Source organism: Colius striatus, chromosome 2, assembly GCF_028858725.1.
Source record: "Colius striatus isolate bColStr4 chromosome 2, bColStr4.1.hap1, whole genome shotgun sequence".
In the NCBI taxonomy this organism is placed as follows: domain Eukaryota; kingdom Metazoa; phylum Chordata; class Aves; order Coliiformes; family Coliidae; genus Colius; species Colius striatus.
In genome coordinates this window covers 22,626,131-22,690,641 of record NC_084760.1, presented here as the reverse complement: position 1 = coordinate 22,690,641, position 64,511 = coordinate 22,626,131, and the positions used below count along the sequence as shown (strand labels likewise).

Genomic DNA, 64,511 nt, shown 5'->3' with positions numbered 1-64,511 from the left:
GTCTCTTCTGAATACAGCATTTTCTCCTGTTGTCTTCACTGCTTCATGCAGTTTGTACAACTTTGTCTAACTTTTAAGTACCTAATCTTCATAGTAAAACCTTCCACCTGAGGTCTTTTTCACAAATTCATACTTGGCAGGTCTCATAAGCAAATGGCTGGATGAAGCTGGTATTTTGAGATGCAACGCCAAAACAGTGTGAACACACAAACTCTCTGTTCTGATCGTGCTACAAGCATTAAGTTTTGAGGGTTCTTGTGGCTCTGCCACTAAGGGCAACATTCTCACAAGATAGAGTGAAGGCAGGTTTTTTTGCCCTAACTCTTGTTTCTAATGCAGTTTTATGCATTTTACATTAACAGCAGTTACTTTTCTGCATTTCCTCTTCCTCTTCTGACACCTCCCTGTAGTGTACAGCGCTGTAGGCAAATGGTTAAATAGGACCAAAGACCTGCACCAACTCACCAAACTTGCAGCACATTTTAAGAGCCAGGTTTACCCCAAATAGTGCCCCACAAAAGCAAAATATTTTGGGTTTTGCCAAATAGGTAAAATAGTAATTTTTCTGCTGTTGTTGTTAATATGTTTTTGTTTCACCGTGCTGCTTGTCATCTCTGAGAGAAAATTTTATTGAAGTCCACCTTTGTCAATGCAGCTGATCTTAGTTACTTGGGATATGTGCATTTTTATTTGGTGTCATTAACTGGCTGATAAAGTTTTAATGGCCCTGAGCTGAGAAAATAAGAAGCCCCAGGGATCTTGCCACTGCCTATTAGCTGGTTTGCCCCTATGGCACTGCTAGACAACTGTCACTGACAGCTGCTAGGGCTTCTAATAGGAGACACGTGGACAATTAAAAGGTGTTTCTAATGAGCAAGTAGTAAAGGAGCAGGTAGTTTTAAAATGAGCATGAAGAAAGCGGCCACTTAACACAGAGGCACAGGTACTAAGCTAATCCAAGTGGGTAGTGCCCATGTGTGCTCTTCAGTCTGTCTCCCCTTTGTTACCACCTGCACTAGAAGTGGCAATCAGGAGCATCTCATTTACAAACCTGTACTCAAACTATACTTCTCTCTCTGGGCCAAACCCAGTCCCTGGTAAGGCACGACCCACCCTAGCCCGTATAGGGCTTTTGCTGATGGTTGAGGTGTGCAAGGGAGAAAGCAGGATGTAAGGATGACCCTGGTAGACCTCAGTTCCACTGGCTCTGCTGTGACCCCTGAGAGCCCAGGGAGCCCAATCACTGCTCTCTCTTTCTCTGCCTGCTTTTCCATATTCCCCTCATGATTTGGGCACATCTGCAGTTAAGAGTAGAAGCTCTTCAAGGGGGAAAGTGTATTGTCACTTCATCTAGCAAGCAGCTTCTGCTGCTATAGAGTGGTTTTATAAGAGCTAATGGTAATCAAGGTAGGATGAATAAAGTATAAACAGCATTATTTTGCATTAGTAATTGGATGCCTGCTCCTTGACTGTTCCTGTTATGGAACAGTTCTTTTTTGTCGACTTACTGTACAGATTACATCATCTAATTCTTCAAAACAACATTCATTCTTCTGAAATGACATCATAAACTCATCAATATCCTTTGCAGCGCAGCGTGTCACCAATTTTTTGCCTTATCTCAAAACTAGTGGGACTGGGATTCGGACCTTTCACGTTACTCAGTATAATGTAGCTGGCAGGAGTACAACACTGAATTTCCATTAAGAGTATTAGATGTTCTGGTTTCTAGGAGAAGTTAAGGGCGGCATTTATGATCCCTCTTCATATGCCATGCTCCCTTTCCCTTTCTCTATAATCACAGCCAGTGTAAACTGTTTGAGGTAATCTTGTTGGTGAGAGAAAACATTGTCTCGCTGCTGGAAGCAAACAGTAAATTATGTTGTCTTGATGCAGAGGAAGAGATGAGGGAAAGTGCTTTTGTAAATGCTCTGATTTATTTGAAAATATGTGTTGGAATTTTTCAAGTATTAAATCCATTCAACTTGCCTTGTTGCTGAACTTCGTGGCACCAACTCATACCTGATACCTGATACTCATACCTGATAATCAGGAGAGTTATTCACTCATTACTGAAGTCATGGCTTTGAGGAGTTGGTTTCCCTACAGAGAGCTCTGTACAACTCCTGCTACAACTCCTTTCCTCTTTCAGCCTTAAGTGTTCACAGAAGATCATTTCTGTGTCTTAAGTAAACCTTTATATCTGGGCATTTGTCCTGAGTGAAAACTATTGCATAAGATTTTAACAGTCTATTTCATTGCTATTCTATTTTATTGCACTGTGCAGACCAGCCTGAAGCCTCCCTCCTGGCTGCTGCAGGATACACAACACTGCTTGTGACATTTCCGGTGCTGCTGCTGACCTCAGGAGAACTGTGAAGAGATGCTGGGGAGGTTCCCCAGATGTGAGGTACCAACAGCACCTTGCCAGCTATTGGAAATAATCTCTGGTGAGAGATGTAGCCATCAATGCAGGTCAGTGTTTGTGCCAGGAATATTTTACCATAAGCTTGCTTCACATTAGATGAAAAGTGGCTTTTATTTTCCTAGGGATGCATATTTTTTTTCTGGATATAGATAGACATTGAGATAAGTAACAGTGGGTATTTCTCTCTTTTCCCTTGCTCTGTGCTTGTTTTGACCACTTGTACTGTAACCTTCTCAGGGCAGGGACTCTTTCCTACTATGTGCATGCGGAGTGAACCCCAAACATTTAGGAGATAACAGAAGGGTATAGAAATGTTGCAGCTCACTGGAGTGATTTTGATAATGTCCCAAGGTAAGGCTCTAAGGGAAGACTGAGTAAAGTCCTGATAGCTCTCCAGAGAGGCATCACAAGCTTATCATGAGGTTGTAAGAAAGCAAAGGTCTTAAAGGTGATCAAATCCTTTCTCTCACTCTTAGGCACAGTGAGATTTTCCTGAGCATATCCAAAGATACTAAGCTATTCCTGCTGTGTGAGGTTAGCAGCCAAAATTAACATCCCTAGCCTCGTAGATCTGCATGTCCCAAGAGCAGAGGTTGAGACTGCAACTGCCAACCGAGGCCTCAGTGAAAGTCCACAGGACGTGGTGGTGGGGTTCTGGGAAAGAAGAGTTCTTGCTTCAAGTGGAGGCTGCTGTCTCTGGGGGCAGGGGCATGGTGCTGCTCTTCAAAGAAACAAGCCTGATGTACACTTTTGAAAGTGCATTACACTAGGAACAAACCCTGGACAATTAGCCTCATTAATTTGTTCTTGAATCCATTGTCTCCCTCAGAAGTCTTTTAACCCAAGAAACACCAATAATAACAACAATTAAAAAATAACAAGTGACTTCATGAAAGCAGTATTTTAATATGCTTGGGTTTGCTCCCAAAAGCTTGGGGTTTTTTCATGCTGCTGAGGTGACATTTTTCCAAAGACTTTTATGTACAAATGCATTTGAGTTTACCATTCTGTATTTTAGTTTTACAGTTCTTCATTAAGCCTTACACTTATTTTGATGACACCTAACATTTCTCCTGTGCCTCTGTCATAGACTTTGGTCTATACTCTTAATTCTAACTTCCTGCTTGCATAGTTTTTTTGCATTTATAGCATTCCCAAGTTGCTAAAGGCTGTTCATTTGACTGCTGCAGTCTTTGTTTCCAGTCCTTTGACATAAATTTTCACTTTAGTACTCGAACAGTCTCACCAACAATTACTAGGGTTTATTATTTATTAGTTTATTTAAAAGGCTGTAGGAAGATGGCATGATTGCACTATTACCAGAAAAAAATGTAGTAGCGTCTCACATCAGTATCCATCCTACTTAGCTGCAATGTGCTGATGATGTGTTTTGGTTTTTGATGACTGTTTCCCTGAGAAGAAGGCTAGCATATCTATACCTGTCAGTAGCTACTTTCTGAAAGTATTGGAATTATGAGACCTGGCCCTTGGTTTTTTGTCTATACTTATTTCTCTTGCCTAACTCTACTTCAAGTGAGGCAAGTTCCTCTTTTGAGTCCCGTTACAGTTTTGTCTCTTGCATTTAAGGTTAATCTTTTCAGTGATCTCTGTGATAGAATATTCTGTTTCTGAACTTGATCCCATTTTCTGGTTAGGCCATCTCAATGTCTAATAGCTGTATCATTATTAACTGAGAACTTTAAATACCAAGATTTTATCTGGTAAAATCTAGAGAATTCTGTATTCCTGTAGTTGTCTCTTTCCCATTTAAAAATAAGAGATTTAGCATGGTTGGGCTGTTTTTATTTTATTGTTGGAGCAATTTTATGCACTGAATTTTTCTAAAACTGAAAGCAGTAGCAACATATATCCAACCTCAGATTTTTCTTGTGTTTTCAAATAGAAAACAGAAGTGGGATTTTTGTGCTCTGAAAAATTTACTGAAGAACCCCGAATATACCAAAAGTGGCAACTTATTTGAATTTTGCAATAGTGCAAGGCAAATAGCTACATTTGGTGGCATTATCTCCTTCAGTGTGACAAAAGTGGAGACACACTGGAGTTTCTTTCTCATTTCAGGTTGTCTACTAAAATAAGAAGGGTATTAAGTATGTTAAGGTCTCCTTCACTTCAGCTGGGTGATCCCAGACTTTTTGAACCTTCAGCTCCTGTCAGCCTTGTAAACTGCCTGTCTTAAGCCCTGCTTGACATCACATATTTCATTAAAACACAGTAAGGACCAAAAACTTCTGAGCAGTCGCTGTGGCTTGTTCACTGCTGCCTCCAGCCTTCATGTGGGAACGGCTGCTATGGGATGTCCTCAGAACCTTTCATCTCTGGGATGGCTTCTCTGTGTCAGGACAAAACAGCTGGAACTCAGAAATGCCAAGTTACTGCTGTTTAATGAGTTACCACATCCCTTCAGCCACAGATGTAAGTTGTTTGTGCTCTTACTTCCTGTTGGAAACGAGAAATGAAGTACAGCAGCCTGAATCTTTGCCGATGGAAGCCAGCACACTTTTAGCTAGCACTCCTGCACAGGGGTTGTTCAGCTACAGGGACCACTTAGTGATCTGAGCCCTTACTATATTTTAACAAGAGTTAAATTAGTTTGGTGTATGCTGGGGACACTTATCATTCGTAACAGCTCTCCTTGGCATGGAATGCTCTTCTAAGCATATATATGAGAGTGCTTCTGTTCTCCTAATTATAGTATCGCTACCAATGTGCTATAATTAGACAAGTTAAAAATTGTCAGAGCTTCTACTTATTGCTGAAATGTGCCAAATGCTGGATGCAGTCGTCACTGAGAAAAATCTGCTTTGAAGCTTTAGCTCCAGCATAGGTGGTATCCTCACGCTCTCCTCAGCTTTCACTTCCACACAGCTTTTTGTGTGGACTAACATGCCTGGATGGTCTTTGTAAAGAACTCTTCTTGTCTTTTTATTATACACCAGGAGAAGCATTGGAGACTTGATGGAGTGTATTTTTAAAAATACTTTCGACACCTGCCAGCCTTAAGTGTCAAGGGTTTGTTATTTTATTACAGCAGTTTCTCACTAAATATATTTATTTTCTGTGTTGGATGCTGCATAGAGCATCCTCTGAAACTCGGGAAGAATAATCAGCTTACTCCTTTATTCTGTGCAAGGCATCTGTGTTCCTTGTCCCTTGCAGATAGTGGGTGCAAACTTTGCACATCATGGACAAGAGGTTCTAGCTTTGAATTGCTGTCAAACCCAACAACCTGTCAGCTTCTATGTATCTTGGTTTCTTCAACCTACTTTTACAAGGAAAAAAAAAGCATCACTGAAGCCTATTTGCTGTAACCGCTCCTCCTCGTATCATTTTGACAAGGTAGTCGCCTTGTTACATCCCTTGTATGGATCATTGATCATGTCGCTTTTTATACCCGTCGCGTTTTTGCTCCAATCCTGCAGTAAGAGGGCTGACAGCAGAGGAAAGGCAGCTCAGAGCTGAGACTTCTGGCCCTGTTCTCACGAGCATAGTAGCAGGGGATTCATCATCAGAGGCTCTCATCAGAAATCCCCATTCCTCACATAGTTTCTTATTTGTCTCCTAGTTCTTGGCAGGCTTTCTGCTTCCACCCACAGGGTAAAGGCTTGTCTAATAATGGCAACAGCATGAAGCCCATTAAGGTCAGAATTGCAGACTAACTGAGCCTGACTTTCCCTTTTGATAGTGGAGAGTTCTCTTCTTTAAAGGAAAGGGGGTTTCAGTTAATGATAGCGGTCTGGTTCCTGACATTGAAGCGGCAATATGTAGTGGCCTCGCGAGTGCCTGAAGGCTGAGGTGGGCTGACATGGTGCATCTCTTCTTTAGCCATGTTTGCATGGTGCCTGCTGCTGTGAGGTCCTGCCCCATCAGCAAAGAGCTCCTATAGGCTGTGACCCAGGGGGAGGATTATTAACTGCTCCTCCTGCCCTCAACAGATAGCTTTGTCACGCTTGGATCTTGCACTTATTTTCAAGATATGGTGCTCGCCTTTCCCTCACCGCTTTTCTCCACCAGATCGACTCAAAAGCAACAGTCATCTGATTTCAGCCATCTGAATATCACTCTGAGAAGGAGGCTCAGCGTTCCCAGTGCCTGGGCTTTAAAGGATGTCTGACCCCAGGGGTGGCAGACTGGGCCACACAGGCGCTGAAAAGCTTTGAACTCTGCTCTGTGTATGTTAGCACCACAGAGTAGTTCCTGTGTTCAATACATACATTAATCAGTGTTTTGTACTGCACTACTATACTCTATGATATATAGTGTATATTTTGTCGTGAATCAGCAGGGAAGCTTATGCTCCCCAAATGACTTATGTGCATAACATTAGCTTTGTAAAATATGCATCTCTAGTTTATGATCACAGCACAGCATTCTGCACCTAACTGCACTCAGAACTGTGCCAGCAACCTGACCAGGTAGAGCACAGTAAAGATGTTCATCTGTTGTCTAGATCCTATTTTAGCCCAACATGGAATATAAAAAATGAAGAACCAGCAAAATTAACTGTAAAGAGGATAATGACCTTGAGCTACCTTCAATCTACCTACTTCTTCCCAGCAAGTGGACATGCCCAGCATTGTGATGGTGAGTATGTAGAGATTGTTAATGGATCCAGCTGTGTGTTACGACTGTGGTATTATGCTTGTGTTGTGATTTCAAGATATTGCTCTATTAGTCTGCTAAATGAAAGTCCTGTGTAATGTCAAACGTCTTCAAATAAGTAATTAAATTATTAAAACATTATATCCTACTCATACAAGATATCAGAAAGATACCTGTTGAGAGAGTATTATTCTCTGGCAGACTGCATGAGCCTTGGAGAGGGTGCAAGGGAGAAGATGGGAATGAGAGCTGAGTGCAGGGGAAAGACAGGACCACTCCTTCCTGCTTGAGTGAGCACTTGCTCTGGGTTAAGAGACCACGGAACTATGGTGTCACTGCTGACACAGGTATGGGTACTATGTGGTCATTGCAATTTGCTCCTGCTGATGGTCTCCTTTTCTAGGAGGTTCCTAGGATTAGACCTTTCATTTCCACCTCTCATTTCAAGCAGACTTGAAAACACTGACTTATTTTTCTGCTGTAATTGTGTGCAATCTCTCAAAATGATACACTTGATACATTTTCCGATTTTATTCTTTTGTATTTTTTTTCCCCTGCATTAGCTCCATTTGCAAGGAGGAAAAAAACCCATGCTGTCAGATCTTGTACAACTAGAACTGAAAGAAAGAAGCTCTACCACAGCATGTATTGACTAGACTTATCTCAGTTCGATTGTTTTTTCTATTTGTGAAACCTTAGAGCAAACTAGTGCCATGACTGGCTCCTGCAAATTGCAGCATGTCCACAGGTGGTTGGAGTGATGACTCCACTTCTCAAGGTCTCAGGAATATCCCTAAGGCTTGTTAGGATGCACTGTGTATGAGCTCCAAAAGTTACACATCTATGAAAACCATCACTGACGTGGAAGCTGTCCACTCCTATGTACCTTGAGAAATTCACATCACAGTTGCCAAAACACCACAGATCCATCTCTATGGATAGTATGATACATAGGAAACATTTCAGTCAAAAGAGTGAAAGTTTTTTTAAATCTCTTTAGAAACCTTTGTTTATAAGACAAAGGAAACTTAGAAGGAAAGTTTACGTGGTCAAGGTTTGCCGAGTTTCTTTGTGAAAAAAACACAAACAGGGCCAAGAAGGAAAGACCTGGTTTACATTTTCACAGAACCAGGGCCCAGCTGCTTCTTAAACTTAAATTGCCATTGATTTTAACAACAGAAGGAACAAGCCTTGCATTGATTTAGAAAGCAACTACAAATTGGATTTCATGTGGCAAACTGTTCTTGGATCATATCTAATTATATCACTTTGGGTAAAAGCTATTTAAAAACCTATATTTATCATGTTCCCCTTTTCAATGCCATTTATCTGTACAACATCTCCTGTGAAGGGGAAAACCCAAATTCTGTACTCAGTTTTATCTTCTGAACAGCACTTCTGCATTCTGTAAAAACCATAAGTGGGGGGATGAAATGCAAGATATCAGAAATGCTGGCTCGAGAGCAGGGCCATCCTACAAGGGCCTTGTAGATCGGTGCTCACCAGCCGAATGGTGACGCAGGGTGCGGCTGCCATGGCCATGTCTGGGCCTCAGGTGCAGGCGTTCAGCCCAGCCTTTGCTGGGAAACTCCTGTTTTGTTTTGTTTTCCATGGCCTTAGTCAGCCCTGCCTCTTGGCCTCTTGCCTCAGGATGTGCTGTTGCAGGCCACTCCCTGAGGTACTTCAAGGCATGGTTTTTGTCATCGAGGCGTGAGAGGTTTTGGTTAAGGCAAGCTGGGCTTGCCTTGGTTCAAGCTCCTTGCTTTTCTGGGAGCCCCTGGGGAGGCTGCAGCAGATCTGTAGGGACTAATCATTTATGTCAGGCCCTCTTTACATTGCTTTAGCCTTAGCTGAGGAGCAAATGTGCTCTGCCTTGCCTCAGGGCAAGTTGTACCAGGCTACATCAGGCATCCCTCTGGCGTGCATGGTGGAGGTGGGAAGGCAGCACAAGGTTCCCAGAGTGAACAAACAGGAGGACTGAAGTCCTGAATGTGGTTTTGCAAAGGGTAATAAGGACTGGAAAAGAGATATGTTATGAGGCTTCTGCTGTGAACCATGGACCTTAAGGAAGGAAACCAGTTGGTGGTATTCAGAGCTCCCCACCTGTGCTGAGCACATTATTTGTACAGTCGTTATCTTTAGCAGAAGCTTTGGTTGGTTAGACAGCTACAAATCTTGTATTGTGTTTAAATGGTCCAGATTTTTATTAAATGTAATAATTCTAATTGTAGCAACCAGTGTCAAGCATGGCTGTTATGATGCCACACCTGGCGCAACATCACAGCCTTGCTCTTACCTGTTGGGAAAGGTAGTGGGCTGGGGCTGAATGGACATGAACTAAACAGAATTTTGTGACCAAAATTGCCTCCATCCTTTGTAGTATGTAATCTGATAGTCTCAGCTTTTTGCAGGGCAGTTTTGTGTCAGTACCATGAATCTCTGCTCAGGATTTCCTACCCCTACCAACTGTGTCACTGACTAACGTCTCTTCAAAGTTGTCAGTCTGTACTCTTCAAACCATGGCTGTTGGGTGCAATCTTACAAGCCTAGCACAGGGATGTTTGGACTTCATTTGGTGGAGGAACACAGAAGTCTCTTTCTTAACACTAAATTTGTGTGGTCATGTTGTCATATTAAATTAAGAACAGCCTGATCCCTGTGGTCAGGACCAAAGTTCTTCCATGAGGCCAGGATTCATCTTTCAGATAAATGCAAATCATAGAAGCATTCACCCATTGCATACACATTATTTTTTCAATGCCATTACCAGCATTGCTGGGCTCTCTCTGCAGGTACTTTCAGAACATCCTCTTTTCTACCAAAAATATTAACTTCCTTCCTGTGCCTCCCTCCTTTTTACATTGTATAGTATCACTAAAATCACAGACACTTACGGTGTTGACTGTTTGTTTTAGTCATCTGAGAAAAAGAATAAAAAAATAAGCTCAGAAAGTAAAGCTGAAATCTGGTGGAAATGATGCAGAATCCTGGGAAGAAAATAAAGGGAAGTTATCTAAGGACAAAGCTGAGGAGCAGAAAGAAATCAGATAAGGTTTGGAGAGATAGTAACAAGGAAATGCTGCCTGGAAAAGAGTATGACATTTTGAACAGGCTAACTAAACTGTAAAACTGTAAAGAATACAGCCATTCATATCAAATCTATTTTCACATTCTCTTTTTGAAATACCAGTGGTAAAACCCAGAGCCATAAATATCTTATTTTAAAACAGCAGTAGAAGCTGTAAACTTAGCATTCTTGGAAACATTTACTAGCACCAGCAGTCCAGCAGCTGAAGGCAAATAATGTCTCTAGCTTCACCAAGCACCCTTATCCTCCTCCTCCCAAAGAAAGGCAAAACACCCAAAGGAAAAGATGCTTAGGATTGTCAACATTTCTGCTCAGCTCTGCCGCTGGTCATGATGCAAAGGGTGAATGGTGGGAGAGCTGCAGAGCATGGTGGGAAGTGCAGTACCCTGCACTCGGAGCCCAGCAGCAGCTCGTCAAACAGCCCTCATCATTAGTGATCCACGGTGACTTTTTTGTAAGGTGCTAATCAGTACTGGGCCTGACTGTTTGCCAGCCCATGTGATTGCATACTGCCTACTGAAGTCATCTTCAACAGTTTTAACCGAATTAGTATCTTTCTGCATGTCCTAGATACAAAAAGTTCCAGGGAGACTTGCTGATGCTACGTTGTGACTGCAGCTCCCAAATGACTTGACGTAGGTGGTGCTCTCCTCCCTCTGCCTCTGTCATTTTGTTGTTCCAAAAGTGGGGTCATTTACCTGGTGTGGTAACGCACATGGAGCAGAGGTATTTGCTTGCATATTTGCACAGCTATAGGTGCTAGGTGGTAATCCAGAAAGCCAACACACCCCAACAGTACTTCTCATGCTGTATTTATATACAAAACATTAGCATATCCTATATTCTAATCCATATGTGTTGTTATTCCATTTGGTGATTGGATAGCAGTCGTTTGCCCAGCATGGGAATGAGCATGTATGCTGAGTTCACTTCCTTCCAGAGTAGGTGGGCTGTAAGTCAGTGGTTGCAATGAGCCCATGCTACCTTTCCTCTTCCCTCAGTTACCGAAGATTTTTGCTAACTTTGTGCCAATTCAGCCACCATCCAGCCTCTGGGCCTTCTGAGGCAGGGGATTCCCTCTTTATCACTCCCTAGCCCCTCTTGAAAGCTACAGAGTAGTAAGGTTCACACAAGAAAGCTGTTGATTCAGGGTCATCTCAACCTAAACAGTGTTGCTATAGCCTCGGCATTAACCCCTTCTTCTCACTGCCAGAGCCTGTTTCTCAAGTTACTTGTCTCCTTGTCCTTGCTTAAAGGAAAATTGCATTTGATGAAATACATCAGTTTATTTCATGTCTTAGAGCAAGGAAGTTAATAATTTTGCAATGATTTCAGGCCACACATTGGGAAATTGTTCCCAAAGTCCAAATTATGGCCCCAGCTTTATTAGGGACTGCATGCTTCCAGTCAGAAGAGATTCCTGCATAAAAATGCCACCTAGTATTTAAGGAAGCATATGTGCAGGCAATCAGACATAAGTGCCTTGACAACTTCCCAGGTGACATCACCTAACTGGTTTTTGTTGGCTCACAGGATGATCGTGTAAAACATGTTAGCTGCAGGGATTTAAACAACAAGCCTTCTCTCACAACTGCCACAGGCTGAGAGGACAAGGCAGGAGTGGCTGATGCTGCAAGCAAGGCAGGTGGCTGCCCATGGGAGCAAGCCAGGCTGCCCACCTCGGTGGCACTTGCTCCCAAAATCCTGGCACCTTCCCCTGGTCCCACTTCACTCTTCCACCTCCTCCCAGGTCCATAGGCAGAGTGGCTACACACTAGAATTTTGGTTATGCCTCTGAGAAACATGGCTGGTTACAGCCCTCCTATTGACAAACAGTAACTCTTTAACCATAATAATATACCCTCAGCTTACCACTGCAAGGAAACAGATCAAATTGTTCTCCTAGCTCTGTTTGGGCAGTTGCATGACTTCCAGGAGCTTAAGTGAGGGAAGGATCAGGCCCCTAATCTCTCAGGAGAGTCACAGTTGCTGCTCAGAACTCCTCCTCCCAAATCTGCTTCTCAGGCAGTTTTCCTGTTGCAAATTGCCCTGAAAGTACATGAAAAAAAAAGAAATCTGTTGAGGTAATCTTGGCTGAATGTTTCATTGTTCCTTTGTTTCTAAACACATGGAAGCTGATTTACTTCTGCTGCTATCCAGTTAGAGAGGAACAGCTGCTTTAAAAAAAAAAAACAAACCCACACCTCTGAAAACACACGGGAAAACAATTGGGGGTTGAACATCAATGGCTGTAAGCCCAAAAAGAAACAGGTCTGACCATGAAGAAAAATCAGATTTATTCTTGTTATCTATAAAGCAAACTGTATGTTTTTAAACCCATAAGAACAAATACCCTTTGTTTGCAATGCAAGTTTGAAAACAGTGGCATCTGTAGAAGGGACCAAGAGTTTTAATGCTTTGCTGGGGGAAAAGGGTATCAACATTTCCTGTCTTTGTCAGTGAACTGCTCCCTAGCCTTGGCTTGCAGCCAGGCCTTCCTTACTGCACAGACAGGGTGCACTTACACTTCTCCCAAAAGCCCTGTTTCCCTCTTTCTCCTCCCTCTGTGGTCACTGAATAAGCTTGTTAGATAAACACAAGGTATTAACAACACTGAAATATTCTTAAGCTGATCTTGTGATTTTTTTTGAACAAGGATATGCTAGTGCAATATTTCTTGCCAGGCAGCAACTTCTGAGGCTTAAGGTATGATTGTAGCTACAGATGTATTTTTGTGGTCCGTGAAGGGCTTTACTTAAAGTACCAGAACGAACTCGAATGTTCACACACTCCTTTGCTTGACTCCTTCCAGGATCCACAAGAAATCTAGTTGGCAGCAAGAGGTGATTTTGGTTTTGCTATGAAAGCTGAATGAATGAATCATTTTCATCTTAAAATCTTAAATTATTTGCTAATATTAACTACCAAAAGATGAAAATAATTTAGAAGTAACCACTTAAAGTACCTTGCAACTTTTGAGTCCTTTGGCTGCTTTTGAGTCCTCTGGCTCCAGGAAAGCACTTTAAAATGTGAATACCTTGTCAGAAAGATGTATGTAAGTACATGTGTCAGTAGTGTCATGACCACTGTCTTCCATTGCAGTAGCTTGATATTCCATGCCATTCTCTTACATCTCCTGCAAAAGGAACAATTAAGGGCAAGGTCTAAATGCAGCAAAGTCACCTACTGGATTTTGTAAGGGATGAAGCTTTAATCAAAATGAAGCTTTTTGTGACTTTTGTGTTACTTTCCCTGTTCTGTAAAATGCACAATTCACATGTGGCATTCAAAAGGAGAAAGAGTTTTCTTTCTCTACCCATTTGATGCCATTATCTGCTGGAGTGGAAGGGACTGGGCAGCAGGCAAACATGCTGTACTCCTGGTCTGCCTTCCTCTTAGAAAAATGTTAAACAAATTTTTTCCCAAAATATATTCAGTGTATTTGCAAAGGACTTTAAGGATATTGCCTTTATATGTTTAAACAAACCCTGGGTGCAGGTGTAGCTTATATAATATTACCAGTGAGTGGTTAAGCAGATAAGAACAACAAAAGATAATCTGTTTACCCATTCCAATTGTAAAAACGCTCCCACTGGATGACTTTCTGCTGCCACTTATTGTCAGTGTAATGCTGAGGTAATCTCAGTGCTGTAACTCCACATCATTGGCAACACAGGTGAGAAAGACAAAATTTGTTTGCCTACCTCATTTTGATATAAAATGCTTTGGACATCTGTTGCCATCAGGTAATGGTTTGCATGGCTCTCCATGGTCTTTACAGGTGACACATCTCTCCTTTGGGGTGCCATCTTCTCTAGACAAATGCCATATGACTGGTAGAAGTTGAGGAGTAAACTGTGAAGTCAGTAGCATTGGAAACGCACCTTGTGCTGAAAAATCCATGTGAAGAACAAAGGGACATGCATTTGTGCTCAGAAGATCAGTAGCATTTCTCCAAGTACTGCAAATCACCTAGTAAAAGGACACCAAGCTGGAAGCTGAAAGCAGGTATCAATAGGAGGGAGGATATGAGGGCATTGCTCATCGCAAAGTGATTAGATATAAGGAGATATATGTGCTTTGTTCTGAATCAGCTAAAACCAAACTGTTGACATGACTCTGTTATCTGACACAGGTAAAGGCCCCACAAAACACTTATGGATACAATCAGGTTTGTTGGTGCAAATTTGAGGAAGTACGAGAACTCCTATAAAAACTTGTTGGTTCTCTGTCCTTTCTCCTCCCCTCTGTGCTCCTCCTTCTCTATTCCACCTTCCCACCACTCTTTCCATCTCAGGCCTTCAGAGGAAGGAAGATCTGGTTTTCTGCTGCAGCTGCAGCCTTAACTCTGGCTGCAGGTTGGTACCAGAGGTAAAAGATGTGAACTGCTTGTGGCCTTGGAGCTTTCCAAAGGTGCTGGGTTTCAGTATGGATCCTGAGTACACCCAGAAACAGAGGAGCAAGGATACAGGGAGGAGGGACACTCGTGATATCTGCCTTCTGAACAGGCAGATACACATCCTGTTCAAACTTCTCAATCCAATGTTTAGGCTGCAGCAAAACTTTTGCTTGGAGAAGATCACCTACTGCTTTGTCTTAAAACTTTTTAGTCTCAGATATTTAGAACAGACCTATGATGCTCTGTAGTTCTGCCTACCTAATCTCAAAAAGCATCATCACCCTCTGCATCAACCAAGAGACATAATTTTTCTGCTTTTTTTCTCTCTCTGTTCATCTGTGCCTCTGCCACAACTCAGTCACTGACCACTGGACTAAGTTGGAAACCTGTATGAAGCTGAATGATCACTCATTTTGTAGTAGTGGGCATACTGATTCGGGTTATGTTGCTGTGGGTATCTTGTACAGATCATTGGATCAGAAAGAAGTAGTAGATAAGGTCTTCAGATAACTGAGAGATGCCTCACACGGACAAAGTGGTTTGGAGTAGTCAGTGTGGATTTATAAAGGGGAAATTATGCTTAACCAACCTCATAGCCTTCTATGATGAAATGAGTGGCTTTGTGGGTGAGTCACTGCTTTTTATTGTGACATTAACTAGCCTTTCAGCACTGTCTCTTGTAACATCCTCATAGACAAGCAGAGAAATATGGACTTAATAAGTGGACGATGAGGTGGGCTGAAAACTGGATGAATTTCCAGACTCAAAAGAGTTGTGATCAGTGGCACAGTGTCCATCCACTAGAGGTGTGCCTAGAACTTGATACCGAGGCAAACATGACTTAACAACTTGGATGATGGCACAGAGTGCTCCCTCAGCAAGTTTGTCAATGATACAAAACTGGGACGAGTTTTTTCCCCACCTCCCTGCACCAGGAGGGGCTAATGCACCAGGTGATTGTACTGCCATTCAGAGGGACGTGGACAAGCTGCAGAAACGGGAAGAGAGGAGTCTCAGGAAGATTGGTAAAGAAAATACAAAGTCCTGCACCTGGGGTGGAATAAACCCATGTTCCAGTATAGACTAGGGGCAACCTGCTGGAAAGCAGCTTTGCAAAAATGGGCCCTGGATGTCTTGATGGGTTAGTTGACCATGAGCCAGCAATGCTCACTCAGGGCAAAGAAGGATGATGGTATTCTGCTCTGTGTTAGGCAAAGCATTGCCAGCAGATTGAGGGAAGCAACCCTTCCCTTCTGTTCAGCACTGATGAGGCCACATCTGGAGTGCTGTGTCCAGCTCTTGGCTCCTCTGTACCAGAAAGATATGAACTTACTGGAGGGAGTCCCAAGAAGTGTCTGAGATGATTAAGGGATATGAGGAAATGTCATATGAGGAGACATGGAGGGAGCTGGGGCTGTTCAGACTGGAGAAGAGAAAGCTCAGGGGGAATCTTTCCAGTGGTTATGAATACTTCAGTGGAGGGTATGAAAAAGGCAGAGCCTTCTCTCAGTGGTGCCCACTGACAGGACAAGAGGCAATGGGCACAAACTGAAACACAAGAAATTCCATCTGAAATAAGAAAATGCTTTTTTACTGTGAGGGTGGCCAAACACTGGCATGGGTTGTCTGGAGAGATTGTGGAGTCTTCATCTCTGGCGACGTTAAGAAACTGTTGGGACATGGTCCTGGGTGGTCTCTTCTAGCTGACCCTGCCTTGAGGAGGTGGATTGAATGATGTAATCTCCAGAGGTCCCTTCCAGCTTCAACTGTTACATGCTTCTGTTCTGTAATTTCTAAATTGCTATGCATTTGAGCTGCCCTTTCTTTTATCGGGAAAGCAAATCTGTTCCTGCTCACACTACAGGGAACAGGCAGAGATATTAGACCCTCTCCATGCATGAGAACATCTGTTTGCTATTTCAGACACAAAGTCTGGATGTAGCTTTTCAGATGTTTTACAGAAAGTTGGACTTGAAGACTGTCTGTGAAAGGAACATTTGTTATATGAGACTCAAATGCTGATTGATTTTCACAAGGTTGAATCACAAATTTCTGAGGCTTTGCCATTGCCTGGAGCTGCAGCACTTGACCAGCCTCCTCATCTGTGAAAATCTTCTTGGGTCCTGTATAGTATGTGTTGTGCCATCAAGTACTGCTGGACGTAACCACAAAGGCATAACATTCCTCTAGTTCTATGGAGAGTTCTATGGTGGCAAAACCAAGAAAAGATTTGGGTACATGAAATTAGATATCATTATCACTAATTTATAGACACAGCCTGTTCTTGCCAGTGGAAGTTGGTGGGTGGTATGTATGCTATATATGTACCAGTAAATGAAGCAGCTCCAGGGGACTGCCTCAGCTTGAGGGCAGCACAGTTCCTGCCTGCAGAGCTGAGCCATCTGCCCTCTAAACAGTGTGGCTGCGTCCTGCCTGCCCACAAAACTCTTGGGCCAGACCTGCAGAGCGCAGGTCAGCTCAGGCTAGGAGCATGCAGGGAAGATACTAACCACATGCTTTCTGTGCATATATGGCCAGCCAGGACTGTTTGCTTTCCTTGGACTGTATGTAAGCCTAAAACTCTTTTTCCACCTCTTAGGTAGGGTTAGGTATCTCCATGGTTCCACGCAACCAGTACCTCCATCAAAGGGGCCAGTTAATGTTAACAGGTTGTTAGTGCAGTGTTGCCCAAGATGTGGATTGTACCTGTTAACCAGGGTATAAGATGGGAACAGGTAATGACAAAGAGCAACTAGAAGTAGATTAATGTGTTACTTGAGTAGTTAGGGAGAAGTGTTTGAATGGCTGAGGGAGGATGGAAACCCCAGTTTTTCTCAGGAAGAAGGAATTGCTAAGATTTGTGGAAAGAGCTGCCAGTTGCATGGTCAAAACCGGTTCCACAATAGCCAAAACAAGAAGAGCTCCTGCCAGCCTTGCTGCATGCCAAAGCTAACAAGGTAAGAATATGAATGCATTCTTTGGCAATGATTTGAGGATGTCTAAGTTTGAAAGAGTGACTCAAAATTAGAGGAGTTTTTCTGTTGGTTTTTTTTTAATGTTTCCCTTCAAAGATAAAATATTGCAAACAAAAAGGCCTTCCATCCCAAATTATATGCCAGCCTTGTCTCTCTGGGATTATCAGGCTTCACAGACACTGCCAGCCTCCCCCTGCTATCTAATCTTCTCTGGATTTCTCCTCTTGATTCCTCTCCTGACAGTCTCCTCCTTTTTATCAGGTTGCATTTGGTGGGTTCTCCACATCTTGTCACCTTTCCTACATGGACTGCGGGTCTCAATTTCTGATGTCTGTTCTCCTGTCTTTTGGTAAAAGCAGATTTTCATTTGCCTGTCTCCTTGCAGACAATTTACAGCTCACTCATTATGCCAGACCTGCCTTCATCTGCCCGTGCTGAAATTTCAGCTTGTTTCTTTGAGATTAGCTGTCAGATATTATGAGCTTGGCCAAATAAGAGCTCTTCAGCATCTCCCTCTTTTCCTTCTTTCTTTTTTGGTTTATTTTTTTTGTTGTTAACAAAAACAGCACACAGCTTTGGCACCCAGTCCCCACATCCAAGCTGCCAAAGCCATATAGAGTCTCTCTTCATAATGATGAGTAATGAGGGATTTTAAGAAGGCTATTGTTTGGTCCATGCCTATGTCTGGCTTCACAGGTTTTTCTGTATCTTCTGTCACTTGGGCAGTGGGAAGCAGGAACAGCCTCCCACTTTTTATCCTTGAGGTGAAGGGTTGCTGGCATGTAGCCTTGCAGGAGCAGACAGGATAAAATAAGGAGGGAGAGCTTACATAGGAGCACAAAAAGCAGTTGGGCAGGAGATTTAACCATGGAGATGTCCTTCCTGAGAAGAGAAGAACATGGGAGGGAGTGAGATCCTGAAGGAGCAGGTAAGGTTGTCAGAAAGAAGTAATCACAGAATCACAGAATGGTAGGGGTTAGAAGGGACCTTTAGAGATCATCTAGTTCAACCCAACTGCTAAAGTAGGTCCACCTAGATCAGGTCACATAGGAATGCATCCAAGCAGGTTTTGAAGATCTCCAAGGAAGGAGACTCCACACCCTCCCTGGGCAGCCTGAGACAGGGCTCCATCACATGAACAGTAAAATAGTTTTTCCTTATGTTTAAATGCAACTTTTTGTGTTCCAGCTTTTGTCCATTACTCCTTGTCCTGTCACTAGGTGCAACAGAAAAAAAAGGATGCCCCAACCTCCTGACATCTACTATTTATATACTTGTAAATATTAATGAGATGCCCCCTCAGTCTCCTCTTCTCTAAACAGCTCCAGTTCCCGCAGCCTTTCCTCATATGAAAGATGTTCCAGTCCCCTGATCATCTTGGTGGTCCTGCGCTGGACTCACTCCAGAAGTTCTCTGTCCCTCTTGAGCTGAGGAGCCCAGAACTGGACACAGGACTCCAGATGAGGCCTCACCAGGGCAAAGTATAGAGGGAGCAGAACCTCCATTGACCTGCTGACCACAGTCTTCTTGCCTCATCCCAGGATGCCATTGGCCTTCTTGGCCATGAGGGCACATTACTGGCTCATGTTTAGTTTATTATCAATCAGGACTCCCAGGTCTCTCTCTGCAGAGCTGCTCTCCAGCAGGTCAGTCCCCAGCCTGTACTGGTGCATGGGGTTGTTCCTCCTCAGATACAGGACTCTGCACTTGTCTTTGTTGAATCTTGTTGAGCTTTAGTAATGATGAAACCAGCCTCTTTCCCTGAAAATCATCTTTGCTATGCCTCTTGACTAGGTTTAGCTTTGCTTCTTGGAGCAGGCAGAACTCATGGGAGCACTAGGACAGAGCAGATGGGATTTGCTGGGTATACATGGATTCAGATTTTTTTCCCCTTCATAAAATCACAGAAATCATCGGGCAAAAAATGAGGAACATGGTGTTACACCAGTGTTTCTTATCCCATTTAAAAAGATTTTGAAAATAGCTGCTAAATCACCAGCTCCTGTTGTAGGACCTGTCATATCAGCTGGTCTCCAACTGGAGGTGTGCCATGAAGACCCAGCCATAGTATTTGGTGATTTCAGCACTGTTTGTAACATCCCTTGGGAGGCACGTGCCACCTGTGGTGTTCCATGACACAGCCCACGGATGTCTTTTCATGGTAGATACTACATAAACACAAATCTGGCTGATTTAGAATCCTTATGGCCAGTGGGCTCTACCAGCAAAAATTGTTTACACAGAAGTAGCTAATACAGACCAAGTTTGTACCATGCTCTGTATTTGTTCATGAGAAAAGACAGGAAATGGGTGTGCAAGGCTGTCTTTGTGCCATCTCTCTCAAACTCTCTCAGACTCTGGGCACGGAGGAGGAAATGTGAAGACAGAGCGGTTTCATCATGATAAAATCAATCACAATGCTTTTGACTTTAGTTGCAATTGCAGCCTCAGCCTCAGCATACCACATCATCCTGTGGGCTCTTCTAAACCAGTATCATGCCCCTGGTTGCCATATGTCACCAGGAGGATCTAACTGTGATGTTGCAGCATGTCTTTCCAACAGCAAATATGCTTCACACCAAAATTTTCACGCTACAAAACTCTGTTGGCAGCATCAGAACAAAAGGGAGATAAAATCTCCCTTTCAGCATGGAAGCAGAGCTGGGAAGAGAAACTAACTCCACTGGTGTCCTGACTGATAATGAGCCTGGGAGATTGTCCCCTCTGGACAACACAGGCTTGGAGAAAGTGTTCCTCTCCCCCTGAGAACAGCTTGCCCTGGTATATCTTGAAAACCATTACAGAGCTTTGTACAAACATAGCAACACAAAAGGCAGCCAGTGAGAAACACAGCAGCCTGCAGAGCTTTTCTGTGGCTACTCTTGTTGCACAGTTGGAATCTTCCAAACTTCCTTTCTGTTGTGTGGATTTCAATTTTCCAAGGTAGGCTGACAGATAACGTCTTGTCCCAGAACGGGCTTTGGATTCTGTGTGAGCATCACATTTTATCAGTTCAGGACAAGGCCAAACACACGGTGTTGCTGGAAGCTGGAGTCACAGCCACAAGGACTGAAGAGGGCTGCAGGGCTGCCCTCTTCTCTCCTGGCCCACCACCTCTGTGAAGCCTCAAGGCCTGTGTGGGAATGGGCAGATACTGACGGCACTATGTGTGCCAGGGCATCTGGAAAGCAGAAAGTCAGAACAAGTTTCCAGGAACACATGGACACTCCCTTTGGGAGCTCTGCTTTTCTCAGTTGTGTCTGGCAGTGGCCCATCCCTCACCCAGCAGTAGCGGTGGGATTTGTGCCAGTCGGGCTGTGCTGTAAGTAAAGGGGAAAAGACAAAAATCCAAAATATGCTGTTTCGTGCCATCCTCCAAGGAGGCCCAGACAGTTCTTTTAAAACAATGAGTGAAGTTTGTTGTCTAGAAGTTATTAAGAGTAAGACCTAACTGCCTTTGAAAAGGGAATTGCCCTCTTCACCTCACATGGCTGTTCAGGATGTCATATCCAGAGGAACTCAGTTGTTACACATTTTAGTTCAGACAATGGCAATTTTACTCTCAGCAGTGCAATTTGCAGCTGGACTGAATGTCTGAAAGGGACAGGCTGGCCTATTTTCCAGCCTGTACTATGGCATCCTTTCTAAGAAGGTCAGCAGGTCTACCCTGCTCCTAGGACACTTGGATAGCACGTCTGGCCAGAGGGCTTCTGGCTGGGCGGCTCCTGGCCTGTCCCATGGGCCTCAGGTCCTCGCTGCCCCTTCCTCAGGAGAAGGCTGTCTGTGAGGGGTGCAAAGTCACCTCAGCTGCTCTACTCAGCAACCTCACCGGGACACCGAGACAGGAAGAGGTTTGCACTGGTTGCATGGGCTCAGGCTAAGCTCATGGGTAGAAACTTGAGCCAAAATCCACTGCCGATTTGGAACTGAAACACCACTGTGGCTATAGCTTCTTTTTCTCTTCATTCTCCGTCTCACTGTGTGGCCTCTTAACTTAGAAGGCCACCTAGGGCTGGCTCGGGGTTTAGCAAGGAGCTTTTCCCAACCCCATGAGCACACCTCAGCAAAGACCCTGGCTGCTCCTCCATGCTCCGTGCCAGGGTTTGCTGGTGATGTTAATGCTGTCATAGCTCAGGGATCACAGCAGAGTTTACGTTTCATTTTGCTAATTCACTCTGAGGGGGTGATAATTTACAGGCAGAAGTGGTTTGTGCTCAGTAGTGCAGTTTGTGTTTGAGACAGAGAGCACATAGAGCCCCATCTCCTGCTCACCAAAACCAGAGGGACGAGGACTCTGGAGAGCCGCCTGCCAGCTTGGCCTCCCTCCGGTAGCATCCGTAGCCATCCTCAATCCTTTTGCTGTTTAAAACCAGATACACTGTAACTGATGCCAGAGGGATGAGTAACCCACAGGAACGATGCAGGGTGGGGTGAAGGGTAGGAAATGTGGGTGATGCCAAATCCTGCTTCCTCTTGGTGAAGAGGGGTTTTTTTCGGGAAGGTTTTCCTGTTTCTCATTAGGCAGCTGTGTGACAGTCTCTGGGCAAGGAGTCCCAGTCCCTTACACCGCCAAGTAAAACACTGCCAGTTCTTGGTGTCTGAATACCCGTGTTGTGAGTAAGCTGGCAGGGATTAGGTGTCCGGCACTGACCGTGCACGGGTGGGAATGGATAGGAATGCGTATGGCCCAACCTAGTAAATGGCTGGAGCGAGAGTAACCCCAACTGAAGAATGTTGGGAGAGCCTGAGGTCATCTTGGCACAGCTGCTTCCCCAGTGCAAATCAGAGTAAGGAGAAAACAGGATGTTTCAGACACTCAATGGTAGTAGACTTCACTCTTTCTTTACACTTTCTTCCCTGCTGCCCCAGGCCTCTTCTTCTGAGCATGACCTGCCAGAGCAATGTATGCAAAGTGACTCCTCACTTTCACGCAGACCAGCTGCAGCCAAGATAGCAAGGCTGTCTTTAAGATGTCTTCATCAAAATATGTACCATTATACTAATAAAAAACCCTACTTTCTTAATTGCATTTAATAGGAACTTGGAATTTCTCCAGTGTAAGAACAGCCGCTGTTGCTTAAATATTTTATAAACTGGCACTTTTATCACCAGAACAAAAACTCTTGGAAGTTGATGGTGAGGAGGCATTATGCACCAACACTTTTATCTATTACTTTTATGCAGCATATGTCTCTGGGCATTACCCTTTGTAGTAGTTTTGCCTGGGCCAGGTTTTGGTAGAGGGGGGCTACAGGAGTGGCTTCTTTAAACAAAGAGCTGCCAGAAACTACCGCTGTAACTGATAGGGCTAGTGGCAGTCAATTCTAAGATGGACCTGCTGCTGACCCAGGCCTGGCCAATTAGTGATGGAGGTAATGCCTCTGTGAGTAACGCATTTGAGGAGAAGATGTTGCTGTGCAGTCACTGATCTGCAGCAGCAATAGGGAGTGAGAAGGTGAAAACATCTCCACAGACACCAAGGTCAGTGGAGAAGGAGGGGAAGGGGGAGGAGGGAGCTTAGGCTCTGAAAGAAAGATTCCCCTGTGACCTGTTGTGAGGACCACGGTGAGGCAGCTGTGCCCCTGCAGCCCATGGAGGCCACTGGGAAGCAGAGATCCACATGGAGGACCCCACGCCAAAGCAGGTGGATGCCTGAAGGAGGCTGTGACTCCGTGGGAAACCCACACTGGAGCAAGTTCCTGGCAGGACCTGGTTGCCCATGGGGAGAGAGGAGCCCACGCCAGAGCAAGTTTGCTGTCAGGACTTGTCACCCTGTGAGGGACTCACACAGGAGCAGTCAGTACCTGAGATGAGTCGATACCCCAGAGGTGAACTGAAAATATAGCGTCCACCTTAAAGCAACCAAGAAACTGCCTCTGTGATGAGAGATGAGTAAGGCATAGCAGTGCAAACATCATATTGCATGCAAATGTATGTAGCAGAAAAGCAGGAAGTTTGCATTAGCTTCAATAGATTTTCTAATAAATAATATGACCAAATTGCAGATTGATAAATGAAACATGTTTCTGCTGTGAGATTTCAAAGTTTGTTTATTAGGCAAATTGTGTGGGATAGGGTCTCTGGAGCTGACTGGGGAAGGCTGCTAACTGCCTCTGGAAAAGCTGGTCTGTGCTGCCCCCAAACCACAGCAATATTAGCAAGAAGAGGAGCGTTTCTGAAGCAAAGGGAGCAGCGTCTCTGCCATGGCTGGTGATGCCATGGTCCTGAGAGAATCACAGCCAAAATACGGTGCAGGCACTCACAGAAGAAGCCCATGGCAGCACTCAGCCCAGTCTTCTCTGCATGAGCACGTCTGCTCTGGGACCAGGGACTTGGGACGCTGCAGCTTGACGACAAACATTGCAAGTCACATTAAACTTCCAGCTTCCGTGGAAGAGCATGATTAGAGCAGAGCTCCATGGGCTTTAGCACCAGCAGCAGGGGGAAGTACAAGCTCTGCTGCTGCCAACTCTGGGGCTTTGCTCGAGGGGCACAGGGAGAGGCACCAAGAGCAATCATTCATCTGTCCAAACCCAGGAAGATCTCGGTACCTGCTCCCAGAAGTCAGATTGCCCCAGATTTGCTCGGGCAGTCTCAAGCATTTGAGTCTCACTGAGCTGTTTTATCCAGTACATTTAGGGATCATGGTGGCTTCCAAAAGAAAATACAGTTAACACTTTAAATTTTTCCCTAAATGAAATGATGGAAAAAAGCAACAGAAATTCCTGCATACATGGAGCACTGCACAAAGAGGGAGGAAGGCTTGGATTGAAACCAGAGAAATTGCTAGGTCAGATGCTCTTGCTGTACATTACTACTCTAGATTTCCCATCCACAGCCCCTGGAGCTCTAGCTCTGCCTAGACTTGAAGCAGCCATTGCTCTCCTTGCAGTTCTTCAAAGCCAGTCCCATTCAGCAGCAAATCCTGCACCACCTCTGCCAGCACCAGCCTATAGTTCCAGTATGTTTCTGGAAAGGACAAGATTTTCAGGAGGGCTTGCAGAAGGATTTTCACTTCTTTGGTACTGTGTAAGCTTAAATGAGCCATTTTATTTCCTTTTGCTTCGTTGTGCCTTCCTCTTTCCTGATTTCTTCTGCAGAATTTGGAAGCCACTTCAATATCTTATGATGCTGTGGGGTGCTTTGCTTATGTGGCATCAGTACACCATGTGGATTCTACAATGTTTTAGATAAGAAAATGCTAGATGTCACTTTTGCTCACTGTGGCATAATTACTGAAGTGGCCTGGAAATTAAAACTTACATTAGAAATATAGCATTGTTCACCAATTAAGGAAAGGTATAAAATCAAAAAGGCGTTCGGAGTGGGGTACACCTGCAGCTGGTATGTGAGGAACCCACTACACAGCAATTCCCTGCAAATACTATGGAGTGTGGAGCAGAGTGGAGGCTCTGTGGTCAGACTCTGTGACAATACATGGGAACGAGATGATCCTCTAGAACCGATGAGCAGCACTTTTGGTACCGTGAGCAAATGGTCTGTCAAATCTTAACAAAATGCTTTTGTGTGAACTTTGCTCATTTTAATGTCATTATAATACCAAAACACACTTCCATCCCAAAGGCTCCTCACCTTCAAGGGGCCACCAGTCCTCCTTGAGTCTGTGCCCTGAATTGTTTGTAAGCTTTACCTTTAAATGTGAGGCGAGAGAATTTCACACTGATCGTAATAAAGGTGTTTATGGCTAAAGTCACTCAAGCTCCACCTTGAAGGTAAAAGAGGTATAAAAATGGCTACAGAAAGGGGGGATATTGAGGAAGACACTATCGTAAACAAGTCAAGGGGAACTGACTCCTGGGATCAGCCGATGGGCTGAGCCTTTCTTGTCCCCACTTGGGACGCCTTCAGTGAGACTTAAACTAAGCACTTCTGTGGGAAACTTAGAAATCTCCCTGGAGAGTTACTCTTTAACCTGTATGGCCAGGCTGGCTTGTCTATAACTTTGCACACTCTATCATTCACATAGATGTATTTTGCACATGCTTTTTGCAGACAGTCACTATCACCAACAATCCATAAGAACCTGTGTGTCTGTTGCATGAATAAAACTGCACTGTTTAAGCAGCCAGTTATCATGATTTCTCCCTGGATGTGACCAAACCCCAGAGTGTGACTGTGCTAGTTCATGAGCACAACTGGACTGAAGGTGCAGCCACTATCAGTGAATCCAGAATCGTGATAGTTCACAGGAGGCGGAACGATCCTGGACTGATTGTGGCAAATTGGGCATCGCTCAGAATTCAAACTCAGCCACACCTAACCTCTCACCTTGATGAGGAGAGTTACAACACAAGGGGTTTATTTTCTGCCAAACGTGACAGTCACCCAAGGAGCAGGGGACAAAGGAGGTGTCTGTCCCAGGGAAATGCACCCATAGCTGCCAGCACTTGCTCGCACCTCATCCGTATGCCGAGGACACCCCAACTCAGGTCATTTGCAGCTCAGAGAATCCCAATAAATAAAATACAAAGCACACATAGCAAGAGGCAGGAAAGCCAATATTCCACCTTCTTAGTCCCAGTGATGCTGTGCAGGCTGCAAACAGCTGAGGGAACTGTGAAGTGACCTGTCTGCAGGGGATTGTCTGGCAACAGCCCACACGGAGCTTGGCTTTGCTAAAACAGCGTTGACAACACACAGGGGCTGTGGTTGAGCACTGATTTCACAGCATCAAGGCTGTTGCTGTTTCCCACTCTGGCCCCCAGTGAGGAGGGTGAGGGTGAGCAAGAGGTGGGGAGGGGACAGAGTTGGGACAACTGACCCCAGCTGATAAAGGCACGCCTCATAAAATATGGCATCATGCTTGGCAACAAAACCAAGGGCCTTGGCTCTTTTTCGTCCTAGTGGTTTGGAATTACACATAGGAGACACTGCAGATTAGCTCTCCTTCAATTTCTAGTAGATCCCATTCCTGTAAAACTCTTGATTACATGCACTCTGGTGCCCTTCGGTTCAAGGGCACAACAATGAGGTTACAGCAAGACTGACAATGCTGTGTGGATAGGTTTGGTTTAGCTCCCATGAGAGTTGCAAAACTTCCTACTTGACCACCTGCCCACCTCAGGAGCCACACTGTCCTCATCCTCTATCAGGGTGCAAGTACACCCATCGCAAAATCACCATTTACAAATGGGGTCTCCATTTCTCCTCAAAGCTGCTTCAAGAAAATTCCCACGAACCACTGGTCCTCCAGACTCTGAGAGACCTAGGTTTCTGCTACAATGCTCAAAACACATGTTGCTGCTTCTATTCTCCTGTAAATCATGGCTTCTCACACCACTTGGTGTTACAGTCAATAGTCACCTTCTGACACCCACTGCACCACAGGGAACTATTGCATCTCTGTCCCCTCATCCGCTCTCCTAGTGAACATCCTTAATACCGCATTTTTACATGCACGTGGTGCTCTGTTTATCCTTAAGAGGCAGTTTGAAGGATGGCCCTAGCTCTTAGGAAGGGATTGCAGCTGCTGAAATAACCTCAGTTGTCACACTGCTCCTCTGACCAGCTTCACGTGTAGCAGGTCTGTTAAATTTGCTGCAGAACCTCCTCAGCACACCAAATACATCCCACTAAAAATATTAACTGACATGACTGTAAACAAGAGTTTAGGGAATTTTTCCAGTAACCTCAGTAGAGGTTCTGCAAGCTGCATGATGCTCATTTCACAGAGGTCAAGTTGCTTGTGCAGGAGCAAAGTACCATACGAAGCTCTTGACGCACCACTCCCAGAAAGGCAAATTGCTTCACAGCTCTGTGCACATACAAAGAGCCATATTTAGGCCATGGTAAAAACATAGCTAAAATAATCCAGACATAAAGACACTTGTAATCAAGTAGTTTAACTCTCAAGAGAAAACTGGGTATCAGTATTGTTTGTAGCATAAAGCCCTCTGGAAATCAGCATCTAATCTTCTGGCCTAAAGCTAACTGGAAGGCATGAAGCAAATTACTGAACTGGGCGGTTGAACTGGGGCCAACACGTTAGCAATCACGGGAAGTGCCATGACTAACGCATTACTAAGGTCTTTGGGCAAGGAATCAGTTACATTTCACCTCGGGTGGCTGGTGCTTCTTCCGCTGCTAATGCTCATGTGGCTTTTGGAAAGGTCATGGTTTCTGTGGAAGCACTTCATGACTGCAGGACCCACAGTCATGCAGATTCAAAACTCCTGAATTCAAAGCTGGAAGAGTTTCTGGTGCTCTCTGGAAAAGGTCAGTCAGAGCCTGAAGCTCGGCCTAGGGCTTGCTTTACCCCCATTGAAGTGGATGCAAATACCACACAGTTACATCTAAGTATGTTCCAAACCTTCTCTTCCCTGCAGCAGCTCTGGTTTGTCCCGTGAGAGCCTTCACCATGCCACACCACCGAGAACAGGTTAAGGCACATACCTTAACCCTTCATCTGCGAATATATGCTGCTTAGACACTGTAACCATGGACACATCAAACAAGCAGCAGCTTTATGCTTGTGCTTTCCTAGCCTTGCACATACAAGACCTCAAGAGGGAACCTTCCAGCCACAGCTTTTAGGCATCATGACAAAATTAGCACTCACAGTAGCCACCTACTAGTGCAGAATGGTGATCTAATGTCAGCTGAAGGGTAAAAAGGACACAGGTTGATACAATATGAGCAGGAAAGCATCCTACTTTTTTAAGGGGTTTTGCAAGCATAGCAGCTGATGCCATACAATGAGACAGATGCAACCATGCCAAAGCCTTCTCTGTTGCATGAGGGGCAGACCCTTTGCCCTTAGTCCCAAGAAGCTTTGAAGTTTCACTGTGAGCAAAGCAAGTCTGGATGAGATGAGCCCAGTATGCAACACTTCTTTTTTTTCCACCTGAAAATGTGAGTTCAAGTCATGCAGGTAACCAAGCCATACTGCAGAGTTTATTTTTACTTCCTTATTACAGAAACTAAACCAGCATATGCCTACATCTTGATTAAAAGAAATTCACCACTGCAGAAAAAAGAGCATTCTTTTTATTCTCTAAAGCACACCTCTGAACACAGAACAAAGTCTAATGTCAGTACATAAGAGCTACTCCTTAGTGCATCTCCTCATTGCAGTTTTTCCATCAGTTCTTTTTAAAACAAAACAAAACAAATCATTACACCTCAGGTATTTATGTTTGCATCAAGCTCTGCATAACCTAACCATAATACAATTCAATTCTAGAAGTCAGTTAGGAAGCTAAATCGAAAAGGCCTCTCAAAGTTTGCTTTATTTACAGTTGCAATGGCTAAATTTTAAATACTTTACAGTCACTCCCAGCACTGGCTCCCAATTCAAAGGATTAGTGCACTCCACAGTTTCCTTATAACTATTTTCTAGAGGGGATTAATTCGACCATAGCTACAGCTATGTGGGTACCTCAGCTATCTACATAAAGTACTTTTATAGGAAATAAACATGCTGCCAAAAATATTTATAATAATGACTGACAAATGAGAAACTCAACCTTCGGGAGGAACAGACACGGGTTTCGTTCTGTGCTGTGGTCAGTGCAGTTCAGGAGTGCTGAAGCCCAGAGCAATTCTCTCTGGTTCCTTTCTAAAGGGAGCTTTGGGCTCAGTCCTCATGCCCTCTCTTTCATCACATCGCCCCCGTTACTGCTTTTTTGTTAAATCATTGGACAAACTTTGGAACTATGATACAAATTTATGTCAGAGCGTAAAAAAACCCCAATGATGAAGTGGGGAAAAGATGAATCATCCTCCTCTCTTTTTTCAGGAAACACAGTTTACTTAAGAATATGGCAGCCCTCCCCTAAGACTACAGTTACAGGGAGACAGGTAAGTTCTCTGAATAAAGACAGATCTGTTCCTCTGAGTTTTATCCAGTTTATGAGAGGATGTGGGTCTTGTGGAGACTGAGAAACTGGTGTAAAGATTAACAAATGGGATGCATGTGCATTTGCCTGTTCTTCTATATTTTCCAAAGCCCAATGGCAGAAGTAGTATTTGTGACTCAGGTAGGTCCAGAAGCATTTTTTCTTCTCTTCTTACACAATAAGGTAGATTACTTAGCACATTCCAGGTTAAAAAAATTACAGTAAACATTCAGTAACTGGAATGCATGTAATATACAAGTACCATTACATTTACAAAGCTGTCCAGGAACGATTTTTCTTTCTAGAATAAGCATAAAAAAGTTACAAGCTAATTCACAATAACTTTAGATACAATGTTATTAAAATACATTGATGTTAATCATAAAAATATTTTACTATTTACATGTACATTGTATAAACCTTAACAATAAGAATATGCCCATTTTAGGATGCCTTAAATGAATATTTAGGCTGATTGGCCCAATTTATAGTGCAGTATCCCTGTTTTGGTCTTTATACCATGAAACTTTACCAGATTCACAGTATCTTTGCTAGTGCTTTGCTTAAATGCTTAAACTTTCTGTCATTTAAGAAACATTCACTCATTACAAAGAGCCAGTTTTGTTTCCACTCTGTCTCTTGCTCAATCCTACGCCCAGCAGTTCAGGGCACTCTGCCTGGCCTTGTGCGATTTGGTTGCATTTCCAAATAAGGCTGTAATTCATCTCATCAGTTATCACACTGTCTTGCTTGTAGTCTGGATGCTGCGCGATGAATTCCCTCATCCATCGGGCAACTGTCATCAATTCTCCTGTGGGCAAGAGGAAGACAAATATCACCATTTAGACATCTAATTTAGCAGAACAACACCTGATGTTGTGTGTGCTACGTACACAATTAATGAATTGCCTACACTTTCATGAGAAACACATTCCTGTATGTAGTTTGGGGGTTTTTTTTGGTACAGCTAAATTGTGGGGATAATTAAGCTGACGCAGTGTTGACAGTCTAAAACCCACTCATCTGGTGCCATCTTCAAACCTTCAGATTGTTGGAATGACACAGTGCAGAGAGAAGCAGCTGCTGGAACAGATGTTACCACAGACTGTAGAGCAAGAAGCCTTAATCATGTAATTTAATCTGGCTAAGACAAACCAACAGACACCTCTACAACAACTTAAGTAATTTTGTAGTGCATAGAATCACAGAATGGATGAGGTTGGAAGGAATTTCTAGAGATCACCTAGTCCAAAGTCCCCTTGCTCAAGCAGGTTCCCCTCTATCAGGTCACAAAGGAACATGTCCAGGTGGGTTTTGAAAACATTCAGAGAAGGAGACTCCACATCCTCCCTGGGCAGCCTATAACAGGGCTCCCTCACAGGAAAGAAGTTTTTCCTTGTGTTTAAGGTTGTTCCACTACCAGCTTCTGTCCATTACCCTTAGTCCTTTCATTGCACATCACAGAAAAAGTGTCACCTCATCCTCCTGACATGCACCCTTAGATACTTTTAAGTGTTAACAAGGTCCTCCCTCAGTCTTCTCCAGGCTGAACAGCCCCAGGTCCTGCAGCCTCGTAAGAAAGATAGTCCAGTCCACTGATCACCTTGGTAGCCCTTGTTGATCCATCCAACTCACCTGCTACCTTTGCTCTGTCTTCCTTGACTAATTATTCTTTCTCCCTCTGGCAGGTCCCCCAGCAAAAAATTCACAAGAGACAGATCCATTGTTGGACTGGGAGCTGCTTCAGGCCATTAGACAGTACGGAAGGAGTGGGGAGAACAGCCTGGCCCACACCTACACAGTCAGCTAGTGGCAAGGCAGCCCAACTGCCCCCCGTCCTGTGCACCCCTGGAAATATGCAGCACCTTCATCCTCCTCTCCAAGAACATAGTACATTGGGAAAAGGCACCACAGACTGACAAAGGGCATCCGAGAACTTCCAAGAGAGGAGAGGTGAGGCATAGAGAATCACAAGTTCAGAAGCAACAATGAACATCAATGTTCATAATTTTGCAAAGTGAGACATTATCCTACAATGCAGGAGCTAAAAGTCCCATCACAAAATAGCTGTGAAGAGCATTTAAGCATGCAAAACTACAGGAATTACATTTTTTAAAAGAGCACAGAATAAAATTGTGGCATTTCTTATTGTCTGACTCCATGGGGACCAAAAGCCTAAGTGCTTCAAGAGGGGTAAGGCAAATCCCGATGGGAATGACCCACCTTGCTTTCACTAATATTTGGTGGAGGTCAGCAGCTGCCACCTACCTAGCACAACACCTGTAGTCTCACTGGGTGGTGGCAGCCACACACCAGCTAGAGGGAGACTAGGAGGGCAATGCCTAGCTGTGCTGCAAGAGAAGATGTGACTGACACAGATGAAGCAACAGGACAAAGGGTAATAGGATAAAGCTGGAACACAAAAAGTTCCATTTAAACATAAGAAAAAACTATTTCATTTTGAGAGTGAGGGAGCCCTGGCACAGGCTGCCCAGGGAGGGTGTGGAGTCTCCCTCCTTGGAGGTCTTCAAGACCTGTCTGGACATGTTCCTGTGCAACCTGATCTACGTGGACCTGCTTTAGCAGTTGGGTTGGGCTAGATGATCTCTAAAGGTCCCTTTCAACCCCTACCATTCTATGATTCTATGAACTGTCAGGGCAAGGTTAATGCCACAGCAGCTAAGGTGCCACTGTTTAACTCTTATGAGTACTCCATGTTTATCACCTGAGGAGGGAAATCTGAAAACTGGCCACTCTTTGTGGACATCTCTCACACTAGACAGGCTGCCATTGAGGAACATTTGATTTAAGATTGAGAGCAAACTCGAATAATCCAAAGCTCATAATGCAGAAACACCATGTCACAGTAACACAATACCTTCATGCTTTTCGTTCTGAGAATTTTGGTTCTTAAGAAGTATCACTTAAAAAACCATCTCAGTTCATCCCAGCTACGATATAAACCCTAAACTCTGTCTGCCTCACTCTCACAACTTCCGCAAGGAGCAAAGTTGTGCTTTGGAAGGGGAACAAGTGACACATGGGGTCAAGCCCAGGTTATATAGCTCTTGGGGAAAAAAAATCCCAAGCCTCCAAAATTGACGCATTGCTTGTTTTTTCAACAGCATTTTTCTGAAGGGAAAAAAAACAACAACAAACCATGGATTCTTTGGAAAGCATTGGAATTTTGAGGGCTGACATAACTCTGACGTTTCCTTCCAGACAGTTTCTCTTCTCTCTCTGTACCTTTCACTCATTATACTGCTGCAGTTTAAAGAACAGCATAAAGAGACACTACACCGTCTGTCTTCAAAAAACAAGGCAACATGGGTAATGCAAAGGAAGAGCTTAGTTTGCTATGCCTTGAAGGAGTTTTGCTGCTTACACAAGGGCTTTCTTATCAGAGAGCTAAAGACTCTGCTCTAGCATACCACAACTTACCCTCACAAATGCTCTGGAGCAGCACACTTTGGAGTCACACCAGTAACACCAGGCTATCAGACCCTGCCTCACATACTCTTACAACATTTAAGCGACAAGCAGAAGGGATTAGAGTATGTGCAAACTACTACAAACTGCACAATACACTGGCAAAAACAGCAGTTAGTGGTGCTGAAAAGAGGAATCTTGGATTGGAGACACAATCACGGCTTAGAGGGTGGTGTAACTGTATTGATTACTTCTAACTTAAGTTCTAAAATGGACCACGACATATGTACAATCAGAATCTGACAGACCCAGATTCAAGCTAGAGAACAAACTCCAGCCCTTTGCTCCTACGGTTCAACACCTAACAAGACAGCCACAGCAGCCACCAGTTTTACCCAGCTGACAACTAGAGAACAGCCCAATGATTGTCCAGGTCAAAAAATTCCAGGAAAACCAGTGTGCAAAAGCGTCAAAAACATACCAGATGCTCTCTTCTTTATTAGCTTCAGGTAGTTTAGGATGGAGCATCTTGTGTCCACATCCACTTCCATGTTTTCAAGATAGGAATTCAAAATCGGGATCAACCCAGGGAAGACTCCTTCCTGTGTAAGAGAACAGAGTCAGCACAAAACACGCTCGTTCTGGTTTCTGGGAGGGCAGAATGGAGGGGAAAGTGTGTGTGTTCCAGACAGAAGAGGCTATGACCTTCCCATTGATAATTGTATCGATGCTCATTAAGGTGTACTCCTCCAAATCGGTGCTTTTCCCGTTCTGTGCAGAGCCGCATCCATCCACAACAGCGTTTCCACCTTCAGGGGTGAAAGGCAAAGGACAAAAGGGTTAGAAGGCACGACATGCACCCAACATCCACGACAGTGTTAGTCTGACTGCTTGCTGTGATACCTTTGCAAATGTCCTTTCTGAAGTAAAACATTCCCTGCCGGACAGCATCTCTCTTCTGGGCCACCTTCATATTTTCATCCACCTGGCAAAAGAAGTACTTCAGAGGTCTGTGACATTTTAGAAAATCTGGGTTCTCTCAGACCCTCACATTTTGGTCTCATTAGTTGAAACATCTACTGTGTTTCTTACTAATTCATCACATGAGGCCAGGCTGGGGAGGTAAGTTTTATTTCACTCTTCAGGAATCCTGGGCAAAACCACAAAGGGATGATGTTCACAAAATTAGGTCTCCAGCAGAAAAGGTATTATGTTAGAACACGCTACGCTAATCTTTTAAGTTCAGACAAAAACACAGGAAAGCTGTGATTAACAGGTTGCAGCCCATCTGGCAGACTTCCTTGCAATTTAAATGAGTACAGAAGAAAATTGTCATTTCCCTAGCCATAGTTTCCTTATTAACAAAACCATTAAGGTCTTTTGAAGAGTTATCACTGTATCAAACAAATTTTCAGAGACAGAATTAAAGCTGTGTCTATTCCACACCCAAACATGTTAGTTAGATAGACTGCTAGTAAATAAATATACGCTCTGCAAATGGTACAAACGTTGCTCTTTCTGGGTGGAAGATTTTGTCCAAAATCTTTGGTTGGTACGTTCCCAGGGAATTAATATCACAGTAATGCTTATGTCTGAAAGCTGCATGTTGTCTTCAGAGGAAGGGATGCAATTTGCTGAATTCTTTGTTTATTTTTGTTCACTTGCTCTTTAATTAAAGGCAACACAAAATCTTCACCTCTTACCTTTCCAAGGTTTGTTTTCAAAAGTATGGTTTTGTTCATTTTGTATTATGAAACCTATTTACACAACAGGCTGCTTTGAAAGCTTGAAAGAACTCCAGTCCTCGCTGACAGGAGCGCCAACCGCAGTCAGTGAGACAGCCAAAGATTAGTGAGAGATTAGCCCCCTAAATCCCTATTATTTTACCTTAAAGAGGCAGGCTTACCAATGGTTGTGCAATTCTGTGTAGCATTACCTGGCAAATTGTTTGGTGAGCTCAAGCAATTCTATGCCCACTGCCAGCTCCCCAACTCTGCTCAGGTTCTTTCAGCTCCTGACCCTTTTGAGTCTAAACCAGTGTTCATTAGTTTAAAATTCTGTGCTTTTGAGACATTCCAAGCAACAATGTAAGGGCTCAATTGCTGCATTATTTATGAAGTCTGAACTTCTTCCCTGACACCAGGAAGAGTTTCTCCTTCCAGAAATCACACTAACTGTATATGGCATGATTACTGTTATTTTTTCTCTGCTTTAATTAAAACCAGGAAGAAAAGCCTCAGGATACTACAGCTATGCTGTAGCCAGGGCTGGGAGTATTTTCTAGTACACAGTCTGCCAAAAGCCTTCTGCGCTTCAAGACCTGCTTTAAAGCTACCTGTAATATTGCAGGACTACTCATTTAAAAAGACATCTGAAGATGTCAGGCGCCTCAGGAAACATGTGAGGCCAGTTTCACCCAAAATAGTTTAACTATTGTGAGAACAAGATTAGGAAAAAGCACATGTTGCATGGCTGGTCTGTCTAAACATAAATCAGAGTTGTGACCAGAAACATGGGCATTCATTTTCACTCAAATACTCTGCAACACCGAATTCCTCCTTTCCCTCTCCACCAGACATAAACAAAATAGAGAATAACAAGGGGAGACCTGAGGTTTTTATTTTCTCCTCCATAGGTTATTTTCCCCACAGGTAAAATGGTGGGAATATGCCCTTTCCCAGTCTCAAAACAATCCTGTGACAAAGGTATTTCTCACCATTTCTGCAGTAGTCAGGCACCACAGAAATTCCCAGAGTATTTGTCTATAAGCTTAATTTCATGAGAGAGCAGTAAAGTATTTGTTTAATACTGTAGAGTTGAAACTGATTCAAAGTACAGGTACAGATGAAAACTCAATGCAAGATAAAAATGACTGATCTGTAAAGGCACAAACATTAATTCCTAGCTTGCAGAAGACAAAAACCAGACAGTGCAAATATGCTGAATTTAGCTCTAACAGATCTGATCTTTCTCACCTACCTTGGACAAAGGAATGAGAAAATCCAGTTTGTATGACAAAATCACTCTGGTTAGCAGTACCACAAACACAACATATGCAGAGTTTTCAAAGTCTGTTAACTGGACCTAGACAAGACAGGATCAGAGATTAAGTCACTTTAGTGGGAACACACCCTTGGAAGTAAACAAGTATCTGGGAGAGTTTAAAACTGTTTGAGTTGAATGCTCATGTTGGTATACATACACTCTGCTATCAGAGATGGCAATGCACAAGCTGCCTCAGCAGTGACCTCAAATGCACAATGCATGCACACGCTTCAAACTCAACCTTCTATTCCAATGCCAAAGCACATACTTGTGTTTCAAAAGATTACCTAATAACCTGCACCTTCAGGCTCTCTGTGTAATCACTAATGTATAATAGCTTTTAAATTTGCACTTTAAAGGGATTAAGCTCAGAGAGCTCAGAAATATCTGGCTATAAAATAAAAGCACTTGTGAAAAACAAGAGTGACAGTGGAATTGTTCAGTACCAGGAAAAGTACTAGAGAAATACAGTCCCTAGAAACTAAATGGGGCATTGTTTACTGCTGCTTTGATACAAGCCTAATTCCCTTCCCCATCACCCCAAATCCACTAGCATGCTTTGCTGTGCCATAGTAGATTCTCCTGTCAGTTACATTCCCACAGCCCATGTTTGATTAAACACCGCTGTCCACTTCACTTGCATCTAGCAATTCAGAGGGGAGAAAACACAGCAGAAGTAATAAGGATTTGATACAGGATTGCAAAATGTCTGGTACTTTTCCACTTAAAAGGAAATGTGCTTTTGTGCATACTGACGCCTTCCTTACCTCCATAGGTCTGAATTCCACTCTCCATCCAATATCTGAATTTGGAGGAGGGGGCTTAAACCTCATTGTCTGCCAGTTTGTAGACTGAATGTTCTGCAAAGCACAGGAAAAATCTGTCATAACCAAGGCATGCATCATTCTATAATAAAGAAAAACAAACAGACAACTAGAGCCCTAACATTTTCCCTGGGACAGCCCTTCAGGTTAGAAAAACACTTCCAAATGAAGTGGCATCACTTTCTAAAATCCACAGTACGACCACCCGTCCTAAGAGCAAATACGTCACACTTTCTGATCCTATTTTGTTTGAGGATTACGCATCAGATACTTTAGCTGACTTTTTCTAGGAGGAGCTGATGCATCCCAAACTAAAAATACCTAATATTACCATAGTTGCTATTTCATAAAGCAGTATAAGAGACACATTTACATGTAAATATAATGCAAAATAGTTTTTAGGAAGCCATAAAAAAGACACGGCTGCCCACGGCACTTATATATGTAGCTACAGTTTAGGCTCTTTGTATTTTATTGGGCTTAAAGTACAAACCACCACTCTCTCCTAAAATAAATGATAAACAAATAAATGCACTTATAACTGAAAAGTCACATGCTGAAAGTAAAAAATCCAGGAAAAACTATCTTAGCTAATATAACCATCCTCCAACTAAGCAGAACTATGAAGAATAAGCAATTTTATATATCTATTCATTGAATTCCTCTAAATCAGACATAACCTCAAAATGGTCGGACTCATTTGCATCATCTAGATGTATTTTCTCCTCAAACAATGTCAATGGGTCTCGAATGAACAAGTGTGCAATATGCTGTGCCAAAAGGTGGTCAATACCTACAAAATGAAAATTCAAACAAACAATTCACACATAGCAAAGCAGGCTCTATGAAATTATTTGTTTCACAAGACTGAAAACATCCAACTCTGCAAGGCTATCTCAACCCACCACATCCTGTTCAAGTTTAAATGATGACTTTGGGAAGGAAGGAAGGAAGGAAGCGATTGAAGAGAAAACCCAACAGAACAGGTTCTTGTATTGAAATTACAGCTGAATACTGCTGGTGCTGCCATTCTTCCTGTTGCACCTCTGTGCCATGTTTCCGAAGGCAACTCTGCTCTCTCCACAAAGATAAAACGTTACTGCATCAAACACTGCGCTTCTCAAACTGGAATTAGGGAAAGTTTCTGTAACAAATGAGTACTTTTAAAGGAAAAAAATCTCAAGACCACACCACACAGACACTCCCTGAGTAGGAGTCAATCTGAGGAATGCACAATGATTGAAACAAACACCAACAAAAAAGGAAAATATCCCCACACACTGCAAGCATAATTCTTAACCTGCTCATAATGAAGCAAACACTTACCTTCCTTTATTAGGTGCTCGTAGATATCTTTGTCTATTGTCAAATCAATGTCATTGTATTTCTCACCACATTCAGATAGATAACTGTCTATGGAATCATATCTGGATTTACTGATTCTATAATGGTTGTTCTTCAGTGGCTATATAATTTAAGAATACAATATTTTAACAGCTTGTTAACAATGTTACCTAAGTTTTGCTCACTAATGACACTTATGTGAGAATTATTATCCTGTTTAAAAAGCCCTACAGCCTCAATTAAAATTATTCAAGCACAAGTCTTACATAGGCTTAACATAAAGCAATGCAAGAATCACGACTATTTTGTTTGCAGACGTATGTATCTGAGCGAAAAAACAGTCACCACACACAGACTAGAATTCTCTAAAAGTGGAAACATTGTCCTGATGCAATATACCATTACCCCAAGTACCTGGAAAGCATTATGATAACTATACAACACATACCAATACAGTTTCACTATGTGTTACGTTGTTGAGAGATGCTGTTAAAATGGGTATTCAAGAAATATTTCAAGCAGGGTTTTAAAACTATTTATTATTTTCTTACTTTCTATAATTTCTAAGTGTCTTGAATGCTAATTCCTACTCCGAGAAACTCCTTAAGGTCAAGTTCTGACAACTGCTCTTCTCACATAGTTCTAGTTGATACTACTGGATTACTCAGCAGCGCCAGCTATTTAACCCAAAGCAATTTTTGCTTTTTGGGCTCAAGCACAGACTGCAGAGTTTTATTATAGGGGGACTCTTTCAGCAAGCTGTGGGGAAATCAGTGGGATTTTAATGAGATTCCATATCTAACTAAAACCACGCATATGTTAATGTAAACTCTCCAACCGAGGCAAATGCTTACGCCATCTCTCACGTTTACCACAAAGACTGTTGTGTTCTCTCTCATTAGGGATTCTGATGAGCACAAGCAGAATTTGATGCTAAAGGAGATGTAATTTTTTTTGCCTGGAAAAAACTAGACCTGTACTACCTAACATTACTTACCTCTAGACCCCTCTCTTCTCGTGTTCTGTCGTCTACAGATGCTGAGATTACTCCCCAGCGACAGTCAATATCAGACACAAAGCCCCTGTAGAACGGAGATGCAGCACTCAACGCCATCTGCAATAAAACAGATGAAAATGAAGAACAAGCCGAGGAATCAAAAACAAAGTCAAACAAATACAACTGGAAAAGGAAGCTTGCTGGTCTGGAAGTTACTAAGGTGTATACTTCAGTTATTGTATAGCCAAAGGCTATATAAATGCCAACTTCCCATCTGCTGTCTCCAGAAAATGCCTTGGTGAGGGGTTAGTATCACAGAAGAGGCACTTGACGCCCTCCAAATTTATTATCTCTATAGATCAGCATATAAGGAACACAAAGATGATATAGATAGAAGTAAGTATTCTGCTCACACACTTCCAAGACTCTCAAAGTTCACCTGAAAATCATGCAATTTTGTTTATTTTTGTTTGGCCAAGCACCTTAGCGACACAGTTGGAACGTACCTCACTCGGAGCTGGGCCTGCTCACCAACACTACACCAATACTTGATTTTTTTGTAATACCTGTCATAAATATCTGTTTAGGGCCACGTGCTTACGAAAGGGACAGATTTAAACAACTGAGGCTGAAACTGTAACACAAGACCAGAGCTGAAAAATTCATCTTAAGGAGTGAGCTTGCCTTGTTTTCATGAAAAACTGCCCCAAAGGTGTTTCCAGAATCATTCAACAAGAGTCTTGTGTATGTGGGAAGAAAGGCAGAGGACAAAAGAGAGATATCATCTGACATTATCTGTTTAATGTAGTGTCAGTTGGACATTAAATACATTATACTGCTTATGTGACAACCTAGCAAGAGACTTGACAATTCTCCCAGAATACCAAGTTTATGAGTAGCACCCAGGGTTTCCTTTGACTATATTTTTTTACATGTAGTAGATTTTTCACAATGAAGAGCAAGTCTGTTACTTACCACAATGGGACAGATCGTGGCTAGCTGATCATAGAGATACCTTGCTTCAGAAATGCTGCAAGCCTGGAATGTCACCTGTTGGAGGAATCATAGAATGATAAGTTTGGAAGGGACCTTTAGAGATCATCTAGTCCAACCCCCCTGCAGAAGCAGGTTCACCTAGATCAGGTCACATAGGAACGTGTGGACGCAGGTCTTGAAGACCTCCAAGGAAAGAGACTCCACAACCCCTCTGGGCAGCCTGTGCCAGGGCTCCCTCACCTGAACACTGAAATAGTTTTTTCTTATATTGAAGTGGAAATTTTTGTGTTCCAGCTTCATCCCATTAGCCCTTGTCCTGTTGCTAGATACCATAGAAAAAAAGGATGTCCCAACCTCCTGACACAATCATTATCACCAGTTTCTATAATCGTAGCAAAATCCAGCCCTTGCTGAATTCACTGGTGGAATCAGCAGTGGATTTTTTAAATTATTTCAGAGGGTGGGGTAGGGTGTGTGTATGAAGGAAGAATAAGAGATTTGCTTGTGTTTCTTTTGTTTGTGTCTTCAAAACTGCAGCCACCATTCAATAAAACATCCAAAGTTAGAAAAAGGGGTGTGTAATAGCAAAAGTATTTCTTCCATATCTATTCTACAAGCATCTACAAAGAAAAAAAACCAACTCCAAACTATACTTTGAAAAAAACAGATTATTTACTTCTCTTCCAGAGAAGCACTTAAGTAAGTATGATTTCTCATCACTAGTTTTTGTCTTCTAGTGCTAGGGAGCCTGCCTTGGGGCAGCGTGCACACAGGATGCCTAGCGCCATTTCCCCTGACACAGTGATAGCCACCTTCCCTTGTATCTTCATTCCAAATCACGTTAAATCTGGTATTCAACCTGGTTTCAAGTCAGACATCCCATTACAGTAGAAAAGGCCATGTCAGTGTTCTCCAGAGGAGGGCTGCAGGGACCACAAGGACTGCAGAAAGCAGCACCCTGGAGCACAAGGCTCAGCAGGCATAGGAACATACGGTCTGCGTAGGAGCATCATGGTTTGTCCTGGTGTTTACAGGGCATCACCTCCCATCCCACCACTGCTGTGGGCTGTCCCAGTTGAACTCATCAGGACATTGTTTTTAACCTTGGGAATATATCAAATCAAGTTGTACCTTGTTCCTTGGGAGAAAAAAAAAACAACCCCCAAAGCAATTATGCGTACTACCTTACAGAAAACAGGAAGTGTTTTCCTCTAGTTAATTATCAAGAATTATCAGCTGATAAACAAGTAGTCACTGATAGCACTTCCCACCCTTGTTTTCATCCTCCCTTTCACAACAAGGCTACCAAATATATAATTGACCAGTGATTACAAGACTAGGAAATAGTAAAATGGTACTCCTTAAAAAGAAATGTAATATATTTTTAAACAAATTCATACAATGATTGAACAATAAGACTGTATTTCGTTTATTGGTCATTATGAGAGATAGCACAAAACAGGCCATGTTAAACTTGAACTCTTGTAAAACCACTCAGTATTACATACACTTTACTGCTTCATCAGATTTTCCCTAGTTTACACTTAACAACGAGGAATCACTCTTAGCTGTTGTCAAGAACATGTTATTTATCCAGTCTTTGTAGTTTCTCAATTTCAAAGGGAAGTGCTTTGATCGAAGTTATATCTGCCACTGCTGTGAACCAAGAAGAGCTTGGAGAATTTCCTTTAATCCCCTAGATTCTTAACACTTAGCCTTTTCCTAGCTCTGCCTCTGAAATGGCAGTGGCAACAGGCAGATTTGTATCAACAGTCAAATACATCGCTACCACCTAAGGCATCAGCCCCCAGCATCAGGTTATTATGATAAACATTTAAAGCAAATAGATTTTGAAAGGATTAATGCACTCCCAAGACACAGAATTTGCATTTAAGTAGAGGATACTGTTAAGGTAATAACTCAGACAAATGAATGAAAACAATAAAAAGTAGACATGTGTTAATGGGAAAAAACAAAGCCAAGAACGTCTCCCAGAACACAGTTAACATAAGACAGCTACCCCCATGAATTTGGTAGGTTCATGCTACAGGCAATGAGAAGAAGACTTCTTAGCAGATAGCTAAAAATAAGAACTAGAATTTTTATAAAGGAGGTCATGTTGTTTGTAAATAAAAAAGCAATTACACAGAACAAGAAAGCTAATTATTTTTGACATATTTCAACGACTTCCAGTCGTTCCTTGCTTTTGCTCTTCTAAGAATGGGTAAGAGGTAAAAAACCCAAAATGAATGACTAAAAAATCCCACACATTCCTACAAGACAATTCAGTTTCCATTCCCATAGTGTCCTTTGGTCATGCCTGAAAGAAGACCACAGTGAAAGATGACCTTTCACACTTGAAAAGTGCTGGAGGTTCCAGAAAAAGTGCTTGATCAAACAGGGTTTGACCAGTTTAAGAAATCCTTTCAGCAAGGCATCCAATTACATTTCAATATTTGCAGAAAATAAACTTAATGCAAGCAAGCAAGGCTGCATTTTAGACCAGATTACCAGGGATGAGATTAAACTTTATGTTTTATTCCCTGCCTTGCCACTGTGAAAATGCATCAGCTGAATTAAGATAGAGAAATTAGACATAAGGTATGTCTTAAAAAGGGAAGTGTTTAGGGGAAGACCGATGGAGCCAGGCTATTCTCAGTGATGTCCAATGACCGGACAAGGAGCAATGGGTACAAGTTGGAACATAAGAGGCTCCAAAGAAATATAAGGAAAAACTTCTTCACTGTGAGTGTGAGGGAGCACTGGAACAGGCTGCCCAGATGGTTTGTGGAGTCTCCTTCTCTGGGGACATTCAAAACCCACCTGGACGAGTTCCTGTGTGACCTACTCTAGGTGGTCCTGCTCTGGCAGGGGTGTTGGACTAGATGATCTTTCGAGGTCCCTTCCAAACCTTGAGATTCAGTGATTCTGTGAAAAGCATTTTACCTGAAGACAACAGTTTCCCATTCCAAAGCCCATAGCATCCATGTAGATGTAGTCTGGCTTAGCTGCCTTTGCTGCTTCTCCATCATCATTAGGAAACGTTTCGACAAATGGTGACGGTGTGTTCTTATCTTTAAATACTGTGTGGAAAATGTAGGTACTCAGTAACCCAGACCAGTACATTGAACAACTATTTTGAAAAAGAAAAAAAAAAGATGGGATGTACTCACTTGGTACATTTATCACAACCTTCTCTCCCCTTCGGTGCCGGATGTTTCTGGTCAGTGTACTGCAACAAAAAAAAGGGTGCTGAAATACATGAAAGTTTCTCTTTCACACAAAGGTTTCTACAGTTTATTTCTTGGCAATCCTCAGGGTTTCAGAATGCCAACTTTCTACTTATTTTTAAGCATTCTCATCCAGGACACACTATTTCCTAGTTTAAGATGGACTGTAACAAACACAGCACTAATTTTTTTCCTCAGCAAAGTCAGGCTTATTTTTATGGGCTTCACAGTACCATGCTGACAGAACAGGCAGAAGTAAAAGGCTACTGACACGAGGAACACAAGGGCAAGTAAAAAGGCATGCTGAATTTTTAAACTGAATGAATTTTCCTTCTCCCAAGTCTCACCTTACTGTGAAAATCCCTCTCAGACTACATGCAATTCATTGCGCAAGTTACTGAGTATGCTGAGAAGTTGCTGTGACATACCTGAGTGTGAGCTGGATTAACTGTGATGGAAGTGATTAGCCATGGGATTTCGCAGTAGCATCTTGTCCCATAATGGTGTGAACTACTATATAAAGTTACTTGAACTTAACAGCTTAGTCAAATTCGCTTTTACAGAAAATACATGTCATCACAACCATGTCTGACCAAGTCCTTTTGATACCTGCAGCAACTAGCCACACAGTTCTCTATTCCAGTAATGTCAATAAGTTGCAGGTATACCTATGATATTGAGGCACAGAAAAATATCTGTCTTATCTCATTCACACTCCCCAAATACTCTTACCTAAATCGAGGATGTTTATTGATGGCTTCATCTGGAAAAAAGAGGGACTTTGAAGCTCCTCCTTCTACTGGCGTTGGTTTATATTCTGGCAGTGTAAACCCGGGACACCCTAACCTGTGTAACACAACAATGACAGCCAAGCTGTAATGAAAACAGACTGTGATTTTAAAAACAATCAGATGAGAAGAGGTTAGGATTTCAGTGGACAAAGGAATAAAAAGAGATTTAGAGTGTTTTACTCATGGTAACACTTGCATGTACTGTGAGTACTTCAAAGCACTTTTCAAGACTGTTAAGTATGCATATGGAATTGCCAAAAAGAGGTCTTAGAACAGTTGCCATTAAGAGGTCAGCACTTGCCAAGAACCAGCTTCTGTGGTTGTTAAAACAGAGTTTTTTCTTTTTTTTTAAACCACTACTCTAGGATTGGACAGTAAAAAATGACCTTTTCAGTGGCTGAAGCAGGAAAATTAACAGCAATATGCAAAGCATGCACACACATTTTAGTGTGTTAGCACCCACCATTAACACTGACAGGTAGCTGCATGCTTAAACAGTTTCTATGCAGGGTACAGATCAACACTTGATTGCTGCAGTAATTTATCCAGCTCTGCTCACAACAATCTGCTCCTGTTAAAAAGGTATATGAACCAACTCTGGAAGAATTAAGAGGTAGTTTCAAGTGATACACACATCCCAAAGTCTCACAGCCATTTGCGATTTTGGAACTCTGAAAAACCCTGTAAATGGAGTCTCAGTGCTGATGAGGCCACACCTTGAGTATTTGAATTCAGTTTTAGACCCCTCACTATTACAGGGACATTGAGGTGCTGGAGCATGTCCAGACATGGGCAACGAAGTTGGTGAAGGGTCTGGAGAACAGGTCTTATTAAGAGCGGCTGAGGGATCTGGGGATGTTTCGCCTGGAGAAGAGGAAGCCGAGAGAAAACATGATCACTCCCTACAACTACCTGAAAGGAGGCTGTAGCAAGGTGGGCGTTGGTCCCTTCTCCCAATTAACAAGCGATAGGAGAAGAGGACATGGCCTTGAGTTGCACCAGAGGAGGTTTAGTTTGGATATTAGGAAGAACTTTTTCACCAAGAGGGTTATTAAGCATTGGAATGGGCTGCCCAGGGCGATGACGGAGTCACCATCCCTAGAGATATTTAAGAGTTATGTAGATGGGGTGCTGAGGGAATTGGTTTAGTGGTGAGCTTAACAGTGTGAGGTGACTGGTTGGACTTGATGATCTTAAAAGTCTTTTCCAACCAAAATGATTGAGAGAAACATAATAAGCAAAGAAAAATTACAGCTATTTGGTTTTAAAGGTAAGAGCCACTCAAGTAAATCAGAATACAATCCTCTCCTTTGGAACCTTCATTTTAAGAGTCATCTAAAACAAGAATGAGTAGGATTTCAGTACAATTGAGACAAAGGATCATTTGAGAAATTGGAGGGGAAGTTGCCAAAGATAATTTTTTGCACAGTATAAAGGACAAAGACTGTGCTATCTCAAGAGGCTCTAATATTTGTATGTATAAAAAGTGAGCTGATACAACTACAAGAAAAATATTCATAATACCGGGAAACATATTTCTGGAAAAATATTTATGCTCCATATGTATTTCACTATTGGTTTCTTCCTGGTTTAAGTACACAAGCTGTCCTACAGAATCTAAACCCAATCTCACAACTCAGGTAAGTGCATCACTCCCATACTCAAGAAGGAAAATAGTTTTCTGGTCCAGTAGCGAGGGCTCATACATTTAAGACCTAGGTATACTCATTTAGCTTCTAAGCTAGTATTTTTTTTAGTATTTAAGCATTTTCAGGTTTGTTCATTTTGAACACGTCTACTTCTTTACCTTTTGTCAGCACTAACAAGTTTTTTGTCTTTTCAGATACATGGATTTTTTTGAATAAACAAATGACAGTTTATTATGGAATGTTTTTCACTGAAATCTAATGTATTGCTCCTACTGTGGTATAGAAAGTATTTCTCTAGATCTACAAAGCCATGAAGAATTCCTCTCCCTCTACTCTTTGCATGACTGAGTCTGAAATGTTTGTATACAAACTCTGTCAAATGACATAATCTATTTGGACGGCTGCAGGGTTCCATAACACATCAGAACTACTTAAATGTTTGACTTCAAATAAGCTCTTTAAAGTAATAAGATATCTAGTATAGCTCCCATAAAGAGGAAGCATATTTTGTCAACAGTGTTGTTAAAAGAGCAATTATGGGGCACAACGCAGGCATTTTGATACCTCAACTTCACTGTTAAGTCACGTTTTGTACTGTTTCTGCTCTCAGCAGGAATTTAGGGCCATTGCATTCTGTACTATACAAGAAAGCAGCCAGTAAGGTCAGCTGCTTCTCTTCCACTGCAGAGCTATTTTTTTCTTTACTGTGTTAAGCCTATCTTCATCCAACTGACCAGGCTAGTTAGAATAGAAAATCCCTGCCTAGAATTATGTTTGAAAGGAAGGTCACAAAATATAATTTCTCCTAGGTAATGAAGTACATCCTAAACTTCATTTCAAGTCTCTTTAAAACAACATAAAGGAGGAAATCTAGCCTTTGTAAGGCTGTTACAAACCTAGGAGAGGTTCACTCCCTTCTAGATTCAGTAAGTATAGTACTACAGAAGTTTTAAGTCTTAATTTTGTAAAGATAATCATATTCCTGTTGTACTGTTTTCTCCAAGCCACCAAAAGAAGTCTGCATATGCTGTAGTGAAAACATAGCGGTAAAAAATAGACCAGGTTAGCCATGTTTCACAAAACTGCTATTTATGAAGATCAAAGGTTGCAAAACAGGTTAAGAGAAACTTTACAGAACGATTTACCACATCAACTCAAGATGGCAGACTATGTTATGAAATATTCCAATATTCTCTCCTAATTGGAAGTAACCTAAAAATATAAAATATGCTTATTTGTTTGTCTCGCTGTAATAAAAACGTTTGGAAGCACAACCAGAACATTAAGTACTTGAACTGAGTTGTATTTTGCTCTATTTCAATGCAAACACAGCAATACACCTCAGCAACCATCTCACCTTGGAAATGATGTCACAGTGCAAACAGCTTCATTTTCTTTGAGCACAGAAGCGGCCTCTTGCCGTCGCTTCCTCATGTTGTCTTGCACAGTGTTGAATTCAGACATGGTTCCCCCATACGGCTGCCCAGGTGTCCCCTCAATCATGTAACTTCCATATTCTGGTCGCCAGAGTGTTGGGTGGCTATAATGAAAAAACAGCCTCATTTAAGTATTTCATAGAATCATAACTTCAAAAAAAGATAGATTACTTGTGAGACTTTCAGAAATAAACACAACTTGCAAGAAAAATCTCCTGAAGTTGATTACTTGGTAAAGTATGTATCTTCCAATGCATTTCACTGCTGGGAAGGAGAGATAAGAAATTAAGGTGCAGTTTGGCAGTAGAGGTGTTGCTGTATAGTGCAATAAGTAAGATTCACCTAATGTCGAGTTGCAATCATCTCTTGAGCTTTGTTTCTAGAGGTTTTCATGGAAACTGAAAAATACAGAATGTTCAACTACTTCCACAGTACAAGGCAAGGTGAAAGTTATGGTCAGTTTCTTCTTTCTACTGTCTGTGAATACCTAGTCCTGTTTCACAAATTTATTAGGTTAAGAAATGAAATTAAGTTTGAGTGCCCCTGAAAAGTAATCCCTTCTCACCCCCTGGTGAAGCCATACCATTTCTATGGAGCACACTACCAGATGCAGAGCCACATCTTCCCTACTGTTCTTCTGGCACTAGTTTTGAACCTAAAAGTGAAGGGATTCCTTCTTGCAGGCTTTCAATAGTCACTCTACCGAGGAAGACAGTCAGGGAAACCTTACTGCAAGACAAGGTTAAGGTACCTAGAAAGAAACAGACAGGCCCAGGACACAAAAGCCTTTCACTGCAAGAGCAGAGTTTCTCCACCTTCTTATAAGCTGTAACCTACTTTTGGCTCTCCTCAGCCACAGCAATTTGCTGTTTCTGGTCTCATTTTTTTGCTCCCACCAACTGAAAAGCAATTCATGCTTCTTTGGCTTGTTGAAGTAGGAATATGATCCAGTTACTCCTGAAAATGCCTTGGGAGAGGATGCGTAAGAAGGGCCTTGCCATCCTTACACCTACCTTACTAATCTGACACACACACACACACCCCCGCTTTATGGGGCAGGAGAAGTGTAGTTTGTGGTTACTGTGTATACACAGAAAACAAAACAAATACCCAAACTGCAACTTGTGGAGGCTCAACACTACACAAAGGTGCATGCACTGCCTACAAGTGTGCTCACTATCTCCCATGCAAGGCAAGCGTGCTCACAATCCTTCACTTCCAGCATCCCAGCTTTATCTGAAAACAAGCAGCATCTGTGGCTTACAGTATTACTAACAGCAGACTTGAAAGTGAAGCCAGGTATACATAATTCTGTTTAACAGGAAGGTGATTTAAAAAAAAAAAAGAAACAGGAAACATCTACTCACTTGGGGTTTATCTTCTCCCCCTTTTCTTGCAGTGTTTGAAGAACCTCTTCACCGCAGAGCACCAAGCGCACTTTCTTATTCTCATGGTCAAATTTTACTAACATATATTCCACCTTGTAAATAATAAAAACAAAATAAACAATTAAATGTAAGATTTTGCTCATGCAAACATATTGGCACATCATTTGAAGTATCAAATGAAAAAAAGGGATATCAGACTGAACTTTATAGAAGCTTAGAAACCATCACTATGAGTGCAGTAAACAATACCAAAGAGGATGGCCACATGCTTATTTCATCTTGAAAAAAAACTCCTTGAAGTTGCCCTTGAAATTTTCTCCCCCTCGATTTCCAATTGTGGTTATTTGGCAAAAAAGATACCCGAATTTTTATTTGCATCTACATTACCTTTCAGTCAAAATAAAGAATCAAAACCCTATGAAAGATATTAACCACAAACACCTCTGTCATCCCATGAGTTACAGTCTCTGCTGCTAACAAAATAAAACCCCAAAACACCATCTAAGAGTCATTCTACAAACAAACATCCATTTACACCCATCACTTTTTGGACCACAACAGAATGTCATTTACACCACAGAAAGCCCATTGCTGCTACAGACTGCAGCAGTCCTGCTTTTAATAAGCTCCAGCTCTTGGCACAGCACTGGGATTTTTACCCCTTCTTGGTTCAGCTTTGCTGCCATCTTTTCTTCCCCTCCTGCCCAGTGACATACTTTTCTCCTTGCCTTTGTCTCAGGCTGTAACCCATGCCCAATTCCAGTGATCCACATCTGGAAAACTCAATCCAACAAGCCCATGCTGCATCTGAATACTAGAGAATACTGTTACCTTAACAACAGCCAAACCTGGAACACCTTCATATCAAACTTTGCAACATCTATGCATATGTGCCTTCAAAGATCCCCTAGGGACTTCTAGAGTGCCACAGAGTATATAACCTAACAGCAGCTTGGACCTTATAGCCCTTCGATGCTTACTGATACAAACTATGTGCTGACACCTACCTGACACCTTCCTAAACATGCTGTTTAGGAAGCGAAAGACAAAGCGGTCGAGTATGATGTGTCATCTGCCACATAAAAAGTCCTCCTAAGTGGAAGGAAATGCATCACAAGGGTACTGTCTTTGAAAGTCTCCAGCTGGATCAGTCACTGGTGATATGTCCTTTGACAACCCTTTGACAATGGTGCTGGAGGCTTTCACACCACTGAGACTTTCACAGTTCCATTAATCTGTAGTTAAAAAACCATCAGGTTGCATTTCCACAGCTAGAACTTGTCAAGAGGTTTTGCTCCTCGGTTTTGTTCTCCAAGATTGCCTAGACCAGCATCCACCAGTATTTACCAAACACCACTGCTAACAGCCCCAGGAGTTGATATTCACATAAGATGCCCATGATAATAGTTACAGCATATTAACTCGTGACAACTTCTATTTACTACAGAAGTCTGACACATCCAGGAAAACAGAGTGCCAAAACGGGGAACTTGTACGTGCATTTGTGGGCTTCAACGTACTTTATATGCTTCAGTGTTCGTGGAAGTTATTGCTAGCTACTGTGACAAAGAATATAATCCTCCACTGGGATTTGTGATTAAATCACAAGCAGCATTATCCAAGAGTCTTTGTAATTCTCCAAAATCTGATTAGACACAAACTCTGGAGGGACTCATTCAGCAGTTACACGCATTCTTTGTACTTTAAGATAAAATTTTAATCCCCTGAAGAAAAATAAGGATTTCTAGTTTCTCTGCAAGACAGCATTTCTTTGTGTAGTTATTTTATGGCTACCATGTACTATGCCACAACGATCTACGTAACTACAGAAGACAGTCAACCGGAACACACTCCAACACATTCCAGCACCAATTTACTTATATAGTACTAGTCCCTCCAGTGACACCATGGTTATTGCCAATAAAAAGGGACTTTTCTTGCATCTCCCAGTTTCCTACCATAACCAACATCATTATACCCGGCCTAAGCTAGAGCAGGTGAGCAAGCACACAGTTTTTCGAGTCGTACAGTTGGAGGCATGAAGGTGCATCAGGCCCACTGCTCACTGGGCCTCACACCATAACGTTCACCAGGACAGGCAGCAGAAGGGAGGGTAAAGGAACTGTACCCGTCCTCCACAGACCCCAAAACTGAACATTTGTTTATGCTACATGAATGTGTTACTGCGATTAGTTTCCTGTCTTAAAAATCCCTCTCCAACTGCAAAACTCCAAAACTGCAATGAGCTGGTAGTGTGAAAACTGCACTTCTCTATAAACTGTATTACAAAAAGAAATAAGCCGAAAGTGTGAAGAAACATTAAGCCAAGAAGGCAAAAATCCAAGAAACTAAAACATTTCATAATCCAAGCACAGTGCTGCATATATTGTATTTATGCATCTAGCTTTAGAAACAACTACTAGTCTTGCCTCTGGAAACATTGACTAAATCTTCAAAGCTGTCTTAACACACAGAAGATTTGCCATTAATTTTAATGAGAAAAGAAAAAAAACTTCAGATGACTGCCAACAATTCCAGTAACCCACAAAGTATGTTGCCAACAGAGGGACTGACTGAATGGGCATCCTTAAAGAATTTAATTTAAGTTCATCAAAAGATTTAGCCTACGGCTAGAAAGAGAGAAACAAATTCAGAGTTCATACATTTTTACATTTAACTTCAGATTGTCACTTACAGACTTCTCACATACTTTCTCTATCCACAATAAAATTCAGAGAATTGCAGGCAAGCTGAAAGCATCAGCATGCCTGGCAGAGCTTCAATGGTCTGCAAGCTAAATAGGCAAGGTTTTGTCCAGTATTCATAATTCATCATTTTGCCAAGCTCTTCAGAGTTCGCTTTTCTCCCTAATTTTAACTCATCTCTCTAGTAAGCAGTAAAATATATGTCAGGTCAAATTACTGATGCAGACTGCTGTCAAACAGTCTTGCTAAAAGTCAGCCAGGTAATGCTAAGAATGGCTTCCACGGTAAGAAACGCAGCCACTCTGGACCCACGTGCCCAGTCAGTGTTCTCACCCTGCACCAAACCCTCTGCATCTCTATCCTCTGTCTGGCACATGCTGCAAGACTGCTGAGGGCAGGAGGACACCTCAGCTTCTCCCTGCAGACAGATACACCCAACATTGATTCAGTGGATGAAGCTCTCTGATCATCCCAGGTTTGTCTTGCACAGTGCAGAAGCACCGTGGCACCTTACCAGAAGAAAGAACGACAGTTTGGTCACCAAGGTTTCAAAGTAAAAGCTGTAAATCCACACATATACACAAAGCAAGTCTAAAACAACATTGTTCAGAGTTACAAGCTTAAAAAAAGCAAATAAATTCTCAGTTAAAGCAAATACTCTAACAGATCTATCCATGAGCCAACATCAAGAATAACAACTATTCTTTACAGGCTTCTTTCCTCTCAACTACCAACTTGCAATGTACTGCATCTACACCAGCTCTGCTCTTCTACGGAAGGAGTATGCACCATTGCTGGTAGGACAGCACACAGAATGATGTTATCTCACTTGTCACAGTTATTTCTCACAGCTACAAAGGAAATTTCCATTATGTTCCATTATGGCAAAGAAAAAGTAGCTCTCCATATAACTATTGGTCAGTTAATGCATTATTAAAATATCATGTATCATTAAAATGACACTCTACAGGACAGCAAAGCTTCAATAATCTGATTGTTCATTAAAGAACCTGTGCCACAAGCTTTTAGCCTTAAGATGGAAAAAACAGATTTCTTCCATAGGGACACATACTTCTGACAGATGTAAAGCACAATACTTAACAACTTTATAAATACAGTTGCTTTCTCGCTGCTGCTGTGATAATGTGCCTTTAACAAAAGCTTTACTGGCCTCTACAAAGGCAAGTCTAAGCTTTGACTAAGCAAGTTTCAGCAAAAACAAGTCTGGAAGCATTACAGATGCTGGTTGCCCTATTTGTATCAGAAAGTCCACAAACTGTGCAGTGGCACAAGGCAGAGTATATCCACGCTCACTGGATTACCATGGGTGTCCTCTGCCACTAACAGCAGAACCAAGATTCAAATATATTTTCCACAATGCTTAATTTTAATCAAGCAGGTTGGAAGTAGCCAATCCAAGCAAGGCAACATCTCCAGCTCTAACTTGCAGAAACAGTGCCCTAAAAACAACACACAACTAATGTTTTTTATTACATTGACAATAAGCAAAAAATTAAGAACAATTATGCCACATTAAAGACAGTTAAAGAAAACAAAGAGGATTCAGGGGCTCATCTCAGTCAACACAGAGGTTTAAGTGCTTCTGCCTGTTCCCCCTCCCACTCATCAACATCAGGGCTGCACATTTTCTTCTTCTGCGCATTATAACATGTGACTAGAGGATGTCCTGTGCTGCATGTAACACAAACCAGGATGCTGGGTTATTGAAAACTAAAATCTAGGTTGCAACCATTTGCATGCTTTTGAAGAACAAGATGTGGCACATTAGGGAACAAAGCATGTCTGCTTTAACTGCTGTACCATATAACAGCTGAGGCTAATATAAAAAAAAGAACAACTCAAAAGACTAGGGTAATGTTAATTTTAAATTTCTGCAGCAAAGACAACTTTAAGTCAGTCATTTATGAATTTTTAGATTTACTACAGAAAATAACAAGATCTTTTGGGTACAACTATATTTTCTGTTCCACACAGGCTAGATGATTTTGTGGATGAGTAAAAGACCATTTATTCAACTGTGAAACAAGATGCTGCAAGATTTAACGTGCCTCTTGCATCAGAAAGTAAGAAGAAAAAAATTCCCGACCAAGAAACATTAACAAAATCTTTCCTGTACTCACCCTTCACCTCCTCTTTTCTTATACTGTAACTACAACAAGGTGTCTACACAGCAAGAAGAGGAAGCAAAAGAGGAACTACAATAGACAACAATCCTGTGACAAGACCATAGCAACTCACTTGACATCCACAGAAGGAAGTTCGCTGTGAACAGAATATTTACCAGTAATTTACAAATTGTTTAAATTTACAAACTTCTCTAATAAAGATTTGAGACTAGGAAGGAGGAAATCAGTGTACACTGTGGGGGCTGACCACTAGGACAAACTGCAGCTTGTTTAGGAAAAAAAACCCCAAAACCAACAAAAACACCCACCCTTCAAACCGGTTGCCATGAATTGCAAAATTAGCTTTTGAAAGAGCATCTCACTCTAGCAAGTCCTGCACTGTCACATGCACAACACATGCAGGGGCAAAGCTCACAGTTAGGTCAGTGGTGCTGCACTAAAACCTGTGTGTACTTCATCACACAAGAACTGAGTAGGAGGGAGATAAAGTAAAACAATCAGTTATCAGGGAGATTAATACATCATGCATGTTTTGAGATCTAGAGAGTTTAGATGTGTATCAGTTTAGATTTTCCCTGCCTTAAAATTAAAGTCAAACAGACAAAGCACTTTCACCATAAGTCAAAGCATTCAGGGAAGGAATAAACATGAAGACTCTTCAAGGCCACCTATCTTGTTCAAGTCAAGATTCAAGGAGTTACATTTGTATGCATTAGTGTACTCATTTTAGAGGTTGCATACATACACTCAAGGCTGTCAAACAGCATGGATTGACACATTAACATCATACCTTCAGACCCCACCCCAGAAATGCCGCTATGATAAATAGCAGGTGCAGTTACAAAGGCACTAAATCTGCTTGTAAATAAATAATGTCACTGTCCCTTTATTTAGCCAAATCAAGGTTGGAGAGAAAGGATGAACAAGCAGACACGTGACAAATAAGCAAATCATTCACGAGTGCTGCTTCCCCCTACACGACATGCAGGCAAGTACATCGATTAAGACAGCTCCCATTCAGACGCATCCACACATGCCATGTTTGGCAGGGGGCCATCAGGAGGAATTTCTGCATGAAAGAAATTATAAAATGCATTCATTTCAGGGAATTTTACTGGGGGAGGGGCAGACTAAAAGTGATTGTCTTAAAATGACAAGAGCTCAAACATAAAAACTGTTTTCTTTAAGATCTTGGGCTACATTAGCTTTATTGTAAGCACAAGATACCTAGGAAAAGCTTTAAAACAAAGCAATTTCTGCACACTGGCATACTGCAGCAGTGGGTGCACAGTGAGGATGTTGAGAGCAATGTAATACTGATGATGAGTCTGTATAATGATCTGGCTGGGTTGTTTTTTTAAAAAAAGATCCATTATTGGCAGCCATGAAAGCACTTTTTTTTTTGGCTTAATTTGGATTCTGCTTTATTGATAACATACACAGTAAAGAGCAAATTAGACATTTTCAGATGAACATTAAAGAAACCCCACGAGTCACTTGACAAACATCTAAATGGTTTGGACAGAGGGACATACATCTTGCAGCACATGGATTTTAGAGAAACCATAACAAGCTGCCTATTCTTCTTGTCTGTGTGAGTGTCTATCTTGGCTTCAAAGCTATCATACAGCATCTTGTTCCACAGGACATCTAGGCTTTGTAAAGTAAGTAATTATCTTAAAAGGACATCTGCTGCTCTTCTGTTCCGTTAGGTTAGTCAAATTTCTTGTAGAATGAGAAAAGAACACCACCTTTCCTGTACACTGTGATGCTCTCTGAACCTGCTGCTACTTTTATCAGACACAAGTCCCTTCTTATCTCTATTTGAACATATTTTTGCATGCAAGTACATGTCTCTCACCAAGCTTCACTGTTGTCTTTTAGCAATGGGACAATCACAACTTCATCTGTGTATTTTAGGCACAGTAGCTGTACTCATTTTATGCAGCTAGTGAGCTAGATTCACCATAGTTAAAAAATGCCCTAGACTTGGCTCCTGTTTTAAATAGGTGAGCTTCTGTGTGCATCTGAATCCAGACCCACTGCTTTAAGATGCAGCAGTTATTTTAGCAGTCTGAAGTAATGTTGACTGCAATACAATATCATTGATTGTATCATTTGCACATTGCTACTGTCTTGGAAAAAACCCCAGAACATACAAGGTGTCAAGCATCTTCTAATCAGAAGCAACACCTTTCAGACATTCTAGTAAGAAGCTCTAGTCTTTCTTCCTGCAGCATCTGAGAAGGGCTGCTTTGCTTCTTGCATGAAGAAGTTCTGAGGAGGAAAAGTTCATTTTAATTCTCATTTAACTTATTTACAAGGTATAATTGACAAAAAATAATGGATAAAGAACAAATAAAAAATACAGAGAAAGACTAAAGGAAGATTTAAAAAGACTCAGAAAGAGATAACATGCAGAATCCTTCCCCCCCTCAATTAAGCCAGGAAAAGCTCAACTTGCAAGCAGTGCAGCAGCACATTTTTCACACTGCCTCACACAGTTCATTATCAAATCTATTTTAAAGGCATACAAATTTCACTTCAAGTTTGCAGGAAGAAATCAACTTTATAAAAGCTGAAGACACTTATTGTGTGCTAGGTCCCAACACTGACAGGAACAAGACTCATAGAGAACAACAAAGCGGTCATTATGTCCAATTACACTAAACAAGGCTGGGCAAGTCAGATTGACATTTCACTCACATATACTTTCAAATAAAACTGTCACATTTTGCCCATGCTAACTTTCTACCTCTCTCCTCCTGAGGAGAGGGGATCTCCCTCCAGAATGCTTTTCTCCACATTTTCACATGCTGAAATAGGTCTGCCTTACTGTTTATTGTTTCTCTGTCCTCACACGTTTTCCAGCTCTTCTTTGCTTTTATTGTTTCTTCCTAGTCCAGATAAGTGTTCAGCCTGGAGAACAACTAATCTGGCCCATTTAACAGCAGAACAGACCACAGAAGACATGCATTACATGTATGTAGTTATGTGCAAAATGTCATGATTTGCCCCCCCGTGTGCAGGCTCAGCACAAAGCGATGCCAGTTAGCTGAGCCAAGGGCCAGTCATTCCACTTCCCTGATGCAAGTGTCTGCATTAAGCTGCAAAGTGAAATTTAAGCAATACTCATCAGCTATGGGAATGCAATCAGCAGATGAAAGGCACTGAACAACACAGGCGATCAGTAATGCACTGGCACAAAACAAAGCTTTTTGGGACAAAAGCTCAGAAGCAGCTGAATAGGCTTTGCCTTACTCTCAAAAATCCTTTAGATTCTTCTGCTACCACTAACACTGGCCATGCTACACAAACTAATTGTTTCACACAGTACCTACCAACTCTACTGCAGTTTTAGAACATCGTACTGGAAAGCTGCAGTTTTGCATTTGCTGCAATAGAAAATAAACTTAACGATCACTATCTGCAAACTCAAAGATAAGCATACATCATTGGATGGAAGAGGAGGGAGAAAACATAGGGAGATGGTGAGACTGTACAAGTTAGCGTGACAGTCTCATCAACAGATCTAATTGTTGCCCAACTTTTGTGGGCATTAAGGTAAACATAATAAGGAGGGGGTTGATGAAGGATAATGAGTAGTTCAGTGTTTTGTATTTTGGGAGCTGGGAAAACTCTTGAGAGTTGGGAAAAGCCAAGCATCAACAGGGAGGCAAACTGTCCGTTTTAAATGAGGCAGGGGCCTAATTAAGAGGCAAACGACCTTTACCTGCAAATGCAGATTCAAAGAGATCTTTAGAAAGGATTTTAAGCAAGTCCTATTCTGTGCTACACTTGCATTCATAGGCCTTTTTATTTTTAATCACTGCAAAGATATTATGGGTTTGTAAAATGAAGTAAAAACAGACAACAGCTGTTTGGGTGAACCCCTTGGTTCTAAGTCAGGAGTTAACTTCCAAGTTTTTCTATTCTTGACTGCCCCCTTTCCTCTGGCAGGCAAGATGGACGAGAAAGTAACTTGGACCCCTTACTACTAACCCTGCAAGCAAGGAGATAGCAGACTTCTCAAGAAGTGGCAGAAGTGGTTTTGACCTTTCCAGCTCTTTACTCAGGGGAGGATGGGAGCACTAGGGAATGCTACCCTGCAATGCAAGCTGTGATGCTGCCTCACTCTCTTAAAAACAAATGCCACCATTCTGCTTCATTAACACTTGGTCTTAACACTTTTCTGTGGCTAAGAAACAGAAAGCATATGATCATTTCCCACACGTTCATTCCCTGAAAACACAGGGAGTAGAGGCCCTAGGAAGTTGCAAGCACCCAAAGGATCACTCCAGCTCTGTGAATCTTACAACACACATCATGAAGCGGAGCCCTGTCAAAAAAAGATCCAAAGCAAAGGCTGGTTCTATACTCACAAGCAAACAGAGGATTTCTTTTTCACAATGGCATCAGCTAGATGGGGACATCAGCTAGATGGGGACAGTCTTTAAAGTATTTACATCTGCCCTGAAAGACAAACTCAGTATGTGGTAAGAACGTTGAGCTTTTTTCCTCATAAGCATTCCTTAAAAATGAAGTAAAAATATACATCCTTCGCCAACCACAGTCTCAGAAACATCTCTCAAACACAGATGTAATTTTGTTTATTCTGATTTCATCTCTACCATTACGTAAGGGTTATCATCTTTGTCCCCGATCTTTATCTTCAAGAGGCTTTTAAAACAATAAAACATCCTCAGGCTATAACTTTATATATGAAGGTCAAAGTGCACAAAAGGCTTTTTACAAAAATTGTCAAATGAGTCAGTTGACTCATCTAGTTGCATGTAAATGTGGTGCCACGTTCTAATCATTGAATATTTGAGAGGAAAAATGGAACCCAAATTTACTGCTTTTCCCACTGTCTTGCAGCACAGTTGAAATAAGTTGTAGACACGGAAATGTGTTCGTGTTTGAATGACAAGAGCAGACTGGCAACAAGTGTCTGGTACATTAGCACACTCCTAAACACTGAAAAAACACCCAAACCATTGCTTAACACCATAGGAAAAAGTTAAGTTGCCACATTTGAGTTTATTAACCAATGTTAAAATCAGAGCTAGATGATGAACCAGATTACCTGCCCTTCTCTAAATGTTCACAGGCATTTCAAATACGGCTCTTAACTCCTTATCAGAATTATGGCTCTAATCATACTGCTTTTAAAGTTCTACCTCTTGCCACACTGGACACCACCAGTGTGGCAAGAGGCAGAACCACTAAGTATAAGTATACACCACTAAGTATAAATATTTTCTTCAGTATGCTCCCCTCACCAAAGGAAGAACGAGGCTCCTGTGGTGCAGCCTCACCATACAGCTAAGCTTACCAAGTGACTAGCTGCAGGGTGCAGCAGAGGCCACTTCTGCTGGTCCCTTCCCTCCACAGGCTGCTGCTGCTACTTTTTTAAGCAGAGCTTGCTGGATCTTGGAGTGAAACAGTGGATGCTCTGTTGAGAAAATGAACCACTCTAGAAAATGAATGTGAGAAGAGTTTTCTGCTGCGTTAACTTCTTGAACTCACATAGCCAGTAAGAATGCAAGGAAAACCAAAGAAAGATGAGCTCAGAGCAAGAGGAGAGAAGCTGAACCAGCTTGCTAGCGGATTAACATTAGCTATCTTATGAAATCTCACTCTAAGCAAGCAAGGACAACTAAAATGTAACACCTGTTTAAAAAAATATAAGTGCTCCATCTTAAATATTAATGGGAAAACTTTCAAGCTAAGTCTCAGAGCAAAAGGGAGACTCTGTGTTTCTGAACATAAGACTGTGAGGCTCTTCTATCAGTGTAACTTCAGTCATACAAGAGACTGGAGACCACAGAGACAGCAAACAGTGACAGATAAAATTTAAATTTCCCAAGTTCATGTCACTCTGGTTGCAAAACCTTGCAGTCTAAACCAGACATGCTAGCAGCATCATCTCCTTCACTGGGCAGATTTTAGTAGCCAAGCCCTCACTCTCTCCTCTTGAAAGCAGCTCCAGTGCTCCCATGCTTGCCTTGCACCGTTATGTGAAGTATGACAGCAATCCCTTAAAAAGAAGGACAGATTTTAAGAAAGTCTTTCAGGGTGCACAAGAGGAACAGGATTTTCCTGCAGCAAAGAGCATTTGCGAATGACTGCTGTTAACATCTGGATAAAGTTTTCTCACTAATGCTTTCGCACTTCCTTTCAGAAACTGAAAGTGAGACAAAGATGTAGTGGCCAAGCCCTCCCCACTGCTTGCTTCCTACTCTGCTCTTTCAACTTCCTTACATTCACATCACAGACACCTCTCCTAGTGACAAACACTGGACCATTCCAATATCACAGTTAAGGACTGTTTCTGGTGAAGCATATGCAAAGCTACTCCTCCTCTCCAGGGAAAGCAGGACCCTCAGGTACAGGAGGGAACCTTGGCTCCTTGAAGAGTGTGACATAAGAGCAGATTTGCATGGCAACATGCCTTAAAGACCTGTGGATTAGAGTTATGGTTTTCAGGCACAAAGCACTTGTAGCAAAGTTCAAGCCATGGTCTGAGTTGATCACCTAAATCTTTGCTCTGAAGGCAAGCTGACTCATGCCAGCCACCTAGAAGACTCGAAGTTGGAGCAAGGCTTGGCCGGTCCTTTTCCACAGGGACATGCCAGGATCATGAAGGGACCTGCTGGGTGGCAAGGGGGCTGCCACTACAGAACCCACCTGCCCACCTCCAGTCCCTGCTTCTCTTGTTCCCCTCCCAGAAACAGATTCTGGGGCCGAGGTGGCCATATCTCGGGGTTTAGACATACACGTGCTTTAATCAGACCTCACTCTAGAGGAAATAAACAAACCCACGACAACTAGACAAGGGCTGTCAGGCGTCACCGCTCCCGGGAACGCAGCTCCCCAGGGGCCGCTCGGGCGGGCTGGCAGACGCCTGATGGAAGCACTAAAAGTTGTTTTAGCGTTTAAAAAACACAAGGTAACACCGAGGGAACCGCGCCGCGCAACCAGAGGCGGAGCGAGAGTGTGAGTGGGGCAAACAAAGCGCCTCCGGGCAGCCTGAACTTTCCCCGCTGGCCGAGCAACCGCGGCCGAGCGGCTGGACCCGCTCCCGGGCGCGGCGGCGGGCAGAAGCGGCGGCGGGCAGAAGCGGCGGCGGGCAGAAGCGGCGGCGGGCAGAAGCGGCGGCGGGCAGAAGCGGCGGCGGGGCCCGTGCCGCAGCGCAGGGGAGCAGCGCGGCGCCCACCCCACCGCCACGGCGCCGGCGGGAGGGTGACGGAGGCCGCGTCAGGCCGCGCCGCAGGGGTCTCACCTCGTCACCCCACTTGAGGACGTCCTTGTGGCGGTCGCGCAGGGCACGGTAGATGTGGAGGAACTGGAGGATGCCATGCTTCCGCACGTGCTCCGCGTGCCGTCGCGTCTCCTCCCAGCTCAGCGGCGAGCCCTGCGACAGCAACCCCATTGCCGGCCCGCGGAACGAAAGGGCAGCGACGGCGAGCAGCTGAGCTGATCGGAGTGGAGCGAAGCGAAGCGAAGCCTGCGCGGCTGCGGGTGCGCTCTGCGCCGCGGCGGCGCGGCGGCGGGAGCCGAGCCCGGCGCCGCACGTGACGGCGGCGGCGCGTCAGGCCGTGACTCAGCACTTTCCGCCGGCAGGCCCCGCCCCGGCCGGCGCGGGCTGTGGGAGAGCGAGGCGCTGCCTGGCGGCCAGGCGGCCTCGGCCGCCACCGGCCTCCGCTGCGCGCTCACAGCGGCCGCGGGGATAGCGGGGAGCGAGGATGAGCAGCCGGCACGGAGACGGGCGCTGCGGCCCCGCTGCATCCCCACTGCATCCCCGGAGCTCGCCCCAAGCGCGCAGGGACCGCGCGTCCCTTTGCCGCGGAAGGCCCGCGGCAGGGGCGGTGGGAAAAGCGGCCTCCTCCGGCCCTAGTCCGGCCCTCACCGCGCCACTGGATGTGGGAGCGGAGGAGCAGGAACCAGAGGCTGCTGGCATCGCGCCTGCCGGGCTGGCCGGGCCGCGATTCATGGTGGGATAGGGACCCCCGAGTTACAAAGCGTAGCTAAATAAAGACACTAACTGAAAGGTCCGAAAAGGTGGGTGTTGGCTGGAAAGCCGTTGTATTTATTGCTGGTCAGAGCACACATCTCACCCGAGGTGCTTCGAGTGGGTAGAGTGAGAGATGTGCCTGCTCGTGCTGTAGAGCTCACATGCTGCTGTGCCAAGACAAGGCCCAGCTAATGGAGATGTTAGAAATGAGTCAGTTACCTGAGGGGAATCCGAACAGTATTCATCTTGGGAAAGAGGAAGCAGGGGCATGTCAGGGTGTGCATTTTGCATTTGATACAAAATAGGAGGACAGCCTATCAGTACTACTTCACAGCTCTAACTTCTGAGAAGCTGAAATTCACAGTGCCTGAGCCCTCAGTTTCATTACATTCACAGGGATCTTTCTTCTTAGACCCTGGGGACAAGCATGGCTGGCATGCAGTAGGATTGCATAGCTAAGGGTTGGAGAGTTGGTAAAATATTTAAATTGCGGTATAGCCCACTAATGGATGACTGTACTATTAGGTATTAACTGGATGAAAATAATGACAAGAACTGCGTAACTGTCTTTCTTCCAGGATATGAGATGCCTCGAGGATAGGACAAGCTCCCAATGCATTACAGTAATAAATCTGAAATCCATTAGTGGAACATATCAAATATTCAAGTAAAACCACTCAAAATGTTTTATATCTTGGTTATTTTTTTAATGACCCAAGTTTCTACACAAAGGGCAGCAGTGAGAGAACAAGAACAGATAGTGACCATTATAATTAAAATTACAAACATTTCGTTTATAATCTGCTGCTTTTAGGGGCTGGTGACTTTTTGAAAACTCATATTTTTACCTGAAATTGTAATGGCTGATCTAACTGAAGGCAATGATGTTGTCGTTAATCTGGAGACGGCCTGTTGGGTTAGTATGAGGGATAAGGAAACAATCTTTTAGTTTAAAAAAATCCCCTAGTCTCTTTCATTTCTCATGCTTGGCAACAGGAGACTGATGAGGCATATCCCTTGGGCAAAAGTCAAGTTGTACTTTTATTTTAGATCTGAGAGGATGAAGAGGCTTTGTGCATTGCACTGCATATTTGAGGAGGGTTGCACCAAAAGATCAAGGTTGAACTTTAGTGCCACCACACTAGCATCCAGCCTCAGGTTTTTCACAGTTTTAAAGTTCAGGCTTGAGCCCCAGGAGTGACAAATGTGGCCAAGTAGCAACTAATGGCTTTTCTGCTGGCTGTGTTAACCCTTTTCCTTCTCTTGGTGAAGTCAAGCCTGGTTTTGGAACAAGCATTATTCTATCAGAGCAAACTTAATATTGTCGTCTTAGGAATCTGGGCTAACCCATCTGGGTTATTTAGGATTCAGCTCCCAGTTCACTTGGTTGACAGTGAGAGGACTCTGTCAACGAGGGATGTTTGTGCAAGAATTGCTTATTTGGTATGATCTCAGCGCTTTTGAGTATGCTGCTGTGGATAATTGACTGTAAACATTTCCAGCAACATACACAGAATTTCCCAGCTAAGATCAGCTTTATTACAACACAATCTGCAGTCCATGCTCTTCAGCTGACCACAAATGCTACTCTTTGACCTGAAATTCAAGGGCACGTTTTCGGTATCTGTCTTTTTCCGTGTTTGAACTTGTCTCGTTTTTGTGATACTTCAGTGCCGTTATCTGCCCTACTTCCAGTCCTGTGTGCTTAGTCTTATCAACTATAGACCTAATACATTGTTTATAACAGAAATCCAAGATATTTTCCTTCTGCATGAGTAAAACTGATAAAAATGTAAACTCTTTGTAGTCTTTGGCATAACAGCGTGACCAGTCAGCTGTGTTTATGAGATGTTTAGTGTCTTCAGCTGAAGCCTTTCTCTCCTTAGTTCTGCTGTATCTGTGGCTGTCTATAGGCTTTTTCCTTTGCAGGGGACTGTGGCACAGAGGAGGACTACAAGCCCTTCTGGCGCTGACAGCATCCCATCCAGTAGCGTTCATTTGTGCATCACATAAAATAGGACTTCAAGATAAACTGCCATGGGATAATATCTGCCTACATGCACAGTGTTGTGTAATTGTTTCCAGTACACTTATTATCATGTATAATTACTTTAGTACACTCGATATGGAAAAAAAGCTGCTATAAGCATGCAGGCAGTACTTTGGATTATATGACTAGCTTAGCTCTGTTACCAATATCCCCAGCCCCACGACTTGATTAAATTCTCTGGACAGTCCAAAGGAAACTCTTCTGGATTCAACTTGGAAAAAAACAAGATTGCTAGAAAAGCGTTGTGTAGAGAAGAAATATCTCATCCTGAAAAACATCTTTTGCCTAAACTTAGCAACATGGTGGAATTTCTGTAAGAGTGGACTCAGACAGGAATCCCTCTTAAATGCTTCCTTTGCTCAAACAAGATCTGTTTCATAACTAGGCCACTTTATTATTTCCTTATCTCTTGAGTAGCTGCCTTTCAGTCTCAAGTAGGGACTGTTCCCCATTCCCGAATCAATATCTATCAATCATAGAGCAAATTCACATTTATTTGGGAAATGTGACCAAGAAGTGTGACTTTAGTACATATTCAATCTGATGGGGTTTTTTTGTTTGTTTATTTTGTGATTTTTTTCCCTTTGTGTTCAGTTGAAGCAATTAGAATAATTGCTGTCATTAAATTGTACGCCTAGTTAACCAAATACCAGCTTTGCTTTTTTTTTGTGTTCTCCGTGCTCTGTTTAAGAACAGAAACAATAGACAAGCCTTGCCTTGTATGAAAAGGAACATAAATTGTCTGGTTCAAGTTATTAAAAGGCAACATTATTTTTTTACAGAGATGGAAAAATTGCTTCCAGGTGAGATTCAGCTCTTTGCTTACAATAGTGTTGATGCAGCATGATAACACCCAGAAGTGTCTGTGCTAGGAAAAAAGAAAATATTGTAAAAAATAAAGATGTACTGAAGTTACCAAATCACAGGAGATCTTACAGATCCTTGCCTTGAAAGTTGTTGGCTGTTAGCGTGTAGATCAGCAGGGATCTGTAAGTGCTTTACAATTGGAATAGTCAAGGGAAAAGGCCCCTGCACATTTAAGTTGGAGACAGTAAGTTTCTGGGAGGAGAATGTCACCTGCAACAGTGAGGAGCT

At 42.7% G+C, this 64,511-nt stretch overlaps 1 protein-coding gene and 1 long non-coding RNA gene across 3 annotated transcripts; one reads left to right on the top strand and one right to left on the bottom strand.

The window, feature by feature from the left end:
* Positions 1-28,495: 28,495 nt before the first annotated feature.
* GCLC (glutamate-cysteine ligase catalytic subunit) lies at positions 28,496-60,924 on the bottom strand. Of its 2 annotated transcripts, XM_061989586.1 has the most exons (17): positions 58,685-58,804; positions 57,732-57,822; positions 48,477-48,589; positions 47,031-47,213; positions 43,966-44,079; positions 43,177-43,235; positions 42,950-43,086; positions 39,983-40,057; positions 39,008-39,124; positions 37,993-38,131; positions 37,347-37,459; positions 36,610-36,702; positions 35,777-35,881; positions 33,701-33,782; positions 33,503-33,606; positions 33,279-33,399; positions 28,496-30,179 (listed from the first exon to the last, which is right to left on the bottom strand). In XM_061989586.1, exons 3-17 carry the CDS (start codon positions 48,578-48,580, stop codon positions 29,974-29,976), a joined length of 1,752 nt encoding a protein of 583 aa, XP_061845570.1. In that variant the 5' UTR covers positions 48,581-48,589; positions 57,732-57,822; positions 58,685-58,804; the 3' UTR covers positions 28,496-29,973. The 2 variants fall into 2 exon arrangements, with proteins under 2 accessions (XP_061845570.1, XP_061845569.1); XM_061989585.1 differs by lacking the exons at positions 57,732-57,822; positions 58,685-58,804 and adding an exon at positions 60,635-60,924.
* A 535-nt stretch (positions 60,925-61,459) lies between these two features.
* On the top strand, positions 61,460-64,063 carry LOC133624910 (uncharacterized). Its single transcript, XR_009818187.1, has 2 exons — positions 61,460-62,986; positions 63,296-64,063. It is a non-coding gene; the product is annotated as an uncharacterized LOC133624910 (long non-coding RNA).
* Positions 64,064-64,511: the final 448 nt, after the last annotated feature.

Coding starts and splice junctions, on each gene's coding strand:
- GCLC (XM_061989585.1), bottom strand. CDS start 60,784: ATGGGGTTGCTGTCGCAGGGCTCGCCGCTGAGCTGGGAGGAGACGCGA. Junction 48,590..60,634: donor TCCTCAAGTGGGGTGACGAG/GTGAGACCCCTG, acceptor ATTATTTACAAG/GTGGAATATATGTTAGTAAA. Junction 44,080..47,030: donor ACTGTGACATCATTTCCAAG/GTGAGATGGTTG, acceptor TGTGTTACACAG/GTTAGGGTGTCCCGGGTTTA.